This window comes from Nothoprocta perdicaria, unplaced genomic scaffold, assembly GCF_003342845.1.
Source record: "Nothoprocta perdicaria isolate Ctin4 unplaced genomic scaffold, notPer1 scaffold_0, whole genome shotgun sequence".
In the NCBI taxonomy this organism is placed as follows: Eukaryota; Metazoa; Chordata; class Aves; order Tinamiformes; family Tinamidae; genus Nothoprocta; species Nothoprocta perdicaria.
In genome coordinates this window covers 6,175,618-6,245,648 of record NW_020454092.1, presented here as the reverse complement: position 1 = coordinate 6,245,648, position 70,031 = coordinate 6,175,618, and the positions used below count along the sequence as shown (strand labels likewise).

Here is a 70,031-nt window from a genome sequence, read left to right as displayed (position 1 = left end):
ACCCCTTGGTGCCAGCAGCACAGGGCAAGGAGGGGAGCTTGCTGAGCAACTGCACACCAGAACGTGCAGTTCCCAGCCCAGTCCTGCCCTCCTCACTGGTAGAGATGGCCTCAAAAGATCAGACAGCAAAAATAAAAGGTGTTTGCAGAAAGGTTGGTTGGTCCAGGAAAGACTGGAGTGCTTTGTGGGCAACTTATTGCGAAGGTAAAGCAAATGCTTGGAGACTGAAGTGGGAATTTTCTGCTCACGGAGTCGGTGGTGTGCATCACATCCTTACAGATGGACACGTTGACTTGGAGATATTACCCCAAGGCTCTGTGAGCAGAAGGAAGGCAGTGGGACCTGCCCTGGGGCACTGCTTTGCAGATGGAGGGATGCTTCCATGTGCCTGAGCTCACCAGCTCCCGGAGCTGTCTCATTTGTGTCCACCCTCCTCAGGCTTCTAATGAGGAACTTCTTGCCGTGACCTGTTGTGGAAGCCACAAGTACAAGCAAGGCCCAGAAAAGATTAGGCTAGTAGGCCTGCATATGACTATTAAACACAGCCTAGATGCAGCCTTTGGCTTGGGAAGCTCTTGATTGCCAGAGGCGAGGAGGAAAGCTGGGTCTGGATTGATGTTTAATTGGGTTGTTTCTTCTTCTTTGAGCATCTGTAGTTGGCCTCTGACAGGGATGTTACTCTGGGATAAACTTTCTTTTTGCTCTGCTCCTACATGTCTTCTTCCTGTGTCTCAGCCGTCTACGTAGTTCATCACTTGCACTCCCTTTTCTGCTCACTGTGGTGTTTCCCAGTTGCTTTTTTCTTTTCTTTTTTTCTTTTTTTTGTGCAAAGAAAAAAAACAGTAAAGAAAAGAAAAAAATGAAAAAATGAAAAAATGAAAAAAAAAAAAAAGTGAAACTTGAGCAGCTGCTTTGGTTTATTCTGCCTCCGGAGAGACACCTCGCAGCCCAGCTGGATCATGTGCTGGGTCGTGCCGCGTCTCGGTGCCCCCGCGTTTCCCCTCCACAGCCGACGGAGCGTTGAAAGACACCACGCACCAGCCCGGCGCTTTGCAGTTTGGCAGCGGTCGTCGGCAAAACCTTCGGTCCTTTTTGGGCTAGGATGGGCCAGAGGGCCTGGGGGGGACTTTGTACTTGGCAGCTCCCGCTGCGAGGAAATTGGAACGCTAAAACAATCCCTGCTGGCAAAGGCTTTCGGAGGTATCCAAGCTCCAGGTCAACAACACCCACACCAGACTATTGCTGAGGAACCTTTGCCCAGGGCACTCCTAGAAATACTTTGCAGACTGACCAGATGGAGGTCACGAGGTGCAGCAGCCCGTGTCTGCGCTCTCCACCTGTGAGTCTGGGGCCATTGCTGGCGCTTGTGTCAGATTTAAAGGCCCTGGCTGCTCCCAGGTTGTGAGGGACTTGTGCTGGGGACAGCAGCAGGACGGGGAGTCCTGCTCCTTGTAACAGAAAAGTGGCAAGCAAAGCACAGAATGGGCACTCGCATCATCCTAAAATTGGGGAAAATTGCTGCCACGGCAGGCTGGAAGGCCAGATAGTGCTGGAAAAGGGGCCAGACAAGATGTAGTGTTCTGCTTGAGGTGGAAAAAGTGTCTTTGGGTGTCATGTTGCCTGCAGCCCTGGCCACAGCCGTTTCTCTGTGTGCTGTTCTCGCCAGGGCCTGGGGTAGGAGCACGGCTTCCCGACTCCCAGGTTCACGCATCGATTCGCTGCGTGGCTTTGGGCAACGTTGCCGTCTATTTTTTCCTGCCTGTCGCCTTTGCCATCTGCAGCTCAGGAAGAGCACCTCTCTCTCCAGGGCAATTAGAGGGCTGTAAAAGGCTTTGAAGTCTCCAGCAGGACTGTGCTGGCGCGAGGAGGCTGCGATGCTTGCAGGAGCAAAACGTAAGGTGGCCGTGGCGGCCCCCACCAGCCTGTCCTGCTGCAGAACTAGGTGCAACTTTCTGCAGGTCAGGGACCTTAATCGGCACTTAGACACTATGTAAACACCCCAGGCAGATAAGCAAATGAACCTGACACCAGCCAGAGCGCTGTCAAAGGAAAACAAGTGCAAGGAACAAGTGGCRCTGGAGAGAGTGGCCGCAGTGGCTGGCACGGTGCGCGCACCCCTGTGATAGAGGTTGCCCYGTGTGCTAAGTGTGTGCTATGGGCCGGAGCCCACCCGCAGCCCAGATACTCCTGGGACTCTTCACAGGGATAAAGATGTATTTTTAACTTCAGGCAGCTGCCTCTTTTTTTTTGCATGGCGCTTTTTTATTGTTGTTGCTGTGGAAGTGKCAGGTCGTTTTTAGAGCTGTCTGTTTCTCAGCCATCTTGTCAGAGGTGCTTAGAGGTCTCAAATGAAATTCTGCAAAATTTTGATGCTGGAAACTGGTAGCCGCTTTTGAAGATGTTGGCAAGACTGTGCAGCTCACTACAGACATTAGCTGATGGCCATTTCAGTGTGCTTTCACCTCAGCCAAGTCCTAGCCCCGCTGAAGCCAATGGGAATTTTCCTTGAAAAAGGCCATAAAGAAATCATTTTCTTGGCATTGAGAGAGGTGTTTCGTGGCCTCCACATCAGTGTTAGGAGAGATTCAGCTATCTGCTTTGATTTTTGCCGTGACTGTCCCACCCTGCACAAAGCACTCTACCTTTTGATCCAGAATAGCACCGGAGATGTTTTCCACATGCCATAGGAAAATGGAAGAACTATAAAACATAATTGTTTTGGATTTTGGCACCGCTCCACTCACAGATATATTTAGCACGAGTTGAAATTGGTCAGCAAAAGGGCGTTTGCCAGGATGACAAATGGATTAGAGTTGCATATCTAAGGTAATCGCATACCTGCCCATCCCACGCCGGTGGGGTTAGTGAGTGGCATAATTGGTTCATGGATAGTCATAAGCAAGCAAGCACAGCTCGCTTCTCTTGGGCAGCATTTAAGAGTTTTCTGGCCATAAAAGGCATTATCTGRCGCTGAGTGTATCTCCCCACTTCGAGGCTTGCTCTCTCTGCTCTTGCCGTTGCGGCCTGGCCCCTGCTCGCTCKTCGAAATGGCTTCTGTCAAGCCTGATGCTCAACCTCCTCCCTCGCGTGCAGCTYGAGTGTACAGGAATGATGGCCTCTCTGCTTCAGGCTGACTTCTTCTGTTCTCACCTCCTTCCCTGCTTGATGGAGCATCCTGTTTGCTGACTTGAGTGAAGGTGGTGAAGAGGAGAAAGCAAATTGGCAGCCCCTGGCTCCTGCYGAGGCAGTAACTGTGACTATACCAAGTTTCGAGTGCTTTCTCCTAAAGAGTTACACAGGGTTTGGAAGAGGAAAAACCTCTCCTGGAGCTCTGGAGTCAGCCCCAGGTGGAGCAGTCGGGCTTAGTAGGAAGGCAAGGGCTCAGATTGCAAAGGCTAGGCCTGCATCAGGGAGCAGAGCTCGCAGCCGGCAGCAGCAAGATCTTTCTGGCCTCTCTTCCAGGTTTTCTCTTGTGATGGTGCCCAAGGAGCCAAGACCAATCCCTGGGTGTGTTCGTACACATGGGCTTGCACGCTTAGCTCCCATCAGTGGTTTTCTTTGGGCTGATCTTTGTTAGCATTGGAAAGCAAGAAAAATGAGCGAAAATATTATCAGAAGCAGGTTTTGTGAATGAATCAGCCGACGAGGCTTACCAGCTTGCCTTGATTTACTAGAGCAATGCTTATTTGGGCAAATGTCTCCATATTTTAGTTGGAGGCAGGAGGGRACAAGAATTGATCAGGAAATGCCCTGCTTTCAGTATGCTGCTTTTCCATCACTTTGTACCATTGGTTTTCTGAATGAAGCAGGGGACGTCTGTGAGAAACTGGCCCAAGTAATGTTGCTGTAGAGCATTTGAAGTGCTGCCCCAGTGCTGTAGGAGGTGGGCATACAATGCTTGTTTTCTCCTAATATGGAGGAGGGACCACCAGGAGAAGGAGGATAAAAGAYATCAAGAGGCTAAGCCTGCTGAAGTGGCCTGCCAGAAGTTGGAGTTGGGCAGACCCTGCCCATCTTTTTCACAGATTTTTTTTGATCCTGTGTGAAGGGCAGACCTTCTCTCTCCTCACTATGTGTTTCTAATTAACAAGGAGACTGATGAATAAATAGAAGGTTCCTGCTCAGAATATTCCTTGCTCAGCCTTATGGTGATGGCTAGACAGCAGTTGCCAGGCAGTGGCCTAGACTTTGAGCTCGCCCATCCGGCTATCAAGCCTGACTATCCAAATTCCTCTCTGGAACCAATATTTGAGGAAAGTCCTAGACTTGGCCACAATGGTTTTGCCCTGTGTTTGCTTTTCAGTTGCTACCTAAGCAGCTAAGAATCCACAAACCAAACACATTTAGCATTGCTGGGAAGTGAGAAGATTCCAACATTGAATCGTGGGCCAAAAACATGAGGAAATGCAAAAGAAGACTGGTTGAATCCATGGAGGATGAGCCCACTGGTGGCCTTGAAATGCTGATCAGATGAGGTCTCCAGCCGCAAAAGTGCCTTAACAGATGATCTATGGAAGGGATGGGAATGATCCCCCAACACGTGTCCCGAAGCACCTGCTCCTGGTTGCAGCTGTGGACTGGCTGCTGAGCTGGGGCAGTGCTTTGGTCCAGCCCACTTGGACCAATCTGTCATCTGTTTGCAGGCAGCCATGCATTTACTGAGTGATTTTAGACAAGGTTCTTTTTGKGTTTTCCCTGTGAGTGAGCCTGCGGTTGTAACACCTGAAAAGAGCTTGGAAAGCTGTGGGGAAAGCTGTGGCAGAAATAAAATGCTTGCTTTGCAGGTTTTCGTTCTGTGCCATGACGGTACAACTACGTCCTGACATAACATCATGGTGCAGCTTCTAACAGAAAGGAAACGTTAAAACCTTTAAGTGTTCTGCATGCTTAGTCTTCCAAGAAGAAATAAAGCTAAAGCATTGCTTGCAGCCATCATGCACAGTCTGATGGTGTTTCTTTATTTTTATGCAAGTGGCTAAGGTCTGGAGTGCTACACAGCTGAATCAGAGTTGACGGAGTGAATCTTGGTTGTGTTTTTGAGTAGCTGGAATGACACCATTTCTCATTTGTATGTTGAAAAAGACTTTGTTTGTCAGCACTGTAGCACCAGAGTGGCCTGGTCTGTCATTTATGTGATTCCTGTCACCCTGCTGAAGAAGTCCCATATAGAGAGGGGTACTTTGCAGTGCGTGGGTTATGGCAGTGAGAAGCGATGTGTGCATGCAGTTGCAGAATCATAATTTGGGTTGCTAAGGATCTCTGGAGGCATTTCTCAAACCCCTGCTCAAAGCAGGGCCAGCCTCCCTGTTAGCTGCAGAGCCAGTGTTTGATGTGGTTATGCAGCTTTCTGTGCAACTTGGCCAGATCAGAGCAGGAGCTCTGCACTGCCAGGCACCGAGGAGGCTCAGCCTTGTCACCTGCTGGGTCTGGCGCAAGCCTCGAGGATTTGAGGTCTCTCCTTGCTGTCACCACAAAGTCCAAAAACACTAGTGTTTGCAGCAGCGACTACCATGTCCTCATTTGATTTCTTACAGAAACAGCACCCAGTGAACTGGGAAAATGCACTAACAGAAGGTGAAGGAGGTTGGAAAGGCTCAATGTTTATCCTTATGTTTTTGAAACTTTGTTTGAAACAGCAGAATTACCTGGGAGACTTCTGGCTTGCAGCAGTGGCAGATTGACCCCAGGACACGTGGAGTTGTCTTGTGGTCAAAAAAAGCAGGCAAATGCAAAAGCAGGTAGGTTGTGCAGTAGAAGTTRAGAGTAATGCACCATATGACAAGCGATGTGAAAGAAGATATGGCAAGGAAGATCACTGAAATGGCAGGATCTTTGAGGGAAATTAGGGCAGTCATAAAACAAGGGCTGGTATTTCTGAAAGCAGTCCTGAGAATTTATTTTAGCACATTAATATTGAGTAAGTATTCCTGGAGATACTCTGGGGGATGATAGATGGATTCAAGGTATTGGTACTAATCACTGTGGTTTTAAGTTTTGGAGATGAAATACACTTGGCATCACTAATCCAACTGGACCTCTGATGGGAAAATTACATTCTTTGGGAAGTAATTTAGAAGGTCAAATAAAAACCAGAAAGAACTTCTCCAGCAGCGCTTTCCCCTGCTCTCTAAACTGTCTTTTACTGCGGTAATAACTCCAGAATGAAAGGATCTATTCTCACCTTCCAGATGAAAGGGCTAATGCAATTTAAAATTTTTGCATGCAAAGATTTTATGGCTTGGTAAGCAGCCGTGCTTGAAAGTGATCCAGGATGGGATAAACACRTGAGAGAGCATTTGGCTCGGTTTGACCCTTTCCTTCTCTCCCTTCTCTCTTGCAGATGGCGGCGATGACCGTTCAGAAGCGATCCTTGCTGAGAACCACGTGGACGGCACCACGGGGATCCTGAGCGGAGCAGGAGGGAGGAAACCCATGAAAACAGGCATGAAGGAGCTGGCAGTTATGAGGGAGAAAGTGAACGAGCAGCAGCGGCAAATGGGCAAAGTCAGCAAGCCCCATCACAACCACGAAGATTCGAAGAAGTCACGGATGTCGACAGGCAGGGTCAGTGGGCAGAGCGCGCGCGAGAGCTGTGTGAGAGTGCAGGGAGTTAATGGAGGCAGCTGCGGCTCGCCTGGGAAATGCTGAATGCGAAAGCCTTTAGTGACATTTGCAACAAATTGTCTTAGAAAAAAAAGAAAAAAAAGAAAAAAAAGAAAAGAAAACGTTTGTTTTGGCCCAAAGCTGGAGCTGAGCGCACCATCTGATGAACTTGAATCTCCTAGTGAGGAGGCATTATTTTCATTGCAGCTCCACTTAAACAAAAAAGCAGAAGGACAGGGGTCCTGCTGGCTCAACACCTACCTCTGCAGCAGGAGTGAGTGTGTCCCCTGCCAAAAGCCTGGCTTTCTCACACTCTTTTTCCCCATGTGTCAGAGACAACCCAAGGGGACTTCTTAGAGACCTCTGCCCGCTGCAGGACAGCCCCAGGCAGAGCCATCTGGGAAGGTCTGTGGTTTGGCATGAGCAGGTAGAGCATCCAGTGTCCTCTGTGTTCCCCTGCCTACCCCATCACTGTGCCCTCCAGTCTGTGGCCATGGTTTCCCTCTAGTGGGCAGCTCGGTCAAGGCAACTGGATGGCACACGAATGAAAAGCTCCATCACAATTCCATAATGCCCATAACGCGTGTCCTTATCAATGAGAGGTGATCTCTGTGGTGGAGAGGGAGAGCAAGGGGACAGAGGGGAACTTTACAGGAGACACCTCAGCTCCTCCAAGGSAAACAGGCAAATCAGATGTTCACTGCCCCTCTAGATGCACTTGCTGTGTCACCCCAGGGCCCTTCCTGCAGTGCTTGGGTCAGGCCGAAGCTAAGTAGCTGCTTGGTGTGTGGGAACATCCAGCTCTATGGCACGGCTCAGTCACCACAGCTTGGAGAGCCCCTGTGCTCCTGCTCYCATGGAAGCGGATGGACACAGAGGGGCAGGCAGACACCAGGTAACGTTAGACTGAATTCAGTCAGGCTGGAAGCCCTGGCTTGAGGATGTGGTGGGCGTTAGAGGAGCAGGAGCAATGCCTTGCTTCTCTGGGTGCTGCTGGTCCCTGGGCCTACCCTGCCACTCCGTGAGATTTCAAGCGTTTCAAGACACACTTCTGGGCCAAAGTCACATCATGAGTCTGGGACAAGGGCTGTGCCCATTGGGACCCTTCTGGTCAGTCCAAATTAGTGGGGAGTGAACCCTACATTACCACCCTACATTACCCTGTGACTTGGACAGTGAGACCCATGGAAGCATCTGTTGGGCTTCCTCAGTGTCTCCAGGGCCTGCAATCTTTGGTTGTGTTATCTCTTGGAAGTGTGAAGATTTGGGTTCATGGCAGATGGGAGAAGGAAATCCTGCTGTGCATTGGGGGTGCAGGTGGCTGTGACCTGAGGGTGTGGGGACACACAGGAGCCCCGGCTCTTTGGGACAGCTTCTCCAGTGCAGAACATTTGGAGTGGGCAAAACCCCCCTGCAGCTGGCCTGCTGTTCCTTCCCTTTTCACTTTTTTGGGGAAAAGCAAAAGTACAGCAACCTGGTACTTGGAAACGTGGAACAGTGGGTAAATTGTAAGSAAAATTGGGCAAAAAATGAAAGTAACTCATAGGCAGAGGCAATGATGTCCTCTACTCCATGAAGTTTCCTGGCACTGTCCCTTATCACGGTCCCTTCATAACCAAGCTGTGCTTTGTACACACTCTATGTGAGAGATGTGTTTGTGGGTGTGAAGAAGTTGTGCGTGTAACAGATGGGATCTGTGTGGGTACGAGTGTGCAGGTAGGTGCGTGGTGTGAAGGTGCTGCACGTGGTGGTGTTAGCAGTATGTGTGGAGGCAGGGTGCAAGTGTGCTCAGTACCAGTGTGTACGTATCTGTGCGTACATCTGTGTTTCCATCTGCATCTAAGGACTTTGAGTGCAGGGACAGAAYGGCAGTAGGATTCTCCCCTCAGCAGCCCCAGCAGAACTAGTGCTAGCAGTAAGGCCTGTGGCAAACCTGTGTCCTGAGGAGCGGGCTTAGCCTCCCCAAGAGGGAAGCGTGTCGGGTGTCCTGTGGTCATCTCTATTGGCATTCCCATTGTATTGACACTGTCTGTGTTCCCATTGCCTTGATGTTTTGTTATTGTTTTCTGCTTTCTTGGCTCTTTTCAGACTCCTTGTCAGCAGGAGCTGGATCAGGTCCTGGAGCGCATCTCCACTATGCGGCTGCCGGACGAGCGAGGCCCCCTGGAACACCTCTACTCCCTGCACATCCCCAACTGTGACAAGCATGGCTTGTACAATCTCAAACAGGCAAGTGGGGGAGCCCCCGGGCCAGCTGCGCCCTGGGCTCAGCACACGTTCCCGCACGCAGAGCTGCAGACACATGAGCAGTTCAGGGCTGGGATAACGTCGCGCGCACAGTGTGAGGCATGAAGTAAACAGCAAATCCCACAGGTGGCAACTGCCACGATGGTGAAATGCTGGATCTGGAGCCGTGGGCTGGCGAGCGGGGATGTGTGCAGGGCGCCCACCCACATGTGATGGTGCACTGGCCGTGGGCAGGGGCACGCGAGGCTCTGTGCGTGCATGGAGAGCTCCAGGGCAAGCCCACGCGTGCTCGCAGCAGCAGGAGACCCTCCTGGCTGTGCACACAGCTTCAGGCAGTGCATGCAGCCTGCCTGGCGGAGCGGCAGGCTCCCCAGGAGCTGCGTGGGGAGGGCACCAAGCTCAGCAATGTGCAGAAACCCTCCCCTGGACATCCCAGCCGGCCCTGGAGCTGGGCTGGGGGAGCTCTGCAGGGCGCAGCGGTGCCACAGATTCCCCTGGAGATGACCCAGTTTGCAGCTCACTTTTCTGCTAGAGAGATGCTTACATGTCCAGGTCCATTTTCTTGAGCTTTGAGCCAAATTGTGTCCTGGCCGGGTCTCGCCACAGTGGAAAAGCAGGGAGGGGCTGAATGCTGGCCAGTCCTGCAGACGAAGCAGAAAGAGCTTCTCCCGGGGTCAGAACGATTTCTAGCAGACTTGACTCATTTTCCTCCACAAACTGAGGCCAGTCCCAGGGGCCCTGGGGGGTTCCTTGCACATGAGGTGGAGTTGGAATGCAGCACCCCTCAGAAGATGATTATGGGCCCCAAAACCACTCAACTGACTCTCCACATAATGTGTGTCTGAGTTCTGWCTTGGCTTTGTTCATGTGAAAACAGCAGGTGTCAGTGACTGAGGCATGGGGAAAAAATGCCTTGTGTCTGCTTCAATGTTTAGCATTTAGCATCTTTCACAAACCCCTCACGTAGAGCCCGATAAGGGCCAGGGAGGGATTTTGTCTGCCAGGCTATTGCGCAGTCCTCCTCTGCAGGGCCAAGGGGTGTCAGAGCAACCTCAGGCTCTTGCAAAACCAGCGCTTTGCAACTCTTCTGCTCAGACACTGTTGTACCTCTGGCAGCACAGGCTGTGAGGAGTTGGCCACCAGGAGGTGCCACCTGCTTCTTCTGTGGGTTCTGCTTCATCTGCTCACCTTGTGTCAYGGGTAGCTGGAGTGCTGGGCACACAGGTTTGCCCTGGCAGACAAACACACCCGTGGGGTGGTGGCCAGTGCCTGGGTTAGTCCTGGCTGCCTAGGAAGCAGTGAGGCCTGCTGATTTCYCCTCTACGAATGATGCTGTTGGTGGAGGCAGACTGCCAGGAGAATGGTTGAAGGGAGAATGAAGCTGTGTGAGAGATGAGGGAAGATACAGAAGGTGGATAACACCCAATGTTGTCACTCAAAAAATTGCTTTGGCAGGTTCTCCCATCTAGCTCAAGGCCTTTACCTTTACTTCAGTCACTGGGGAGTCCTCCCCAGGTGCAGCTTTTCCCACCCCAGGTTTGACCCAGGCACGGGAGCTGCCCGTCTGCCTGGCCCAGAGCACAGGGCAGTTCCATTTCTTACCTTCGTTACCTTGGCAGAAGCTGGTCCTCCACCTACCCTGGTGCTGGTGCAGCGTAACRCTCATTTGGATGATTTCAGTGCAAATTGAACCATTGCATAATGGTGGTTTCATAATGAGGAGAATTAGGAGTATTACTGCATAATTGTTCACTCATTTCAGTCAACTCTTGTCCTTGGTTTTAAGTGCCTGCTGTTTTGCAGATGAGCTCCTTGGCTTCAGGCCCATCATTCAGGAGCTGATGGGAGACTGTGGTGAGCTCTGCATCGCCACGGTGCTCCAACGAGCCCCTCGCTGCCATGTTGGGCTCTTGCAGGCCAGATGCAAGTTATTTGATCAGCCAGGAGATGTGCAGAGGAGGGCCAGGGAGAACTGGGAGCATGGCACAGGCCTCAGGAGAGACGTGMCGTTAGAGAAGGAAGCGGTGAACCTCCTGCTCTGGTTTAAAATTGGAGCATGCCCAGGTTTTCCTGGCATGGGACTGTAGCTCTCAATCGAGTAGCCCAGGAGAGCGGCTTGCTCCTGTGTCCTGCCGCCCTCCCGCCTTCTCCAGTTCACCCCAGTGTTTGGGCACATCTTTCCTAGGGTGTTTTGCCCAATGAAATTTTGCAGCTAGACAAAACTGACTTCTCTCTCCTTGCCATGGAAAGCTCCTCCATCTGTTGCTTTTCTCTCAGCTCTCTTTTCTAAGCACAACAACAAAAAATGCTCTAGTAATTTCTCTTCCCAGCCTATGGAAACCTGGGAGCCAGGGGAAGCACAAGACAACCTTCCTTCTGTGGCAGCACATCCAAGGTGCTGAGGGAGCCTGTGCCAGAGCCAAACGCTACCCTTGGCCTGCAGGGAGTAGTCATGGGGCTGCAGAAAGCACCAGGTGCCACAAAAGAGCCTGTGTCCAGGAGCCAGCTCACGGGAGGCCAAACACCAGCTTGCCCAGTGTTGCCCTGTAGCCGTGAGTGAATGAATGGTACCTGGGTGCAAGGACCCACTCTGACTATGTGTAACTGATCCTGGGGAGGGATTCAAGCATTTCTGTAGTTTGCAAGGCTGAGCCTTTTGGTTTTTGAGAGCTACTCTCACCCTTTGGTCAGGAGCATTGAAAAAGCACACACATGAAGATATAGAAAAAGCACGTGCTATTCTGAGATAAGCTTCCTTCCTTCCTTCTATGTCCCACGTGGACATGGTCCCACCTTCCTTCCTTCCATGTCCCACCATGCCTCACCCTGCAGTGCTCAAGTGCCCCTTCCAGGCACATTGGCCATAGCTGCAGAGAGGCAGAGGGGACCAGAAATGATTTCTCTGTCCTCTCTGCCCTGTCCTGGCCAAGACCAAAGAGAGAGAGCACAAGGCGATGCAGCCCTGATTGTCCTGTCTGCCTCCTGAGAGCTGCAGCACGGGAGACGCACAGGCCAATGGGTCTCTCTAGTCCAGGTTTATGTGCGTGTTTGCCTGACCACAGGTTGGAGTCTGAACACAGTTTTGTCTTCCACAACCCGCCCCCAGCCTATGCTGAGGAGGCTTTTTCCTTCCCCTCTTTTCCTGCGTTTTATCCCCCTGAACAAGCCTGCATTTTGACCTCGGTCCAGCTGCAGGAAATGGCCTGAATTCAGCTTCAGCGAGCGCACGCAGAGCCCCGTGCGCTGGAGTAACCTCTGCCGAARGCGTTGGGCCCTGCTGTAGCTCCAGGGATGGAGGCGAGACCTCATGGAGCAAAGTGCCTGCAGCTCTACCAGGGGGAAAGGGGAACCACAACCCTTAGGTCAAGAAACTCCTCCCAAACCAGGCCAGGCTTTGGGGCGTTGACATCGCCTCCTCACTTGCGCCCTGTCTCTTGGTGCAGTGCAAGATGTCGGTGAACGGGCAGCGCGGCGAGTGCTGGTGCGTGGACCCCATCCACGGGAAGGTGATCCAAGGCGCGCCCACCATCCGCGGGGACCCCGAGTGCCACCTCTTCTACACGGCGCACGAGCAGGAGGACCGGGGAGCACACGCCCTGCGGAGCCAGTAGCCGCGCGCCATCCTGCTGGTGGGAGGCAGCTCGCCGCGGCCCCAGCGCCAGGTTTCCCATGGCTTTCAGCGGGGCTCTTTCCGCTCCGCGGACACTGGGGTTGGCTCCCACACGCTGCCCTCTGGGGAGGGATGGGGAGACGGGAGGGGAAGGGCAGCGGGGGGATTGCCGGGAGACGGGACTGCTTTCCTATAGTCTTTCACCCAATGTAAACCAGAGCACCAGTCTTATTATTATTTTTTTTTTCCTCTCCTCCACCCCATGCCCTGTCCTCCCTGCCAGGTTGCGGCACATCCCAGGTCCTTCCCCTGCCACCACGGCTGGTTGGGACGAGGCTGCCACTACCCTGAGGCTTCCCAAGGGGTGAAACTGCCCCTAATGAGCGGGAGGGAGGAAAGAGAACAAAAACTGACCCTTTCCCCCTCCCTCCCCRCCTTCCCCAAGACCAAAGACTGTAAATACTGTGTCGCCTGCCCCTCGCATCCCACCAGCCCTGCCGCCTTGCCAGGGGCCTTCATCCTGGCGCTGGATGCGCTGTGGGAGGGAGGGAAGGAGGAAAAAGCCTCCCAGGTTTCCCAGCCAGCRCGGTGGCGCCCGCGTCCTCAGAGGCAGCAAGGGCAGGGACGGGACGAGCGGGTCCCCTCCTCCCTGGAAGGCCACAGACGTGGGCCCTGCTGGAGCCGTGAGGACGGCGCCGCGCGGATGGGCCAGGCACAACGGTGCACGTAAAGGCTGGGTTTCGAGAGGGGCTGGAGGGCTAGAGCCCAGTATTGCTTAGGATCAGCTTTTGCTGAGGGAGCTGCGGTGAGCTTGCGGGGCCGGGTGCAAGATGCTTGTGTAGATGTAGGGTAACAAGCCAGGGAGTCTCTCTCTCTCTCTCTCTCTCTTTCTCTCTCTCTCTCTCTCTCTCTCTCTCTCTCTCTCTCTCTCATTCTTTCTTTGTTTCTAAATAGGATAAAACCCATCTAAAACCTGCACTCCCAAGCAGCTGCCCGTGTCCCTCCATTCTCGCTTGGGACTAGAGTGAGCATCTGCTATTCAGCACACACTTTTTTTTTTTTTTTTTTGTAAGTACAGTACAGTATATATCGTGCTTTGTAAAGGCCTGGACACACACGCACCCCCTCTGCCCACACACACATTTGTATAGGTTTAATCTGAGCAATTCCAGGCGCACCAAGAGGTTTTGCACTGGACGTGCTGCTCCAAGGACAGATGTGTCTCTGCCATTATTTCACCTGTTGATTTCTTTCTGTACAGAACACACCAACGCTGAGAATAAATAACTTCCCCATCACCTAAGCAAGGAGATTTTATTATTTTCTTCCTTTCTTTCTTTTTTTAATACGAATAGCATTTACACAGCAATTGCAAAAGTCCTTACAGTAAGGCCTTGCTGAAAAATCAGATGGATTTTTTCCCTAGATGAAACAAAGGGTGAAAATGTAGCATCTCTCACCTCTTATCAAAAGAGTAATGACTGCGACCTCCAAGCTTGGCTGCTCCGGGTGAATTCCCATGCAGAAGGAGCCAGGGGAAGCAGGGGACTCCTACCTGTGCCATGCTCATGGGGCTGCGCATGGGTCTGCAACCCGCAGCTGCTGGGGCTGCTTTGGGAAACCGTTCCACAGAGTCACCTGGAGCAGGGCCAAGGCAGGAGGCAGCAGGGAGGGCGCCGGGACTTGCACGGAGCAAGGGAAGAGCCCCGGAGTGTCTGCGGGCCYGCGCTCGCCCGCGGTAACATCGGGGCGGGGAGGAGCAGCTGCTCCCGACGTGCTGCTGCATGAGCTGCCGTGCGGGTCACGGGAGCGCGGGCGCTTCTGCTCGCGAGCGGGGAGCGCTCGCCAGCCTGGAACCGTGCGGCTGCAAACCCGCAGCCCAGGTACGCCGGGAACCGCCGCCGGTAGCTGCAGCCACACGCAAAGTCACATCGGACCGTGCGGGAGGAGAGGCACAGCAGGATCCCGAGGGATCATTTGGGACCTTGGATTAGACAAAGGAAAAATAAAAAAAAAACACAGTCCAAAAGGTTCTGGAGGGAGGGGAGTGCTTTTATTATTTTATTTTATTTTATTTTATTTTATTTTATTTTATTTTATTTTATTTTATTTTATTTTATTTTATTTTATTTTATTTTATTTTATTTTATTTTATTTTATTTTATTTTATTTTTCCATTCCCCTTCTTGGCTCCATGTTTCAGATCCAAATGCCGCAGATGCTCTCTGCAGAGGAAGCCCTTTCTCACCTCTGTGCAGGAGTCTGGAAGTGGCAGTGGAGAAAGAAGGGATGGGGTAGGGAAGCATGGGGTGTTCACGTGTGTGTATAAGAGTGGGAAAGCGTGACAAGAAGGAAGATGCACATGCATGTCAACCCAAGTAACTGTAAAGTATGATGCTACCTGTTTTCTGTTAACATCCAAGGTTGTTCTGCCTTTTTTTTTTTTTGTTTTCATGTAAACCTTGCACATGCTGGCTTTCATCTGCAGTTTGTACTTTTTGTTTGGTTTAGGAATCAGGAAGTTTTCTTTTGTGTTTTTCTTTTCTCTTTTGGAAAAGCTGAGCTGCATCAAGTTGGAATAAATTAAATGGGATGCCAGAAAGCTGTCATCTTCCCCCCTTCCCACTCCTCTCTATTAATAGAACATGTTTTCTTGCCTGATGCATCCCACACGTTTGGCCTCATCAGCTTTTGTCCTAGGGGTATTGTAACCACTGGRCCCAAGAAGCAGCAATGAGAGTTAGTCCTTTTATCAGTGTCGGTCCCTGTTGTACAAACAGGGAAGAAACATCATCACTCACCCCACTGGTCCACTATATTTTGGTATATTTGCTATATTGTGATTTGGTAAAATGCGATTGGTGTCTTCGAAAACTCAGTGTCTGGATGGCACGTGTGCTGAGACCATCTCCCTGCCTGTCTGCAAACATTTCATGGAAAAGGATGGTTCCTTTGGGCTTCGCCTGATGGGGAAGAGGGCAGTGGGAAAAGGCAATGGGAGCACCCTGTTGCAGTGCGGTGCTCCTGGAGGTGGGAGCTGCAGAAGCTACCGAAGGACCCTGCTGAGCAGTTTGCTGCCCCTCATTTTTTAGGGGAGTGGGAGAGCAGCTTTGCTAGGCTGAAAAAAAAGGTCTGCAGATGCTTGCGCAGAAGACAAGAGAGCTCAGCCTCTCTCAGCTTCCACAGCTTGGTATTTTGAGGGCTTTGTGACTCTCGGTTGTGTCCGATCATACCCCAGAGTAGCCAGCAGATGGGCCTCTTCTCCGTGATTTCATCTAGGCTTTTCTAGGAGTCTCGCTGCACTTTTGCTCCCTGGTGCACCCTCTGCAAAGAGCCTTGGCTGAACAGTGTGCTGCAGGGAGAGACCCAGCTGGCCCTCCCTGGTGCTTGCGGAGAGCAAACAAAGTTTGAGCTGGCTGAAAATCCCGCTTTAGTGTTTCTGGGCCAGGTCTTCACCTGGCCCAGAAGCAGCAGCGCGAGGCCTGGCCCGCAGGGCCTGTGGAACCAGCGGCCGAGCTGCTCAGTTCGCTGGGGCTTGAGAACAAGTCCTTGAAAGTCCCACACCTTTCCCCAGGATAAGGGGCAGTGCCAAAGGGAGCCTGGCACAATTCAGAGCTCAGGACACAATGGGGAGGCAGAGAGGGAGAGAAAAAGAAAAGTGTGCTGCATTCAATTAAAATTGCAGCACTGAGGGAGAGAGGCCTCCTGTGGCTTGGGGTTAACCAGCACCCTCGTGAGGAACGTGCCGTGGAGGTTGTGGTAGGAGTGGGAGAGGCTGGTTTGGGGGAGGCTGGTGTGTGGTGGCTCTGTGGTGGGAGGGAGATGGAACCCAGTGTTGGTGGGAAGGCCTGAGGGCCGCGACGAGCCCCTTGCTGAGAATGGCCCTGCTGGGTTGGGCTGCGGGCAGCACAAGGCCGGGCTGCTCCTGCACAGCCAGSCAGGCGGGCAGGTCTTCCTGCCGCMCCGAGATTTCTGAGGCTCAGACATCCAGTCTGAGCCCGAGTCATGGGCTCAATTTGTGGTTGCAGCTGGGGGTCAGCCTCTGCAGCAGCTACTTGTCCTCCCCCTTGCTCCACCATAAGCTGGCCAAAGGCAGGGGCTGGCAGGTCCTGCCCCAATGGGGGTGTCTCTGTGGGGAGGCCAGGCCTACACAAGGGTGCCAGACACTCTGCATGTCACCTGCCTTCACGGACCAGCACGACGCAAGCCGCCGGCTGAGCCAAGCCAGCACCACGTCCTTGAGAAGGGCTAATGAAGATGGGGCTGCTCTCCACTTCCAGCAGGCCACGTGCTCCAGCCTGCACTTCTCTCACTGCACGACTGTGATCTTGGCGGACGGCAGTGGCGTAGCAAGCTCTGCTGAGCCACTGCCACTACGTCACACCCCGGCCTGCGTCCCCCTCCATCGCTCCTGCCAGGTGCCCGTGGCCGGCTGGGGACCCACGGCCTCGTGGCTGGAAGCCACGAGGGCTCCCTGGCCAGCTGGGACACGTTYGTTACCTGATGCCGCTCGCTGCTGCCTCCCAGCACGCAGACGCGCCACGAGGGTCAAGCACAAGCTAACTGAATGCATAACTTTATTAAATAAATGCTTTGTCATGAGAAAAGACAAAGATCAAAGAGTAACATAAATTATAAGTTGAATAAATAGTATACAGCAATCTTCACTTTTTAATAAAATGTGAGATTTTTTTTTAAGTACAAAATGCTAAACAGAGCATTAAGCTCTTCTTCCATTGTCAGTTTTTCACAAACTGCTTTTTTTTTTTCCCACCAGTAAGATTATGAGTATTTCTTGTTTACTGGAAAAAAAAAACAACAAAAACAAAACGAAATGAAACAACAGAGCTACCGTATGTATGTAAAGCTATAAAAAGCTACCGTAAAATGTGTAGTGAGTATTGCTTAAAGATAAAAACCAGGCAGGAAACTCGGAATCTGGTGTGTTAACAACTGTGTTATAACGGTGGGTAACTTGTGTGGTGATGTCTGTCCCGGTGGCAGTGACGGGGCTGCTGGCTGGGGTAGGGAAGGGAGCACAGTACATAGGTTCCTAGCCAGGGCCAGGACAGCGGTCGGGAAGCAAGGTGAACTGTCAGTTTTTAAATATACAATGCTCCGTTCGGGAAAAAAATCAACAACAAAAAAAAAACCAACAACAAAAAAAGAGTTTTCAAAGGGGAAAGAAAAAGATGTGGGTGGGGGAGCGGAGAAATAGTGCAAAATGCTCTTGTACTAGTGGTTTTCAAAGTCCACTGCAGTACAGACGAGGAATAACCCAGCTGCTTAACGCCGCTCCCCTGGGAGGCCTGGCCCTCCTCACGCCTCTTCCTCTCCTGGCCAGCCCAGGTCTCCAGCACCGACTCGGTGCAAWCCCTGTGGCGAGGCAGCCGAGGCAGAAGAGCCCCTCAAGCCCTGCCCTTCCACGTGGCCGCTGACTCGGGAGTCACTGGCACCTCCCCGTGCTCCTTGGGACCCTCACAGACCTCCTAGGCTCCCCAATCTTCTCCCCCGCTTTTTTTTTCCTCACTGCAAATGTAGAACAGGCCGGTGCACCCACCACAAAGTGCTGAGCACGGTGCACCTCATTGCTGCTGCCCCAGGGAACCACTTCTGAAGTCGGTCTTTCTCTCAGCCCAACCCCTGTCCCAAACATTAGTGCAGCCTTCAAACAGCCTCGTCCTGGAAGAGCGGGTCGCCGGGAAGCTCCTGCTGTGGCCACCCAGTGCCGCTGCCCTGGAACAGAGGTGAAGGCAGCACTACCCTCTCCTGCCTCCTCTTCCTCCTCCTCTGGAGGCCACGTTGGTGGGGACGGGACAGGCAGTGCCGTCCCAGCCCAGGATTTGCAGGATGGAGGCTGCTTGTGGGGAGATGTCAGTGCTCTGGGCTTGCAGGGCCAGAGGCTGCGAGCTGCTTTATAGGCAGAGCCTGGGGGAGCAGTGAGAATGTCACTGGAGGCAGTGTCACTGGAGGCAGTGTCACTGGAGGCAGGCGTCAGCGTGGGGGTGACAGGCAGGGCCCCTAGTCTCCCCATAGCCAGGGTAGCCCTGTTACAGGCAGGGTGTCACCCTGTGTCCCCCTCCTCCCATGTCGTCGCAGGTGTCACAATGGTCCATGCCAGGAGGCCACCGCCAGGCCCATGGCTGGGCTGTGTGGCCACCTGCACGGGCCTGCAAGCCACCATGGGCTGAAACACTCCCCTCCGAGCTCTGGCCCCAAAACACGGTCAGAGGGGAGCTGCTGCCTCCCAGCCCTCCGCTCCCATCCCACGAGCCCATGGCCCGTGGGCAGTACAGCTCCTTTCTCTGCAGCCAAAGGCTTTCAAGTTTTGGGAAATCAAACAACAAAATAAACAACAACAATTAAAAAAAAAAAAGGTAAGAGAGAGAAGGAGGAGAAAGAAAGAAAGAAGGGAAGAGTATTGGAGGAAGGTGGTACTGGCCAATTACAGTCAGGAGGTTTTGCATGGGATCAGCAAGCGCAGGAGACGGGAAGTGTTTGCGATGGTAGCTCTGTGGCCCACAGCTCCCTTGGGGTTTTCAGGGGCTCCTCCTCCATCTGCCTTCTTCACTGCCGTTCTACATCCCACCATCACCAATTCATTAAAGGCCCCCAACCCAGCCTGGTGGCACAGACCTAGCTCCGTCAGCCCAACGAAGCCTGGCAGGGTTCTTCTCCCCTGCCAGAACACACTGGTGATGCTCCCCTTTAGCAAGGTGTGCGGGGGCTGCCCTGCTCCTGCATTTTGAGGGCAGGCAAATCTGCATTTGGTTTCGCTCCTCTTCTTTTTGGCAAGGAAGGAGGTCTTCAAGACAGCTCCCAATGCTCTCTGTTCCATTGCAGACAGGGACTCCTTTAAGTCTCTAAGGTAAACTCGAACTCAACATGACTCTACAAAAAGCAACCAAGGYCCCACAGTGGTGGACATACACGGCCAGCTGCAGCCACCCACAGTCCTGTTGCTCCACACCAAGGAGGTGAAGACGTGTGTGGGAAATGAGAAGCTCTCCTTAACTTCTGGTCCTGCCATTCCTTGGGCAGAACTGACCTGGAGAAAGCATCTTGCTTGGGCCATGCTCCCATAGGGAGGTGCTGGTGGTCCATGGCCCACCTGATCCGGGGCCTGACGAGCAGGAGGGATGCTCAGTGTGCCCCACTCGAGGGAGCCAAAGCTGTCCCATGGGAGGCTGCTGAGGGCACATGGCCAAGCAATGGACATGACCCTTCGCCAGAGCTYCTTGGTGCACAAGTCCCCTTATCCTGGCCATGCTGGCAAGGGACTCAGTTAACCAGGGCCTTTTTATCCAGATCCAGGAGGCTAAAAGGGCTTTGGAAGAAGCAGAGACCCTTCCTCTGCTCCAGAACAAAGGCAGACAGTGCCATGCTCTGTGGAGTGCCCTGTTGCTTCCCCAACGTGTTGAGTGATGCTGGTTCTGGCCCTGTGGCAACCACCCCTTGCYTTCCTTGCCCGTCCCGGTGTGCAGCAACAGCGCGTCCTTCTGCRGCAGCCGTGCGAGGTGGACGGGTGAAAACCACCTTGCACTTTGCATCCTTCCGGGACATGGTCTTCAGGACATGTCCTGCCCACGTCTTCCGGCGTTGCTCTYAAGCCTTGTCGCATCACAACAGTTCCCAGTGAGTGCAAGTTTGTGTCCCAAAATGGCAACCCACACGTCCAACACATCTCCAAAGCAGGGCATTGCTCTTTCTTTTTTTTTCCTTTCCTTTTTTTTTTTTTCTTTTTTTCTTTTTTTTTTTTTTTTTTTGTTTCTTTTCTGCTGCAGGATCTCCTCCAAACACAAACTTAGCAGAGACCCTTGTCATGGGGAAATGAGAGGAAGCAGTCCCAAAACTGAACATAAAAAATAAAAACAACAAAAAGCAGGACGGCAATTAATGGCTGTCTAAGCAGGCCTGAGTCAGTGGGTCTCTGTGCTGCGGTTGCTGCTGTCACTAAACAAGTATCTGGATCCTGGATTAAGCTTGAGGGTCCGGTTGCAAGGGCATGATTACAGGATGGGAGATGGGGCCAAGGGGAATCGTCTGTGGCAAACGTGTAAGCAGGATCACAATATAAAAGGATGGAGACGACATTTTCCAACCCATGGGAAAGGCTGGAAATCAACCTTTAAAAAAAATCTAAGACAAAACAAAGTTTTTTTTTTTTTTTCCCTTGGAGCAAATCATTTTTTTCTTGTCTGTGAAAAGAATAATAATAATAAAAAAGCTCCATAGCTGGTCTTCCTTGTAGTGGCAAAGGGTGGTGAAGATTTTTGGCCCCGATCCCCTTGTCCCCACAAATACATGCTGCAGTTGAGATCTTGATGCCTATTTGTGGAATGGGCTCGATGCTTCGCCGTTCGCAGGGCCCTGATCCCGCAGACACTGATGCACCTCCTAAGCTTGCTCCTGTGCTTAGTCCAGCGGATTTCTTTTGGGGGGCATCTCTCCCCTTCCGTACAGTTAAGCCCTGAAGATTGCAGGTTTTGAGGCCAGCTTTGCAAGGAGGCAAAGCCACATCTGTGCACACACACACTGGTGCACACACACACAAACACATGCACTCAACCAATGCTTCCACACCTGGATGGATAACTTTCAGAGTCCAGCTTGTCCACAAATAAGTTCTCTGACCTCCCGTTCAAGAGGGACTGGATTGAGAAGTATATGTTTCCTTTTTGAATTGCTTCTTTTTCAAGTCCACAAATATTTTGTGTCAGGTACTTGTGCTGTTGCAGGAGCTGTTTTTCCCTCCCCGGCTCATCTCCAGACTCAAAGCAAACCATTCGACTCCTCCTCCCATTACACTGCTGCCTGGTCTGTGGCGCTGCTGGAATCTGTCTGGATCTGGGGCAATCGTTTGAGATGGAAATCACATGGACTTGAGGGAGTCCCAGTGATGTGGGCAGGAAACTCCAGCAGACTGGCGTCAGGAGAGGAAGGAAATGCTGTTCGCCACAAGGTTTCCTCTCAACACCAGTTAGAAAATGACTAGCTAATCAAAAAAAAAAAAAAACCAAAAAAGCACCCCACAACCCATACTAGCAAATCACCAACCCAGAGAGCTTCCTACATCAGCATGGCCTCTGCTCTGCAGCAGAAAGGTGCAGGTGGCATTGGGGAGAGGCACAGGCAGCCACGGGATGGCAGTGGCCGAAGGTGTTTTGTCTCTGGCTCTGTCCTTTCCTTGCTAAGTCCTTGTTGTCAAGACGCTGCTGTAGATTCTGAGTCCTCAGTTTCTTCAGGGTTTATTTTTCTCTTCTCTTTCCTCCTTTTCTCTTTTCTTTTCTTTTCTTTTCTTTTCTTTTCTTTTCTTTTCTTTTCTTTTCTTTTCTTTTCTTTTCTTTTCTTTTCTTTTCTTTTCTTTTCTTTTCTTTTCTTTTCTTTTTTCTTTTTCTTTCTTACATGAGATGAAAGGAATCGGAGTCCTGGGGCGCAGGGAGGTGCGGAGGGGAGGGTGGAAGGGAGCCTGGGATAGTGACGGGGCAGAGGGACAGGGTGCACGTTCACTCCACGTTGCTGCTGTCGAACGCATGGCACTGCAGGTCTCCGCTCAGGTAATCAGTCCCCGGCAGCTTCATGCCGTATTTGTCCACGCACCAACACAAGCCACGCTTCCGGCCTCGGGATGGCTTGCACTGAGGAGACATCCAAGGGGAGAGATCAAGAACTTGACACAACCTCTGTGTAACTCTCTTGCTGGGGATAAGGGGCAGCCCTGTGGTTTGCCTTTTTCACCCATGAAGCCCTGAGGAAGGACCTAGATCTTCTCTCTGCTTTGACCACATCTCTATCCTCGCTGCTTCCCAAGCCTGAAGCTCTCCAAGTTTTCCTTCCCCCAACCCTCCAAGCCTTCAACATGTTCTTTTCAGGCAAGACTTGGTTTCRAGATGTTAGCAGGACCACCTGCAACCAACTCTCCCATGTCAGGCTTCCAGCAACCCTCCCATGAACCTAGCAGAGGAAAAACTCCATCTTTTCCATTTTCAGCAGTTGCAGTTGCATGGCGGGTCTCTGCCCCATGCCCCTCTCTGTCCTGCTYTTGAGGAGGGCATGGCAGAGTTCTTACCTGCTTCCGCTTGTAGAAGCCCTTTCTGTCGCAGTTTGGGAGGTGAACAGCCCGAGGGACCATCCGTTGGCTGCTTTTGAGCTCCTGCAGGGAGGCCTCCATGTGCCTGCGGCAAGGGCCCTGCCGAGTGAGGACATGGAAGTGCAGTGAGCCCGGAGGTGCCCAGACAGCCCAGAACAAGCACCACGCTGCTAATGCCCCTGGCTCCCCTCCCAGCTGCCAGTCTTGAAGAGGCCCAAGCCCTCTTGCAGCCCCCCCACCACAACAGATGCTCACCAGCTCAAACTCTTGCCGGAGCTCGGGGATGACAACACGGGGGTGCGCTGTGTTCTCTGCCATGCCCACAAACTTGGCCAGGGTCAGCTTCTTCCGACGGTCCTTCTTCAGGGCCTCAGCTTTGAGCTCGGAGAGGCGCCCAGGCTTGGGCCGGTAGGCCTTGGGTGGGTAGGTCTCTTCTGTCATCTCTGACGTGGTCGGCTCCTCGTGCTCTCGGGATTCCCTTTCTGGTGGGGGGGAAGAGATGCCAAATGATTAGTTCTCCCAAAGCTTACCATGCTTTCTTTTGCATAGAGACCATCTTGTCCCATCTGAGCAAACATCTTTGCACTAGCCAGGGAGGAAATGAATGATCAAGATCCACAAAAATTTAATTCAGCACATTGTCCAACATCTCCCTTCTCACAAAGCTGACGATGTCACTCCTGATACAACCCAGCAAGGCTCCAGCAGGAAGAAAACGATCCAGCTGAGCTACAGCCCACCCATCAGCTGGCAGAGAGAGACTGTGGTAGCCAGCGGGTGCACCACACACAGCCCTCATGTCCAAAGATACCCTCCTTGAAAGCACTTTTCCCAGCTGCTAAGACCCTGGCTTTTATCCCACTGTGTGGGATGTGGTGTGGCTTTCATGTGACCCCAAACATAGAAGAGGAAGGCCTCCGGGAGCACAGAGGAGTCAGGAGTCTTGGATGGGCTCCTATTTACAAGCCACTATCATTTACAATGTGTCAACAGAGAAGGACCATTAGGAGGATTATCCTACACCCAGGAAGGACCACAGGACATACAAAACGTAGTGAAAAAGCCCCTCTTCAGCAACAGCAGGAGAGTTAAGTGGCAAATTCATATCCTACACCCACTTGCAGGTGCTGAAGTAAAAGCTAGGGACACTTAAAGATGAATGATTCCATATTCAAGGTCAATCATCAACACAGCAAAGCCACCACATGCTCAGACAAACGCTCTGCCAGCGATGCCAAAGGCACAACTGAGAAACGTTGCAATCTCCAGGGCCCTCCGTGTGCAGCCCCTGTGCTAGGGTGCCCCATGCCCRTGGGACTAAACCAGCCCTGTTCACTGGCACATGCTGACCGAGCAGTCGGCCAAGCGCAGGCCAACCTTGCAGAGCACTCCTGTGATTGCAACCGTCAGGGCCAAAGGGAAGGCAGGAGTGTATTTAAACTGCACCCACTTGCCTTTTTATATGGCTCTCCGATCAGCCCAGCGTAACCTGTACCGACAGGATGCGATCAGGAGTTCTGCACGGTTATATATAGGACAGAGCTGGTGACAGTCTAAACTTAGCTGACTTGTGACCTTTAATACAGCCACTGAAGTGAAAGAGGGTTATTTCTGGACTAAATTTGAATACAGTTTTAAGCTCTCAAGGCTCCAGGTCTTCCAGTAATTGGTCCTCAGCTGGCCTGCGATAATGTCAGGTTGGTCCTGGGGCCAGCAGGCAGGAACAGCGGCAATGCCTCGATAGTACAAGGAAAAGCACCAGAGAAAGGCTGGAAGCTGTGGGTTGAGTCTGTGGGCAGGAATGTCTCCCTGCATGTCCATAGTGTCTCTTGGAATCAGTGAATCCARCCCAGTTCCAGCTGGAGTAAAACCCCAGCAATTTTACCCCTTCTTGCAAACAAAACTGCATGTTTGCAAGAAAAAGCTCCAGGGCTGAAAATGAGAGCTCATTAATCCCCGCAAAGGCCTTCAAGTATTTTCCCTATGGACTGATTTCTCCCTAGAGCGCCGATGCAGCCTGCGGGGTCTCTGCAGCCTGAGGGGCAGTGAAGGGCTCGGGCCCTGCACGCAGCCCAGGGATGCCTGAAGGAGCTGCCGGGGATGCCAGGAGGGTCCTGCCCAGCTCGGGGACACGCTGCTCGGCGGCAGATGGCAGCACAGGCCTGTCGCACAGGCTCAGTGTGATGGCCTTGAAGGTGGCCAAGGGGAGAGGCTGGGCTTGGGGTCCCCCAAGCCACCCCATCCATCAGTCTTCCCTCCTTCTCTGCCAATGCAAACCTGCCTTCTTCTAGCTCCCAAATTAGCAGCACATAAGAAATGAGGCTGGGCTTGTAGTGGAGATAACAGCACGGAGCAGGGGACGCTCATGGAGCGCAGCTTGCCCATGCAGGCAAGCAAATGAGCTGCGGGAAGGGGCAGCAGGGGAGAAAGGAAACCCTTGGAAGGGGGCTCTCCTATAAAGGGATGAGGGACAAAGCATAGGGAAGGAAATTGGGAAGCTCTTCTAGCTGACTGCGAGGCTYGATTTTTTCATTGCAGCTTACACTGGGTTCTGACAGAGAGGCAGGAAAAGTATCTATTGACTGCTGCTGCTAATCATCCATGCTCCTTACACCCACAGGCTGCTAGAGGACTTGCTGCTCTGCTCAAAAACTCGAAAAAAAAAGCCTTGTTCAGCTAAGAACAAGCAAAGCCAACACACATGACATTGATATACAGTCTTTTTGATTATTGCCATTACTATTATTTATAGTGTGAGTACTGACATAGCACAGCTTTGAGCAGAAAGATACTGAGGATGCAATGGGGATCTCAGGAAAACTTMTAGCACAGAGATAGTAACTGTTACCAGCAGAGACCTTGAGAAGTTGCCCAGTCCCTCCTCTGCCCTAAAACTGGGCCATCTCCCTTCTGAGGTGTTCATTGCAAGATGGAAATCAAGGCTTACGTTACCTAGGGCTGAAACATAGCCACTTCTAGAGCAAAAAGCGTCACCCTTAAACAGTGCAATGTAGCTGCGTGCAGTGTCTCTGCCCTCCAGTGGAGGAGGATTTACCTTTTGGAAAAAGTGTCACCTCACAGTGTTCCCATAAAGGGAGTATTCTCAAGTGCAGGACTTGGCAAGTGACCCCATTCTTCTTTTCCAAAAGGCTCTTTGTKATTGGAGGCTCTGGCAGTAGCTACCTTTGGAAGATCTTAGTTTCTGTCCCATCTCYGTGTTTTCCAAACCTTGCCGGGTGATCTTTGACACCTAGGCTTTCTTTTTGCGGGGAAGGACAACATTTCAGGGTCAGAGACATATGCAGCCAATGTTGGCGCCAGGGAAGGGACAGGATTTATGGGAAAGGCTGACGGAAAGGCAGGAATTATTCCACATGGACTCAAAGAAAGACTTCCCATTGAAATTGGGACCCCAAAGCACTAATTAAAACCAGATCCGCACGCTCTCTCCTAGTTTCACTATAACAAGAACTCCCCGCCACCAGCAGCTGCAGAATCCTCCCTATGGCAGCTCCGTTATCTGCCCAGCCTCAAGTTGGCTTCATGCATTTTCCTGATGAGTTGAACACACACATGCAGGCAGCATGAATAATCACTGAAAAGCAATGCTGTTTTCCCGCCCTGTACCTGTCTGAGGGACAGATTCCTCACATTYTGCCTTTCTCACTCATCCTTAAAGTACTGATTCTTGCTGGGCACCAGAAAGCAAATTCCCCAAACTCCATATGATAGGGAGAGAAGAAATGTTGGTGCTGTCCCTGAAAACAGTCTTCCCCTTGCAAATCTTCTTAGAAATGTACCTGTTTTTCCTAAGACTGGGTCTTCTCCAGGAAGTCTGTTCTCAGGTCACTGGCTAGAAAGAACCCGCTCTGAACATCCCCCTAGTCCCTGACTGATGCTGAAACTTCCTGGGATGGGCAGGCAAGTTTCTCCCCAGCCTGGACTCGAACCTCTGACCATAAGGGCAAAATAAAAATCTCCCCCATCCCCAATCCCCAATCCCCTCCAGCCTTGTCAGCGCACAGGGAGAGAGGCCGTGTTTGCATTCCTGAAATGTAGGCAGGGAASAGAGAATGCAGGCAGGGGAGGGCTGCAGAGAGAGGAGGGTCATCTCAACTCGCGCCCTTTGGCAGCTGGAGCTCACAACTGAGCAAAAACATTCCTGGGCTCCCCAGGGGACACGAGGATCAGCCCRGGCAGAAGGGAGCTTTTCATAATGTCCTAATGAAGAAAAATTCGTTTCCATTTCCACAGCAGGCAGGCATAAGCCGGCGAATGCCCCCTCGGCGTCCTGCTTGTGGCGATGGAGCAAGGAGGGTGCTGGGGGTGGGTGCCGAGGGGGCTCAGGGTGACGCCCGGGGCAGGGGGCACCGCTCCTCAGCACCACCGCCCCGCTGATATCAGGCAGTGATGTCAGGCGGCCGCGGCCACTGTCCAGCTCGAGGCTGTTTGGCAAACACGGAAGGAGAAGCGGCCAGGGCCTGGGATTCGGGATGCGGCCGCTTCCCTGCTCAGCCAGGGCGGGGGCTCCAGGAGAGCGACGGGCCTTGGACTTTCGACGAACTTTTGTGCTCTGGTGGGGATCCAGCGGCAGGCCAGAGCGGCCGGGCTGGCGGGGACTGGCAGCAGAGCAGCCTGGTGATGCTCACAGGCGATGAGAGACTGGGAGGAGACACCGCACACGGAGAGGACAGAAAAACAGCAGCCCTGCTTGGAAGGGACGACYGCTGCTGACTGCAACCCCACCGCCCCTAAGTCCCAGTAATACGCAACAGGCATTTATGGCAGATCAACGTCAAATAACACCCATCTGCTAAAATAAAGGCTTTTGCTCTTTACAAGATGGTTGAACTGCATTTCTGTTTGGAGAGATAATTGTGCCCTCCAAATTGTGATGTACTCCATCATTTGGCTTAGGCACTGATCTTGCAGTGGAAGGTCCCATATCATTGGAGGTCCCAGTTTCTCCTCCAGTGACTCTAACAGTTTCAGAAGGGCTGACATTAAGCAAGACAACCCTCACCATCTCTTTTCTGCACTGGTCTCCTCACGGCCTGTGATAAAGCTCTTGAGAAGCAGTGTAAAACCAAACAGTTTTACAGGTGCTAAGAAAACCACTGGGATGTATTTCCTCCACTGGGAATTAGGTACCTCATTTGCTGCCAAAGGCTGAAATGTTTATAATCTGTGGGTGGCTCCAAGGAAGGCTTTAGCTGACACAGGATTGTGAAGTGCTCAAAGGATGCCTGCTCTGTCTCAATATGCACAGTCCCCCACCAAGGCTGTAGCAGCAGAATTCAAATAGTCCATAGCCCATAGCCCAAAACTCACTCGGGCTCTATGAGTTCCCAAAAAGGAGCTTGGGGATACAACAGTTCCAATACAACAGACTCCTGCAACAGCAGGGTGAGAGTTACTAAGAGTTCACTCTCTAGTCCCATGGGGGTGTGCTTTTACGGAAAGCTTTGGATCAGTGGGGCCAGGTCCAGAGAAGAGATGGTACAACAGCCAGAGGACTGGCAGGACTGAACCCTCGGTCAGGACTTACCTCTGTTCTATAAAGTGAAGACCAAGCAGGACACTCGGGAAGAGCTGAGAAGGGCCTCACCAGGCTTGGAAAGTGGGGATGGATGGCAGGGGCTGTGCAATGCTGTGGCCTTTGTCTCTTAAGTTATTGGCTGMGCTTTGCTGAACGAACCCAGCGCACCAACTCCTTCTCAGTACATTAATGTCTCCTCAGCAGAAACCTATAAATGCAGATTCTAACAGAGCAGCCASGGCTCACTTGTAGAACATGAACATGAGGCATTTGGGCTGCCCCCAGGTTCGCACAGGATTCATGGGAAAGGCAGACGATTGTCCTGATGACCTTCATGCCGTCACACAGAGACAGATGGGRGAGAAATGAAGTCCAACATATGGGAAAGGAGCTCTCAGGGGAAGAAGCTCATTTAGCACCTTTCAGTCTGCTCTGGAGGCACAGGACCTATCTATAGGAACAGATCTCTGGGTCAGTGCCACTTCTTCACGCTGCCAGCAAATGCCACAGAGGTGAGAGAGGTAWGACTATGAGAACTGGAAGCGTAAGAAAGGACTTGCACTGCTGCACATCAAATGATACTTTCCTGAGCTGTCTTTCCTTTCTGCAGCCTTAAAATAAGCCCCTGGAAGTGACTCTCCAGTGCAAAGAGAATAGCAGCTTTAGATATGGGGAGCTCATTGACACAGGCTCTTTTCCCACATATTGCTAGTTGTTTGCTCTGCAGGCACCAAGCACCCACACTGGGCTTGGAAGAGCCAGGCATGAGTATCAGCTGGTAGGCAGGGCTGCTCCTGATGATCTAGGGCGTACGATCTGGGGCTTTCTCTCCACTGAACTCGCAGGTCAGTTCTTAACACAGACCAGGGGGKTTGCGATGCATTTGCAGGCACACAAAAGTCCTAGGAGAGGGGCTGCAGCCGTGGTCACCCTGCAGTATAGACAGAGACTTGGGGTACCCACATACAACCATTTCTGAGCACAACAGAACCCCAAATGTCCAACCAGCAAGACATTTAGGACCCTTTCTGGAGTCTCTCCCTCCTGTAAGTAATTTCCATTTCAGAGAACTGATGCTGATGTGCAACATCTTGCAATACTGCAGGCACTTTGTCTCTGGATAGTTGCTTGTATCAGTCTAACATTTCCTGAACAAAATTATCTTCCAGGGAACTGAACTGGCAAGTGGAAGGGAAGGAAGAATTTTGAGATCAGATTTACACCAASAAGCTCCTGTTGCTGATTCACTGATGATAAGAAGATAAAACGTATTTCCTTCCCATCATCTGCAGATTACAGATGTTCCCCATTCCATATGCTGAAAATGCAGAAGAAGCTGAGAGCTGAATTGAAAAATGACCTGGAGAAATCTAAATAAGTCATCCTGCAATACCATAGTGACCAAAACACATTTTTCCTTCCTGGAAAGAAGGAAATAATTCAGACTTCCTTAGCCTTACACCTTTTCTAACAAATCCATATCAGTTTTAACACAAAAGGCAAAAAAAAAAAAAAAAAAAAAAAAAAAAAAAGCCACATTGCCACAGAATCGAGACTCACAGAAAAAGACTGTACATCTGTCTTTGCCTAATTGAAAGCCAAGGTGAGTAAACCCAGGAGTAGCTCCTTGCAAACACGACAGAATTGTGTACCAGCAGTGTCTTGGCAGGGCTCATCTGTGGCAAAAAGAGAAAAAAACTCTTAATGGAAAAGAAACACACCTTCAGGTCTTCTGAATGAAACAAAAGGGTCTGAAGTGCCCAGCAGCTGAGCATCAGGTGGGAAGAGATCACCTGAAAAAAGTCATGCTGCATCTTTAAGAAGAAAGTGTGAGAAAGGGGTGGAAGAGAACCTCAAAATATCTAACAAGTATCATTATTACATGGAAAAGAAGGAGACAAGGAYAACCCTTCAGCATGCAGGTAGTTCAACAGCAGTCACTGAGGAAATGTGACCAGGAAAGATGAGTAGATAGTTTTGCATTGTCTATGTGGAGCATTTCTCTAAAACTCAACTGAAGGTGAGTTTCATTATACATTTTAAGAAACCTGRGCTTGAAAGTGGATGCTGCCAGAAAACTGACAGTATTTTAACCACAGAAACCCAAACATGTCAAGTTGTAACAGAGCCAGGTGCTAAGGCCTTAATGCAGCCATATCCAGGAGGAGTGTTCCCAAAGGCCATTAAAGGCTGGGATATCGCTGTGGATGCACTATAGCATTTTACCCTGAGAACAGCATGTAATTAAAAGGGGAAGGTGTCCTACCAAAGACACAGCTACTGATGTTTATACTAAGCTTTCTGGACTGCTTATGGCCTAGGGTGGCTTCACCTTTTGGTAAGGGTTAGAGTGCAAAGGGCAGAAGCTCTTTGCAACAGGCTTACCAGAACTGAGTCTGGGAGAGATCGCTCCCACTGAGAGCTGGAGATTTCCATCACAAGATCCATCCCTGCTTACATTAATGGGGATGTCTGTCATCATCCTTAACAGAGAGGCCAGTAATTGAGAGAGCTAAGAAAGCTGAGCCACTTGTGCCCCTGCAAGAGATGAAGGCAAACCTGGTACAGTCTGGAGATGCACCTCTGACACGTGTTGGAGAAGAACTGGTCAAATGCTGAAGATATTTCAAGTATGCAACTGTGATTGCAACTCCTAGCCTGGATTAATTTCCCAGACTATCCTGGATTCATTTCTATGCCTTCACCCTGGCTTTCAAAGCTCTGCCTTAAACCAGATGGAAAAGACCTGTTAGCTCACCCATTGCTCATCGCTTTGTCAGCAGCAGATGACGCATTGTCACATGTGCACCCAACCTGACTTTTAAGAGCTCCAAGCAATGAAATTTTCACCTCTGCCCTCAGGACTCCCTTCAACTTTCTCAGAAAGTCCTCCTGTCAGGAAGTAAGTAGAAGTCATGTAGACAGTACCACAAACAAGCACAAGCCTGATATTCACACTCTAAAAATATCGTTAGGCAGTAATTTGCCCAAGCTGGAACTTTAGAGGATGAATCCCACCTGAACCTGAAAACAGAAAGTACTTCTACTGGTTTTATAAAGAAAGAACTACTACTTTGCCCTCAAAGTTACCTTTAAGGTGCTTTCACTTTCATGTTTAGCTGGGGGAAWCATTTCCTTAAATACCTGTCAGGATTATCTTCTTGCCTTTAAAAAGCAACCAGACCAGTTATCTCTATCAACATAACAGTGGACCAAGAGTGGACTAGTTGTGCCYATCCAACAAGAAAATAAACCAGATGCTGCAATAACAGTCCTACAGGCAGGCAGGTGCTAACAGCTTTCGAATCCTACTGCAGTCAACAGTATCTTTGGGTTTTTGACCTTGCAGTCTTKAGATGACTGAAGCAACTGGCTTACACTGAGGGAATTAGTTGTCCAAAGGCCTATGATGCTMTGGACCTCAGGGCCTACAGAAACTTGCACAGCATCTTATTAGCCCTTCTAGACTAAGAAGAATTAGGAAACAACCCGTGAGTTCACAGAGGTGGTGTTGAAAAGGCATTTTTATACTTTGCGTAAAAGAAGCAGTTTCACAGGGACTGTGGGCATGAGGAAAAGTGCTGTGAAGAGGACAGGGGTTTGGACAACAAAGAGAACAAGGCTCTATGCAAAGACTGTCAAGACTTGCCCACTGACTCCACAAGCATAAATTTAAGATGCCTCTTCAAGTTTAACCTGCTGACTGGAGTCTCTCTGCACCGATGGAAAGCTTAGACCTTTCTGCAGGTTTAACTTTAGGCAGATGTGGCCTAAAAGGCCTTACCATAGGGTAGGGAYGGATGGATAGTTAGCATTTGTTGTGGAAACATTCCAAACAGCCAGGAGAAACACCAAAACATGCTGAGAAATGGCTTCATTGGGAGTAAATGTGTCCACATCAAATGATCAASAGTCCTAAATTTCTGCAGACCCATTATGCCTGCTCCTACTGGGATTAACTGCGAGCCAGTGGATTGACATAAACACTAAGGGGTCCCCTTAGATCACTAGCATCAAAGAACYACTTCAAACACAACATCTTGCTGAGAGTTGCCTTGGCTACACAGCTGAAGGAATAAAGAGAGTTTCTTGTGGGGGGAAGTGGGGAGAGGTGCAGTGAAACGCTCCCTGGCTGGGCCGATGGAGCAGACGTGACCCCTGCCCGGTGACAGCGGCAGGCCCGGCGCTCAGGACAAGTCAGCCTGGTCTGCTCTCCGCTGGATCTCTGTGCTCCATCCCGCTGCAGACCCCGGCATCAAGGCTCTCACTAAATGGGTCTGTTGGGTCCCAACCTCAGGAGACCCCAGGGCTGGGGGGCAGTTTATCCCTTTTCCCCCCTCACTGGCAGAGCTGCTTCAWGCATTTTGCCAGGCTTGTCCTGAGGATGAAGAGTTAATATGGGTTTTTCTACCTGCAAAACAATCTTACATGATCTACATATCTAAAAATCTTACAAAATCTGCAAAAAATCTTACATAATGACCTATGTGGTCATTACTTAGACTGCCAGCAATTCATCCAGGCCAAACTCTTTGGATCATCTTTGACCTCTAAATGCACCACATATGCAGGTCCTGATGATTCTTCTCCCTCAATGCCAGAGGTTGCTTTTCTTGTCTTTGACCTGCCACATTTCAAGTTGCCATCTTTCCCCATCTCTGTGCGTGTCCCTAGTTTTTCCAAACACTGTCTGTGCCAGGCTGAGCGAAGAGAAGGTGCCAAGCTCCTCACTCACCTTTGTACCCTGCATCTTGTCCTCCACCAATGTGGCCAGGCACCATGGCCTCCATGGGCATCCTCCAGCCCTGCGTGTGACATATTGCCTTGCCTGAGGTAGATTGTCTGCTCTCAGCAAGCTGAAACCTGCCTAAACCTTCACCGGGATATCTCCAGCTACTGAGGCCACCAGGGTATTTAACTGCTACTGGCTTAGACTATCCAGAAAAAAAMCAACTAATCTCCAAACACTGTGTGAGTTCAGATCCATGCATCTGCCTGGGATGTCAAGAGTATCTTGCCTCTATCTCCCTTCTTGCCTCCTGTTGACATGCTCAGCTGCTGTATCTTATTTCTCCACCCTCAGCAGGACATGATAGGTAGGTTGGTCGTTAAAGCATTATCTGATCTTTATGTCGATACCTATGCACCAGTTGTAAGCAGAACTACTGAGTGGAAAGAGAGATTTGCATGTGCTGCCTGGATCCTCTTCTGCCCCCAGACACAAAAATGCTCCACGTGTGTGTCTGCACACATGAAATGTCTGTGTGGGTGTGCGGGGGTGTGTGAACATGGGTACATGTGTGCATACGTTCACATGCATATCTTTCCTCTGCATGATAATCTTGCTGCTCTGCAGCCCACGCTAAGGGACAGGTGTGTTCCAGACAAATTCCAGTTGTATTTATGTCTGACCTTGAATTTGCACTACTAAGTGCTTGGTAGAAGACAGATCAGATCTGCTCTGTGACASAGCACAGGTGAAATGAGCTGCAAATATCAGCAGCTCATCCCAGTAAGCAGAGGAGGAACAAGCCCAGTGGAGGTCGAGTCTTCCTCCTCCCCTTCCCAGGCTGCTCCCAGCTCTTACAGTTTGGATGGGAGCACTGGAACCACAGCCACCGTAGCAATTCCTGCAGCTGCTCCTATGGATGCAGTTGGGCATGCTCACAACTGAAAAGCATGAGAAGCCTTTTGATTGAGCGAGAGTAACACTTCCAGTGGACGTTAGGAGGAAGCAGAGCACTGTGCTATGTGCACAGGCTGCCAGGAACAGGGATGCAGCCTGTTCGTCACCTCTCCTCTCTTCCCTCCCTGGCTGTACTGACTTACACATGCCAAACTTGGCAACAGAAGCGAGTTGGGGGTATCCTGAAGCCAGCTTGCACTGAAACTACCCAAGCTCTCGTACCCTTTTCTTCTGATTCTGATGGGATGGGACAACTCACACCTCAGACATGCAAATGCTTCCAGTCACACGCAACTGTATTCCTGTGATTGAAAGGCCAAAGCCACAACAGTCATCCGAGCACAGGATGCTTGCGCTTAAATACCGACAGGAGCAGGCGCACGGGCTTCCTGCAGCATCCACCCCTCAGACTTGCTGAGGCTCCCATTTAAGGTCAGCCTCTGTTCTCAGTTACAGTCTACAAACTCTGGAAGGSCTCCCTTGGTTTACCTGGAGTGAGTCCAGCTTTACAGCGGTGCTCATGTGGTCAGGATCTGGTCTGTCACGCATGCACACACGCACAGAGCCACGTCTTTTCTCCAGTGAACTCTGCTAGCACCAGGCAAGAATTTCATTTGGATCAACTGCTTAATATTCTTGCTTCTTCCTTAGAAACCAGGCTGCTGAAAAATCTTTCCAGCCAAGGCCCCTCCTTTCCTGTTTGAACCACTCCATCCCTCCCTCCCCCGTAGACAAACATCACAGAAAGCCAACTTTCTTGCACCTGATAGATTTCACCATCTTTTTTTATTATTTTTTTTCTTGTTCTTGAAACTTCAGATCAAAAGAAAAAATGGAGTTTTTCCTGTTTTGGATGCGCGGCTTTGCAGGCCAGTCACTCCCAGCTTTCACCTGGACAGCTCGGCAGCTCTCCGTAGCTCTGCTACGTGCCACACAAAGACTCGCTGCCCGTCACCGGCTGGATCTTTCCCCGAGCACCACGTGCCTGCGGGCCGATGCGTGCATCGTGTCCTGCTCCCACGGCCCCTGCCCTGGCCTTGGCGCGGGGCTGCCCACCTGCCCCTCCATGTCCCAGACACCATCCCCCAGCTGCTCCGTGCCTGTAAAACCCGGCCCGCGCCGCACGCGCCCAGACAGCCAGGGAGCGGGAGTGATGAGAGAGAGAAAGAGAGCGGCGAGAACATGCCAGGCAACGATAAAGAACTGCACTGAACATGAGAAGCAGGAAACTTGGGCTCCCTCAGCACTTCTCCTCCGCCTACTTCCAGCTGACGCAGCAGAGACGATTTTCTTAGCGCTAATTCTGTGCCCCCCTCCTTCCCTTCTGGTTATCRTTGGCTCATGGTTTCACGAGGAAACTTGCCAAGTCTTGCTTGCTTTCTAGAAAGAGAGCAGGAATGAGAGGAAAGAAGGAAATATTTGACAACCTTTGTTTTTCCATGCGCCTTTGTAGGGCAGCAGGCTCGAGCTTGTGCCCTCCTCTCCTCGCAGAGCTCAGCCTGACCTTGCTGTCTCAGCAGGAGGAAGTCTGGCGGGGCACGGGCAAGAAAGATGGAAAGACGTGGTCTATTTCAAACAAAACTTAAACAAAACAAAAAATCCCCAAAACACACAGAATCCTGAAGACTGTGCCATAAATGTAGCTCATTCATGGTTTTTACCAGGAATGTCAACTGCAGCAGTGAAGTTTGGCTTTTGGTAAAAGACAGTATGTCTATTGTGTCCTTTAAGAACACAGGAACCACCCTGTGGATACCTACACATCAGTCCACCTAAAGTGAGCAAGGCCAAAGCCTTTTAAACCCTGAATTTGTTTTCATTTCTGACCTCTTCACAAGCCAGGAGCACATCTTGCACAGCAGCTCCAGCATTTCTCAATAGGTGCATGCYCAATTTGCAGATGGGGAAACTGAGGCACGGTGCCTGGAGGCACCACATAAAACAGCTGGCCTGCAAGGAAGCCAAGTCTGGCCTCCCAGCCCTGGGCTCTCTTGCATTGCTGCTTATTGCATCCTCATCACGGCTCTGAGGAGGAAAGCATCTGTGCTTCAAACCGAGCCAGTGCAGGAGCAGAAACAGAGAGAAATGCAGTTTGATCTCGGGCCTTGCCACTGTCACACAGTTTATTTTGCAGAGTGCTGATTCTTTCTCAGCGGTTCCCAGCTTCGGGCCAATTTTGGTCATTGATAGATTGTACGGCCAGGCCAGCTTCCTCAGCACACAGTCCCTGCGTTGCTGGCCAAGCTGGCAGAGGCCAGAAAGTTCAAGTCAAACTTCATTTCTTTCCTTGCCCCGTTGCCTAGTAACATGCCTATGAAAATATACTTTGTTCTTAAACGCTACCAGCCAAATGCCAAGAGAGTTTTTCCTTCTCCCATCCTCAGGAATTCCTGATTTGTTTTTTATTTCTTTTTGCAATCTAACAAATCACCAGAGAAGCCCACTGGTCTCTCAGGGCTTCCTGCAAAAGCCTTCCCAGCTGCAGACAAACCCGTTGAAAAGAGCCCCCTGCGGCGCTTGGGGAGTCCAAGCTGGAAAGGCAGGTGCTCTTGGGAGTTCGGGTGCGCAGAAACCCTGCAACCTCTTTCCTATTCCTCTCCTTAGCCACCCAAAGAATGCTCACTATCCCAAGATAACCAAAAGCCAACTGGTTTTGAGGGGACCAGCCAAAAGATTCACCCAAGGCACCTGCCAAAGAACCAGATTCCTGAGGAAGAGCGGGGCAGGTGGAACCAAAGGAGATTCCCACTGGGAGCCAAGGCCGGGGCTCTGTCTGCATGGGGCTCCCTCGTGGCCGAGCTCTCCCAGCAGCCGCTGCATTTTAGCAGCACAAGCAACTTTCCCCCACGCTGCCAGGCTCCTGAGTGCTCACACACACACGCAGGGTCACTAAACGCCGCGGGGATGCGCCCGGGGATACTTGGCATAGTTCTGCTGCGRGTTATTGCAGAGCGTGCTGGGCTCCAACGCAGGAAGGCAGCTCCTGTCTCACCGTCTACACCCCGTGGTAGCCTGCACAGGTTTCCCTCCAAACTTTTAGCCCTTCCAGCTCCCTTTCAGCAGACTAAGCTCAGCTTTGTTGTTTCTGGATAGATTTAAAAGAGGTTGGACCCACTTTGTCATTTGGAGGAGGAGAAGTGATACACACACACACACACACACACACATACATATATATATGCAGACACAGAATTTGGTTTTGCTCTACAGGATAAAACATAACAACATGACCACTGCCTGCAAGCAGCAAAGAGGAAAAATAGTAAAAGCAGCAAGATTTATTAGGTGTTGGAAAGGAGAAACGGATTCCCACTGCGCCAGKATAAGCAGGAGCTTGCTAACAAGCAAAAATGACTTTTTCCTTGAAAAAGGAAGAAAAAGTGGGGTGCTTTTTCAAATCAGTTCCCCTGCTTCCCCGACACAGAGACATCTTCCCAGCCTCCCCTTTTTATGGGGACAGAAATCCAGAAGTATTTGAAGAAGCAGAGTGACTGCATCCTTCCAAACCTCACAGGATGCAGAAACGGGAGCTAAGCAAACGCCCAAGTGAAGGAGCGCTTTCTTTCACGCTTTTGTCACGTGAAAGGTGCAAAGATTTCCCAATCTTCACTTCGCTGCAGTGCTACCAGGCCAGCCTTCCTGCTGGCTTTTGGGATATTCTTGTGGATTGTCATCATCTTCATTATCTCTGCACTCATGGCTTCCCTGTCCCCAGTGCACCTGCTCTCTTCCCCTCCCAGGGTTAAAATCCATTGCCCAACAAAGACCTCCAGCAGCAACCAGCCGGGAAAAGCAGCGGGCTGTGACAGCCACAAGGAGAAAGCGGGAGGCTGGATTTGCCAGCAACAAATCCCGGGGCTGGCTGAGGTCTTGGGGACAGGGCAGAGGGCTGCAAAGGGGGGGCCCTGCAGGGAAAGCTCCCTTTTATCTCACGCTGCAAAGTCCAGCTTGGTCCCCAGAGCGAGGCGGAGGGTATGGGCAGAGAAAGGAGTCAGGGATCAGGGACTGGGTGGGGACGTAGGGATACAGGAGAGACAAAAAGGAGGCAATTTGGGAGGGGGGGATGCAGCAGGGATTAAAAGGATGCAAYGTGGGGGGATGGGGCTGGGATGCAGCTGGGACTAAAAGGTTCATCCGGGGAGTGCGGGGTGAGGGGGTGAAGCTTTCCGTGTGGGATGCGGCAAGGCAGGCATGGGAAGGGAGGTGATGGGAAAGGGCTGCTGACTGATGCAACAGGAGGAACGGCCAGGGCAGGGATGCAGGGATGGGCTGGGGAAACTGCCAGGGGCATGGAAGAGCATCGGGAAAGATGGAAACTGAGATGGGGCGATGAGGGGTGGAAATGCATCGGGAAAGACGGAAAATCAGCTGGGGGAGGGGAGAGGGATGSGGAAGAGCACCCGGAAAGCAGCCAGCGGGCATGGAACAGTGGCGGGAGCTGTGGGGGGTGGAAACGCAGCCGGAAAGACGGGAAGGGATCCGGAAAGATGACACAAGCCACGGCAGGCATGGCAGAGCAGCCGGGCGAGGGGCGGCAGGGCGGAGAGCGGCGGGGAAGAGGCAAAAGCAGCGGCGCGCGCGAGAGACGGGAAAGCAGGCGCCGAGCTGGGAGCGCGCCGGGAAGGCGGGAAGGGCGGCGGGAAGCAAGGAAAGAAGGAAGGAAGGTGCCCGCTGCGGGGCCGCCACTCACCCGTCTTGGCCTGCTCGCGGTAGCTCTTCTCGCTGAGGCAGACGGCGGTGCCGTGCAGCAGCGCGTGCAGCGGCTTCTCCTCGCCCTGGCGCGGCAGGCAGCGCAGCCCGCGCGCGCAGCGCTCCGTGTAGACGCCGCAGGGCTGCCCGGCGGGCAGCGCGCACGTGAGGCAGCAGCCGCAGCCCGGCTCCTTGACGAGCTCGCAGCCCAGCGGCGGCGGCGGGCACAGCGAGAGCGCCTTGCCGTCGCACGGCTCGCACTGCACGAAGGAGCCGAGGCAGCGCGAGAGCCCCGGGCAGGCGCCCAGCAGCACCACGAGCCGCAGCAGCATCGCGGCGGGGATGCTGCGCCGCGCGGCGCGGGGGCGGCCGCTCGCTCTGCGCTGCTCCTTCTCCCTTCTTTCTTTTCTTTTTTTTTTTTTTTCTGGAGGTCTCTCCTTCAGAAAATTTCAAAAAAAGCGAAAACTGGACAAAAAAGCAAGCAGGAAGGGAGGCGGAGGGGCGGAAAGCAGAGCCCCCGCCGGCGAGCGCCCCGCGCTCAGGTTTATTCTCGGTGAGCGAGACCCTCCTGCTCTCGGCGGCTTTGGGCGGGGGGGGTGTCTAGGTTTGCTTTTGTCTTTTTTTTTTTTTTTTCCTTCTTTCAGGTCTTTTTTTTTTTTCTTTTAATGCCTCAAAAGGGGGCAAATCCCACCGCGATGGGCGGGAGGGCAGAAAGCGAGGGGGAGGGAAGGAGCGGGGGGGAGAGGGAGAAGGGGCAGCAACAGGTTGCAGGGGGAGGCGTGAGGTTTAGGGGGGGGAGGGATGGCAGTTTCACCCACTCGCACTCACACTCACACTCCCCAAAGGGCAGGGAGGAGGCAGGCTGAGGAGGGAGCAAAGTTCCTTGAAAACCAGTGTCCTGCTATGTTAATGCATGGAAGCAGCCAGGAGCGGGGAAGCGGGCGGGAGGCAGGAGAGGGGATCGGGGATGCGAAGCTCCCCTGCCCGCCCCCTTCTTCTGCAGGAGGAGGAAAAGCCGCTCCCGACGCAGCCCCAGCTGGAGCTGGGGACGAAGCAAAGTTGTGTTTCGGTCGGCTCTGTTCAACCCTCCCGCCTTCCTCTTCCAAGGTTTGCGAAGGAAAAAAAAAAAAAAAAAAAAGGCCAAAAATGGCCCAAAAAAAAAAGGAAAAAAGTTTTCTGCAAAGTTGGAGTATTTTGTTGCAAAGTCTGCAGAGGAGCGGTTAAAAAAAAAAAAGAGAAAAAAAAAGGAAAAGAGAGGAAAAAAAAATCCACTTTGTAGATCTCCCAACACTTTTCCCCTGGAGAAGTTTCTAAAGAGACTGAATACTGCAGAACAGGCTGTCTTTTAAATAGACTGCCCCTGGCTGCCTGCCAGCCCCTCGCTGCAATTTGAGATCCCAATGACACCTCAGCTTGACTAGGTGCCAGCAAGTAGGGCCCTATCAGTGCGCGCCCGAGCCCGTGGGGGTGGGGAGCGCAGCTCCTGACTTCTGGGCTTCAAACCCCGGGCAGCGATCAAGGATAATATTATGAGGAGAGACAAGGAGGGGGGAGGAGGAGAGGGGAAGCCGAGGATGGGGAGCGAAGAGAGAAAAAAAAAATAATAAAAAAGTTGAGATCTTCACGGTTTGGGAAGGGAAGGTTGCGATGGGGCTGCAGGGAGAGGTCGGGGCTCCGCGGTGGGGCTGCGCTGGCGGGGCCTGACCGCGGGGCCGCGGCCGGAGGTGCGAGGAGCCGGCGGCGGCTGCAAGGGGCCCGGGGCCTTGCTGCCCGGCCCGGGGCCTCGCTGCCCGGCCCGGGGCTGCCCCGGCGGGCTCTGCCCCGCGCCCCTCGGCAGCCGCCGCGCGGCACTGGGTGCCCCCCGCGGCCCCCACAGCGGGGCTAGCGCAGCCCCCCAGAGCCGGCGCTGCGCGGCTGGCGAGCACCGCGCTCCGTTCCTGCTGGGGAAAGTCCGCTGCTGCTCAGGGCATGCCAGAAAACAAGGGGAATTTTGCCACGCAAAGTCCGGTTTGCATGTTTTAGCTCTTTCTTTCTCTGCCTCTTGCCCTGCACGGAGTGGGGGAGAAGGAAGGAAAAACCCATAGACTTTGCAGCGCTCATCCTCTGTCCTGGACAGTTCGGGGTTTGTCGCCTTTTGTTTCGCAGCTGCATTCCTAAGGGCTGCAGACGGGATGTGGTCCTTCGCACTTGCCTCCCTCAGTGCTCATTCAYTGCTAGGAACCGGGAAGCTGGAAGCGAGGAGCAGGGAATCTCCCCAACCTCCTGGTGCAGCCCTGCGGCCGCCGCGGGCGGCTCTGCACCTGGAGCAGCCGGCACGAGCAGCCGCGCGGGGCGGAGCGGCAGCGCCGCGGGCTCGGAGCCCGCTCCGCGGCCGCGCAGCCCGCGCTGCCCGGGCACTGGGAAGCTCAAAGGGATCCGACGGTTCTGGGGGAGGTTTACAYGCAGTTCAAGTCAGCCTCCCCCCCGCTTCCACACAGGCACACACTCCTCCAAAGCCGCCTATTCCTCAGGTTTCTTTTTTAGATCACTCATCTATGCAGCTGCATTGCATGGATTTTGCCACTAGAATGCACCCTTATCTATGGTAAGAGGACGGGTGGTTGCTTAAAAGCATTAACTCCTTCTTTGCCAACATTTTCTCTCGTAAGGCTTTTTTTTTGTGCATTTCAAATGTTCCTTGTTTTACTCCCTACCCACCCCACGTGGATTCTGGGGCACAGCTGAACTCCCTCTTTTTTTTTTTTTCTTTTTTTTTTCTTTTTTTCCTTTTTTTCTCTTTTCCTTTTTATTGAAAACCACATTTTTTTTTAAGTTTCTTCTTTTCTCTCGGGGTCTTTATTTGATACTGCTTACCTCTCTGCTTAGCTCATAGCTAAGTGCCCCAAAATAAGCCCCCTAAGAGAAAGCAACCCCCTAGAATATTATCTGGAAATATTCTAAAACGGTTTCTCTAGCTGATGTCTCCAACTCTACCAACACACAGCCTGCATCCTGCCTTGCTTTTTGTAAGAACCTGCCACTGGTCTGAAGCGTGCTTTGCTTTTCTCCTTTGGAGATATGGAAGTACTTCCTGAGAAGGAAAGTTAATAAGTTAAGAAATCGCGTGCCCTGTAACTGGTACAAAGACAGCAAGAGTATCCAGAGGGCTGAAGGGGAGGTTTTACTCCCACTCCAAGCTGTCCGTGAGGCACAAATGGAGAGGCATGTAGAGAACTGCCTCCACGGGGCCCAGCTGCAAGCTCTGGCACGGGAGGCTTGGGCAAGGCTGGAGTGCCCAAGGGCAGTGATCCCATGAGGGATCCCTGTGGAAGCTGCTCTAACTCAGGGCTTCTCCAGGAACTTTTTTTAGGACTTTAAGAGTAGGCCAGAATCAAGACGGTGCCTGTGCGTGTTGCAGCCGTCGTTTCCCTGTTGCACCGTGAGGCTGTGCTGGGCTTGTCACACAGGAAACTGTGCCTGGAAACTGGTCTTCAGCCATGAGATGCGCAAGTTTTACCCACGAGATGCGTCTGTGCAGCTCCTCCATTTCCTCCCCCATTTTTTTTTCTCCAAAACTATAAAAGTAGCCTCTGTCACAAGGCTCCTGGGGCTACTGCAAGTCCCAAACAGCTTCCCTGGCAGTTGGGATGGAGCTGCACATGACTGCTTGGCATATGCCATCCGTGCCCCTCATGGGGGCTGCCTCGCTGGCATCTTTTGCCAGCACTCCAAAAAACATCACCCTGGTAAAGAAACAGCAACAGGACAGCGTGTAACATATGACTGCTCATGAGCTACAGGAGAAACTACACCTAACCAGGATCATWTTTCTCTTGGCTTGTGCTCTTCCAGGGGAGATCACAATAATGTTTTATGTTTATAAGACACGCTTTCTTACTTGGGGGGAGTGAACAGAGAGCATTCAGATGAAACCAAGGTTTCTATTAGTGTCTTCTAACGTAACTCATTTCTACAGACTCCATGTGTAACATATGGTTCTTTGTTGCAGAAAGAGAAGTAATTATTTGGAAAGCAGTTACCGTTCTTTGCATCTCAGATACATCGCACCTCATTATGATACTAGTCTCTAATGCGCAAAAGCACCGACTTTCCTGGGCTTGATAAAGAGGATGGAACATATGCTTTAATCAGTTGGGGCTAATCTGTGTGTTTTGGAGTCACTTGGAACATCAAACAAATTCAGGCAATCTGAAAAGATTAAGAGCTGAAGTACAGATATACCCGTGATTTTTTTTTTTTCATTGCTCCAGAACAATTGTCCAGTTTGTGTAGATCTGAAACTTGTTAGGAAAATAGTATTTTTACAAGAAAATGCGCACACACACAAGTATATTTGCATGCAAGTATTAAAAAACACCAACAGGTGGTGAAATCAGGTGCCTGGGACTGAAACATCATTATGAAAAACACCAGTATTTCATCCATCATCCCAGAGGGAAAAATGACACRGAGCAAAATTGGAACTGACTGGGCAAATCTGAGAGGCCACCTGGACGGGAGCGCCGCAAAGGAAGACAGAACAGCAGCTATTGACACTTAGCGTTGGGGTGAAATGTGGCTTCTTCCCAAGCCATTGGCTGCTTCCCTGGACAGTGTCCCGAGGGCCGGGCTCTCCACGGTGGTGGAAGCGGCTCTCCAGCAGCCACGTGCAGCTAACGGAGCGGCAGCGCTGCAGTGGGGAGTGCAGTAGAGCTAGTAAGGGCTAGGTGGCATACTGGATACGCTGCAGAGTCACCTCCAAGGACTTCCTTCCCCATCCAGCAAAGGCTGAATGAAATTATCTCTTTGCAGGCAGCTTTCTGTGTCATTAAAAAAACAAAGCAACTGATGCTTCCAGTGAAGACAGCATCAATGTTTTGCTTTCTAACATGCCTCCTGGGGGTATCAATTTTAAACCGCATGTAGAAATGGAGTCTCCCCTCACCAGATCAGTGTCTGGGTGTTCTGCATGGCTGGGTTGGCTCTGTTTCACGTTACCAAGGAGGCTCGGTGGCCAAGATTTCCAGCAACAACTGATGACTAGAGTGCTTCCATGCTTGTGTGGCCCACCTGAGTCACCTTCAGAGGTCAGGGCACTCAGTAAGTGAGAAACATCAGCTCCTGAGCACTATGAGGCACTTTGGGTCTTTCAGAAGTACCAAAGTATAAAGTCTACACTGGAGTCTAATGTGGACGTTTAAATGATAGTGGCAGAAATTGCTCTTGGGACAAATTCCTCTTGCCTGTACACAGAAGAAATAATTTTCTTCTGCTAACAGGGAAAGACAGATGTTTCGTCATGAAAGGCCAGCAAAGGTTCCCCTTTGCTCCTCCATGGCCGGGGCTGCGAGCAGAGATCCTCGTGCTGCCTGCGCTTCTCCAAGTGCCTGCACGCAGTCCCTGAACGCGGGCCGAGCTGCTTGGCAGCCCTCCCAGCACACGTGCGCGGCCCGGCGCTGCACGGCACGCAGCGACCTGCTCCTTGTCCAAGCAGACAGTGGGCATGAGCCCGAGCATGGSGACGTGCTTCCCTGGGACACGAGGGAAGTGCGTCCTGGCTCCGGGGAGGAGGCTGGCCCGCTTTCAGGRACTCCGGGCGACCGGGGAGAACTTGCGGAAGCCGCTTCGGTTTCCCTATCTGTGCAGTAAATGGGGCTTCTGTATCTCCAAGGAGACTAGGTAGGTTTAAATGGCTGTCTCAGAAAGCAGTTAGAGATCTTCATGTCACTGCTCTGCAAGCTTGAAATATCCTTGTGATTCTCTCACTTTCCACCTCCACCTTCCCCCGCTCCTTGCTACCCACATTCTTTTTTTGTTATTAATTGTTTTAGATTCAGACAATGCCTCTCCTTTGGCCTCAGGCAGACACTGGCTGAATCACTAAAACACTTTAACACACATCTGCTGAAGCAGCAAAACTCAGTATCTCTMTTTTTTTTTTTYCCCTCTCTCCCTCTCCCTCTGCCTCTCCAGTATCACAGTCAAAAGGTGACCGAGGCACTAAGTAAAACTGGAACTGGCTGAAAAGGGAAAGTGCTCCCAGCTGAAGTGCAGAAAACACCTGCATCTAATAAAAACAAATGAGAAACATCATCAATAACCAGAAGAAAAAAAATGGTATAAATAAGAGTATAAATTCAGATGTTCTCTGGGAAACTTGAACAGATGCCCTAGTCTGCTGTCTTCTAGAGGTATTGTGTAATTATTTACCATGTAGTGCATTAAAATACAGGGGATTGTTGCATCTCTCTGGTATATAGAAAGGAGCTATATAGAAAGGAGCTATAGAAAATGTGCTGTGCAGCTGGATACCTTGGTAATGGGTGACCTGGAAATACATTAGATAGTTACTGTGGTGGGAGAGAGGGCACTGCCTGGAAGAAGCAGGTGTCATCAGAAAGCTATTCCTTTCTGTCCCTTTAAGCTTTGCAGGGTTTGCATCTGACAAGAGCTTTTAGGTGAGAAAATACCCTTGGATTTCTCTGTGAAGGCAGAGGTCCTTTACAGCGCGTGCTGGCTGGGATACAGGGGATGCACTTTGTGGCTGCCTCTGTGATCACGTGCGTGTGCTGCCTGGCCCTGTGACCTGGCAGGGAGCAGCGGTTTGCCTGGAGGAGATGCTCACGCTGTGATCACCAGCTCCCTCCAAGAGCGCGCTGTCAAGTCAAGCCTGCTGCACACGTTTAACCTCTGCACAGCACCCGAGGAGTTGGCGTGAATACAACCTCTTGGGCCCTGCTCGTTTTTTTTTTTTTTTTTTTTTTTTTTTTTTTTTTTTCTTTTCTTTTTTTTTTTTTTTTTTTTTTTTTTTTTTTTTTGTCTTCATATCACTTGGACTCTCTCCTGAATCAATAGCTGTGTATAAACTGAGATGGATTTGTGGTTTTCATTTCCTTTTGCATTGCCACTGGCCTGGAAAAACTCATGTTGAATCTGTATCACCATTGAGATCGCATCAAAACTCCTCTTCCAAGACAGGTGTGGGGGTGCAGCCCAACAAGAGCCCTGCAGCCCTGGCCCATTGACATGAAAGTGTGTGAGTAGTCTGGAAGCTTCCTAGAAATAAGGATGTTACCTCTACAGCCTAACACTGAAGACAGTTCACAAACCAGGCTGCCTTTTCTGCAGAGCTACTGCAGATGTTCTCGGGAAGACCCAAATTACTCTGAGATTTGGGGATGGGAATTTGGGGCTATTCCTTTGCTAGCCCTTTTGGCTAGGGAAAACTCCCTTCTTTTCTTCTCCCTTTGGCTATTAGATTTCTGCATCCTGCAGAACTTCCTGTTGTGAGGTGGATGTCTGTGTATGCCCTCCTTTACTAAGTACCCACAATGAGTACAGCAGTTGTTCAGTGCAAAGGAAGGTGAAGAACTTCACCAGACAAATTCAGATTGCAACTTAGACTTCTGCCTTCCCTGCTGCAAAATAAATAATAAAAAAAAAAAATCTGTCTCCATCCCAGACACACACAAGGAACTTCATCCATGAAGGTCTGTGGAGTCCTCTAGGACTACACGTAGTATTTTGAGGCTCCTGTTGAGACAGTGGAGACAAGAGCTCCTGTGATAGGGACAAGCTCATCCAAGACTGGATGGAGACAGACACAAATCACAGAGGCCCACGAACAGCGCTTGGATCCCTCCTTTTCTTAGCTGCCAATAAATGGCCTGGATGTGGGCTTATGATTATATCCCTTAAGTAATTCCATGGACTTCCCCTTACCCTCACTGTGTGATTATTCATAGTTATTTTCTAATGGCTGTCCTGCCACTTGTTTTCTTTCTGGCTTTCTTCTTCTTCCGAGTAATGAAAACACATCAATGGCCCTTTTCCAAGAACAGTTATTAAAGCAGTTACCCCCGCCTATCCCCCCTCCCCTCATTTAAAACCTATCAAGCTCCATTGGATTTGTGGCCAGAATTTGCGTTGAATTACTATTTTGGGGTTGCCAAAAAAAGCAAAACCAGAAAGTTTGGGGGGAAAAAAAGAAGAAGAGAGAAAGTTATAATCTTCCCAGATCACTATTAATTATATTTACAATAATTACAGTGTTCCAGACAGCTACACTGCTGACAAGCAGGAAGATCAACTCTTGCAGGAGAACCTGTGCATGTGTTTTGGCCTTTGCCTTGCCTTGAGAACAAGCCCTTCGTGCTGCACAGCTGATGCTGGGAGACCTGTGTCCCCAGTGAACTGCAGAGAACATGTGCAAGCAGCAAGGGCTGACGGTTTCACGTGCCAAGGCAGAGCTTACTCCCCTGAACGTGTCCTAGCTCAATTCACCAAATTCCCTCCTCCTCTGGGGCCAAATTTCACCACCATGTTTTGTTAACCCATTCCTGTGACAACAGGCAACAAGTCCAGAGCATGGCAGAGGCTGAAGGCAGGATGAAGAACTGGGAGGGACTGTCTATGACAGTTAGGAAAGGCAAAGAGGAATTAATAGACACCTTCTCCCTCTTATGGTCTGAACTGTGTCTAATTCAGATTTTCAGGCAATGAGTCCTTGCATCGATAGGTCTAACAGATGAACACAGCAACTTTGAGCAGCCCCTTCAAGCTGAAGCATTACTGATTTGTCCAGAGGGGTGTAGCAATTGGCAAAGAGAGCGGAAACATCAGGAGGCAAATGACTCTCTCCTGACCAGACCTCCTTCAGAGGCCCCCATTCTCCCTGCAGCCTCTCCTGTGGTCTGCCAAYGTGCTCTGTTCCCTGGCAAGGCTCAAGGCTCCCTTGTACCACAGCTCAAGTTATTATCTCCTATCATTGCTTGTGCTTAACACACCCTACTTGAAAACTATCCCWACTCAGAGGTGTGGGGAGCTAAATACTCACTAGACGCAAAACCTCAAAGGCATTAAAATAGCACGTTTTCGTCAGTGACCCAGTTATCTGTATTTTCAGAGCTGTTCCACCTCAGACCATCAAAAGTCTTGGATCCCACATATTCACACCTGGGGATGTGATAAGAGTTCATCCCTTACACTAAATGGCTTCCCAGAAACTACATGTCATGGAGACCACTAAGTGAAGAGSTGAAACACCCACTTACCAGTGGGGGAGCATTTTTATGCAACATCCRCTCCAGCTCTAGCCTGTGAATTCTGATCCTCAAGAGTAAGCTAAAACAATACTGACTCTTGAACTAAAATTCATAACTCTCCTGGCTGTGACAAATCATAGCCTCAACAAGAGATATTCATTTTATGGCATATTACAGCTTCCCGTAAAATTTACCCATCCCCTAGGATCCTAAAGGCAATAATTATCTGTACGTCTGTCCATCCAGGACCAACAGCTGTCCCACCTCCCCTTTTTCAGCTTCCTCTTCTGCTCTACTGTTAGCAGACAACCATAAAAATCAAAACAGAGGGCTGTGTGTGGTGTCTGTAAGCCAAATGCGGAGCKTTCTTGCACTCCTGACAAACCGTGTGCCAGGGAGGCCCCTCTTGTGGCCCTGATCAGCCAGGAGTAGCCATATTGCACATAGGCCAAGGGATGCAGGGCCCTGCTAGCAGCACCCAACCTAACTCAGGTGGGAGCTGGAGTGTGGCCAAGGCAGGGTTTGGAGACCTGTCACTGCAGCCACACTTGTGGCTTGCTCTTGTCCCATGTGACCTTCAAATCACACCATGTGTTTGTAGGGCATGTATTCAGCGAGCAGCTAGATCCCTGCAATGACAGCTTGTAGAAGGCTTTTCACCTTTTTTTTTTTTTAAATTTTTTTTTCTTTCATCTTTTTTTCCTTTTTTTTTCCTTTTTTCTTTACTTTTATTATTTTTCCTATTATTTCTTTTCCTCTTATTTTCTTGTCTTTTCCTTGTTTTCTTTTTTTTTCTTTTGCTTTCTTTTCTATTTCCTTTTTCTTTGTTTTTCTTTTGCTTTTCTCCTGTTTTACTTTTTCTTTCCTTTTTCCTTTTTCTTTTTCCTTTTTTCTTTTACTTCTTTTTCTTTTTTCTTTTGTTTTCTTTACTTTTTTTCCTTTTTGCTTTTCTTTTTTTTCCCTTTTCCCCCTTTTTTGGGGGGGTTATTTTTACTTTTTTTCTTTTTTCTTTTCTCTTTCCTTTTTTTCTTCCTTTTTCTTTTCATTTTCTCCTATTTTATTTTTTTGTCTCTTTTTTTTCTTTTTTTTTTTGCATTTACTTTTTTCTTTTTTCTTCATTTTCTTTTCTATTTTCTCTTTACTTTTTCCTTTTTCTTTTTCCTTTTCCACCTTTTTTTTCGGGGGGGTTTTATTTTTACTTTTTTTTTCTTTGTCTTTTTTTTCTCTTTCCTTTTTCTTTTCTTCCTTTTTCTTTTCATTTCCTATTTTTTATTTTCTTTTCCCTTTTTGGTTTTTTCCTTTCCTTTTCCTGTCCTTTTTTGCTTTTTTTTTTTTTTTTTTTTTTCTTCCTTTTTTTTTTTTTTTTTTTTTCCTCCTCTAAAGATGCAAGGAGACCTGCGAAATCTGATGGAGAGAATCATTGCTCCCAGAGTGAATGGGCCTTTTCTGGGCTTTTGTGGAAATGAAGGTGTATACACCACGAGGTCTCAGCTTCAGAAGGCTTGACTCGCATGTAGCAGAAAGCCTAAATAAGTGGGGACAGCTGGAAAAGTGAGAAAAGCTCTTAGGAAAGTTGAATGCCTAGGGAAATCTCATGTAGGCGAGTCTAACAGAGGTGAGAGAAAATATATCCTACTTGGACCTTCCAGATCAAAGGACTTCGGTGTCGTAGTGGGAATTCTGTGTCAGAGTTGGCCTGATCAAATCTCTCCCATTCTCTAAGTGCCTAAGGTTGAGGTTGGTGAGGGGAGACCTGTTCAGCCTGCGTGCAAATTTTCTTTCTCTTGCACTTTGTTTTCCCTAGGAAACATTCTGACTTGTCTTTGTCCTGCTGGCCTTCCCAGTGTTCTCAAAGGTATCGCTAATGGTTGCCCAGCAAGAGCCCTTACTACCTTTCCAGTCTCTTGACACTTTCTGACAAATGGCCCCAAAATTGGAACTGGCCCATAACAGTGTTGTTTCACTGAGTATTAAAAGAAATAATAAAGGGGATACATATACATACACACACACACACACACACACACAAGGAAGGTAAAATATATACATAAAGAAGGTAAATGAAAAAAGATCAGATGCAATGCAGGAGGCAGTGAGAGAAAACGGAGTGTGTGCCCAGTAGAGAAACAGTGGGGCATTAAACACACAACTGTGTCTTGGGTTTCCCAGACTCAGAGCACATCAATGGTCTGAACTTAGTCCAAGCCTTTTTTTTTTTTTTTATTTTATTCTCCACAGACCCACATGAAGTCAGTTCCACAACCTGGGGGGGCAGGCGCGGAGCTTTCTCTGCACTATTCTTATTTTCCTTTTACAGCTGTGCTCTGATAGACTCAAAACGAGAGAGAGAGGGAGAAAGGGTGGCATGTTTGTGCCTACTGTTGGTGCTGACTCCTTGGAAAAGCTTGTGGGAGGGCGAGTGGAAAACACAAGTGTCACAGCAGGAGCCAGCACCCTCATGAGTTTGTGCTGGGAAACAGTTATAGTTCTTGCACTTTTGCAGCCTCGGGAAACGTAGTGACTCAACACACTCATGCTAGTGGGTGACGTCTTCATGTTATGATGCATCTGAGTACATCAGGAATTAATTCAGTATTTCCCCCCCGGCCCCCAACACCACCACATGTCAGGCTGACAGGCACTCGGTGAGACCGGAGGCTTGCTCCTGTACATGTGACCGCGTCTTTTGAAGGCAACGTTCTCCATGGTCTGCTGCTTCTGCTGCGTCTCAAGAAAACACCAGCTGCTTGCTTGCTGCTTGGCTAGAGAAAGGCAACGGGCACAGGGCTGGGAAAGTCAGTCCTCATAGGAAATGGAATTCCAAAGAGCTTTTATATAGCAATGGGTCTCATCCTTCTGGGACCCATGGACACTGGGCTGCCATCCCTCTGGAGCAAAGTCTGGTATAAACAGTACCCGAAGACACCTGCCTTCTTCTAGGGCAGCTCATTTTTGAACTTCAGGTGGGAGCCTGGGAACAAACTAGTATGAGCCTGGTGGACAACAGAGGGTTCAAGGCTTGAGCGAAGGATGGATCAACTTGACCTGATAGACTTAGAAACATGGTGTCAYGAAGAGCAAGCAGTTTCCAGCTGAGGTAGGAGGATGATCAGGCATCATTTCCCCGCAGAATGAAATATTTGGAGAGCTTTTTCTTGGTGTTGAAATGCCGCATTAGGGAACTGCACAGTAAACAAGCATCCTGGCAATTGTACTAACTCTGCTGACATTCATATACCAGCGAATGATGGATTCTTCCTCATGAGAACAACAACTTCATATCTGAGCAAAAGCCTGTGCACGAATTTAGGCCAAATGAATAAATTCATGCCTCCTACTTTCCTTCATTTTTTATGGCCCATTTGCACTCTTTTTCCTGAGTTTTCAGCAGCCTCTTCAATCTTCCTGCAGAAATCTCTCAGAATAGCCTGATCCAATGTAAACTCTGCTGTAGCTGCTTTCCCAAGGTGCCTGACTCCTGCAGCTATTCTCTGTGCTTTGCTTCAAGCCACTACTTGCTGTCATAGGTTTTTTTTTTTTTTTTTTCCGATCCCCAAATCTGTGAACATTGTCTAATTTCCTCCTCTCTTCCTTCCAGACCTCTTTGGCTGTTTCCTGGTATCTCATTTGCTTCATATAGTGGGCAAGATTTTCACGTCTTATAGTTTATTWTCTTGCTGTTCAATGAAACCTTCTTAAACCTGAGCATGTGTGAACTGGCGTGGTAAAAGGATGTTGCAGAGATCACAGTAAAGACTGTATAGGCCCTTTATCCCCACCCTTCCACCATCTCATCCTTCCAAATTAATGTAGCGGCCTGTAAACCTTAGTTATCTATGCATGGAGACTCCATCCTATCTCTCTTTATACCTACAAGCTGCTTGCCTAATTTAAGGTAGCTGCTGAGCTTTTCCATGGTTAAAATTAGTAGGGACGGATCTGAGATGTCCCCAGGCCTGAGAATTTCAGAGGATGTTCTGAAATTGCATTCTTGCGTTTTCAAGGGACGAAGCGGAGGTGGCTCCAGTCCTCACAAGGCACGTGCTTTCAGTCCTTCCTCTGAAGGAGCTTAGCTTTTGAGCCTGGGACTCCAGCTGGTTTTCCAGCAAGCTCTGGAGCCCTTTGACTGGCAAACGCACAGCCCCAGGGTTGGGAAGGGCCGGATGGCTGCACACACACCCTGGTATGGCTGTAGCCTGCATGGGATGGCTTAGGCTCACTCATGTCTGAGTCCATTCCAGCTAGTGCAAACAGCCAGAAAGGCTGCTCTTCTAGCTGAGAGGGCAGCTGGAGAACAACCTTATACAAAGCTTGGACTCAGGATTTCTGTTCCTGGAGCTGCCTGGATAGGCTTGTAACTGAGCTTGATATATGTGGCTGCACAGTTACCATGCCTAATCTTTTTCCCCTCTACCATAAGCAGTTTCCATAAGCATCATGAAGGAACAGATTAGTTAAGCAACTRCATTTCCTGTACATCAAATGGCTGAAGACACACAGGTTTCCTGGTTTCCAAGGCACCGTAAAATGAAATACAATAGGAAAGGGAGAGGAGATTAATGGGGAAAACGTCATGAGCTGCTCTCAGACACAGCAACTGCACCAAAAGTGATGGGACYGCGCCAGTAGAGCTATGTGCAGGATTTGGCCTTGGATCTGTTAAATGAGGACATTACCAGAGTACCAGATTACATGGCCGAGGTCTCTGAAAACAAATCCTGCTAAAGTAGAAAGGATTTGTTAGAAGGCTGCAAGGTCAGGAAAGCAAGATTATTGGTTTAGCAGCCTTCTGCTGCACTGGGGACCCCAGGCAAAGGCAAGCACAGCACTGCCTGTAGATTCTCATCTTTTGCTTTGTCATTTAAAAGCTTGTAAAAGCAGAACGAAGCGTTCTCATTTCTTTCTCTTCAATATTTGCACAGTTGGGAGTCATTCCTGCTCTGTGCTTTTCTTCCCCCCCTCTCAGAAAGCAAGTGCTTCAATGCCTTTATTTTCTAAATAAACTGAATATGCCCACACAAGAGTGCCCACGAATATTAGCAGCCCAGAGCGCATGACCACAACAACGAACCATTTTGCAGGGCTGTGTTCATGAATATTCCGTTCATAGCAGCCAAGCCCCCTCTTCATAAACAGCTCTATAGTTTCTGTTAACAAGCAGCCCTCCCATAATAATCTATTCTGTTCAGGCCGGTACCCTTGAGCAACCTCCTAATAAAAGAGCCCACTATCTCTGTGCAGCTCGGCCACAATTAATCCATGTGGCTCAGGGCTCATAAACTGCTTCTCCCCTTGCCAGCTGTTACTTTTGAGTGACCCCACAGCAACAAACTAAGATCCACTGCTGGCAAAATAGCTATATATATTTCTTTTCTTTTTTTTTAATATCTCAGTGTTATAAATAATCTTTATCCCCCCCCACAATCATTTTTTTTGTGGCTACAATTTGCCACCAGCACTTTGACTAGCCCAGCACACGGCCACCCGACCGCAGCGCCCCAGAGCACGACGCGCCTTGTCAGCAAATGGGCAGGACCCCAGACACCGCAGCGCGCCCCCTGTGAGGGCTGGGGCTTCCGACCAATCCCACGTCACCACCTGTCTCCGCTGACCAATCCCATGTGGTCACCTGTCTCTGCTGGCCAATCCTGTGTTGCCACCTTCTCTGCCAGGCAACAGGGGGTGACCTCTATGTGACCCAGACACAGCCCCGGCCCAAACCAAGATGTAATAGTGACAAAATCAACATGTGATCAATAAATAAATCAATACATATTATCAATAAATAAATCAATACACCTTATCAATAAATAAATCAATATATACTCCTTTTTTTTGAGTATCTCAAAAGAGTGTTATAAATAATTCCCCCCCCCCGACATTTCCGTGGTTATAATTTGTGGCCAGCACTTAGATTTTCCCCTCGCCATGCAGAAGAAGCTGCCACTGCTGCATGACAAGTGGGGCACCCACAAGCAAATAGCACAGTCACCTGCTAGTGCTTCAGCCCACATCCTATTTGTTTGACATGTGTGAGTGCAGCCACAATGCCTGGCTTGCTGCACCCCTGTTTTGTATGGATTTGCTGGTGTCTCAGTGACTCAGCTCACACTTTCCTATAGTAGATGCTTAAATTCAGTCTCTCTCCTCTATCTGGCCACCATTTTTTTGTGAAAACTGTAGGAATCTTACATCTTCAAGGACTCTGCAATGCTGATGGATTTGGCTGAGAAGGACCAATGGGCTGAAAAATTGGTGCAAAATAATGGGCTGACAGACAAGCAAATTCCTCTATGCATAAATATCAGCTAGACACCGTTCCGTCCCTGATGTCTGGTGTCAGAGCATCCCGGTGGCATTATTATGATTGTGACCTTCATAAGTCTCCAGCAAGATTTGCAGCCTGAAATTGGCTCAGTTTCACCTTGTTTTAGCACCTGGGGTTGAAATGGATTTTCAAACCAGAGGGAAGCACAAAGAGCTGTCACACAGTGGGGTCTGGGCTCTGATCTCTCCAGAGCCACTGACTCATTCTGTGATCTTCAGCAGTGCTGTTGACCTGCCTGTGCTTTGTGCTACACAGCTGGAAAATGGAGTTAAAAAAAAAAATACAATGGGAACTTTGCTGAAAAGAGCAGATGCTTAGATCTCCTAGATAAACAAATCACCCAAGCCCCGCCATTCTTACCCCCTCCCCATCCTTCTCTCTTTTTTGCACCTTATAGTTCTAGTAAGAAACAGTTTAAATCGGAAAGTCTGGGGCTGTGTTTTCTTACATGTCCTGGATCCTCCTTCAACTGTGAAAATRTTCAAAGTGAAAACTTGACCTGGCAGCAGTTTCTAAATGACCTCGCTTTGGCTGTGAAATCCACTTGAGCATTGCAGGAGCAGATTTTTATAGTCTTCTCTGGTAGAGGAACAAAAAGAWTTTTTATTATTATTATTATTTTTCTTCAAGAAGAAACTTTATACCRACTGTGTGTTATGTTTTCTCCCAGTGCTCAAGGTCAAATCAGCAGTTCTTTTCTGACTGTTCCCCACTCACTTTATATCACCCAAAAAACCAAATCCTATTCCCTCTCCCTCGCTGCAGATACTCCTTAGCAGCACAGAAAAATGATAGAGGTGCGAGCAGTCAGTGTTAGAAATCTGCCATTGCAGCCGTACACAGCAAAGCTGCATGTCTAGGCAGGGCAGTGGCTGTAAATAGAAGCACTGTATTTACGAGAGGGGCTCGACTGGCTGCTGAGTTCAAGTTTATGTTTGGCTCATTTTCTGGAGGACAGTACAGTTGCTAATGCTGCTGTGATGGTTAGTCTTTCCCAGGGTGGACGATTGGTGCATGCACTGACAGTATTACTTCTCTGGCACAGGAAGCCTCTTCTTACCTATGAGAGCTACAGGCCTTGCATGAGGTGTCACCCCACAGCTGATGTAATCTTGTAGTTTAAAGTTGCTAGTTATAATTACTTAAAGGAGGTGTTATAAACATATCCTAACTCAAACAGTTTCTGGCCGCTGCCTGCTCTCCAGGACTACCACCAGATCCAGACTCCCTATAATGCAAGCCATGGTATTGGAGATAAACACCTCTAGTGTCTTAGCTTCCAGCTATAGTAAGAATGTGGCCAAAGATACTGCTGAAGTGAAGACTTGGTATTAATGCTCTCCAGTTCAGTAGTTCATGCAGAATCAGAAGCTGTGACTGAACATCTGGGGCTCAGCTGCAGCTAACTTGATCCTCCTAAAGCACCCTATGCCAAAAGACCTCTGCTGAACACTGCAGTAACTTGTTGCAGGCTGCTTTTGCTAGGGGTCTGTATGCAGCACCGATGACATGGTAGAGTAGAAGGGCATTGATGTCTGCTGAAAAGATTTCACTGAGCATGGCAGTGGTTGTTTGCRTATACAGCCAGCATTTGTCACAACTTGGCAGATAACCCATGAGGGCATGCTGCTCTGGAAGCTAGGATTAGGGTGCCTAGACCCTGTTATGAAATTGAGCCTTAGGTGATAACTAATACTGAATGATATGTTAAAAAGCAACAGGCATGCAGAATGAGCTAATAATAACCTGAAAAATACATATCTTTCCCTCTTTGACCCTTGGAAGGGACAGCCATATTTCTGACACGGACTCTCCTCTCTGTGGTCATGGGCAAGTCATTTTAACTTCTTAGCCTCAGAAAATGGGGTAATAAATATTTCCTTTTAGTTTGCCAGCTAGCACCTGTGTTTCATAGGTTTRGTCTGGGGAACAGCATGTGCCAGAGAGCGTTCCCAAGGGCATTCCCAATAAGCGTTAGGGAGGTGGTTACCACAGTTCAGAGGAGTTGAGAGATTTTAGTTATGAGTAGCTGCTCTGGGTCGCACTGGTTGGACCCCRGATAATGGTCCCTGATTTCTTAGTTACAAAGATATATATGGCCTGTATTTCCGGTGTTGTGAATGAGACATCACATCATCAAGGTCAAGAGAGTTACACACTGAGGAGAGGGAAACAGGCCAAGGATATATTACAATATTATCTTTTATTTTCATACACTCTCTTTCAATCAGTCTGTGTTCCCCAGCTAGTGTTTTACATGTGATTATGAGCTCCTTGAGGGCAGAAACCATCTTTCAGCTGTGTTTGTGCAGCCCCTGAAACAATGAGGTCACGTTCTTGTGGAGGGCTTCCTCACACTGGTGATGCTAATGATGCTTGGCTCTGGAGGAAGGGTAAAGGAGTGCTCCAGTGCTGAAGTATTGCTGGTCAGCAGAGTCAAAGGGCTGTTTGCTTTCCTTATTCATTCCAGATTGGTGTGGGTTTATTCGTGGCTACCTATCTAAGGAATACCTACATGATATTTTGCAATTAAACAGTTCATTTGTCAAAGAAGTTCCTGTATTAGGAAATACTCACCAATAGCCTCACCTGCACAAGAATTGCCCCTGCCACCAGAAAGTTTTGTTTCTATGTATAACTGAAATGTGAGGTCTTAGGGAAGATTGTCAGAAGCCTCTTTAAGGGAAATTTTTATTAGGTGTTGGATATCCTAGCTGAGGGTTGCTTTCCCTCTTAAGGGCTGACATGGAAAGGAATCACAATCAGATCAGTCTTCCCATGAACCTGCCAGCAGACTACATCCATGCAGGAGGATGGAATTGGTGTGATGAGCCATGCTGGAATAAAGAGCATGGCCAGGAGGAGTTTGAGAAGCCTGTTCCTTGCTGAGAGCYCAGCATGAGTGAGGTGACAGTTATAACTGATGGTCTTGCCGAACCAAAGCTCCAGGCCACTCTGAAATCATCCTCTCTTTCCCTGCTCCCTGGTGTGGGGTGCACTGCTCTATCATTGGGTTTGTGACATTGCTGCCTTTCTAGGGACTCTTCCTCCAGTCTTCATTTTCCCTACATGTCCAAACAAGCTTTTCTATATAGTCTTGAGGGTCCACACTTGCCTTTTGGGCTCTCTGGCAAGTGTGTTAAAATGGCTTTGGAAGGGAGGGGAAAAAAACATGGAAAAGGGAGTTGTAGCAGCCTGCAAAGGCCTTTTGAAGACACCCGTAACAATTCTCTTCTTGAATGGCCTATGCTTTACAGCCATGTATAGGCAACATTCACTTACTTCCTATCATCCCAGTGCTGAGGGACTTGACAGAGCGGGCAATATGGTGCAAGGAACATAACCTCTCTTTGTTTAAATCTATATTCCTCATTCTCTTGGGGATAGGAGACTCAGTGGGTCACCTTTTTGTACATCCTGCGTATCTCTGCTGCCCAGTACAAATCAGATAATATCCTTGAAAAGCTACAGGCGTGTTTGACTGCACAGCTCCAGAGTGCTTTGCAGATCAGGTAATTCAATGCATTCGTAAGGGGCTCCTTGAGGAGTCATTTAGTTTTGCCACCTAATTTCATACAAAAATTCTGAAATCCTAGAGGAAGAAGTCAGGCAGCTCTTGTCCAAGACAAGCTCCAGTGTGACCAGATAAAAAGGAACAACCATCAATTGGTCCAAATAGATTGGGGATTATATATAAGCACTCTTATGTATGAGTGGATTATATATAAGCACAAATTGCTCTGCACATGGTACAGAACCATCTGTGCTTATATATAATCCACTGGATGTGGACCATTTGAGGAGAAGAGAGGTTGGTGACAACTTGTTTTGAACTTATCTGCCACAGTGGCAGAACAGTAGGAAAAATGAGTAAGCCATATGCAGCAAAACAGGGGTAGCCAGTTCCATGTGCTCTCTGCTCCAGCATTTCCTACTGGCTAGATAAAACATGTCTGTCATTTCGAACTGATCTGGTAGCAGGCAGGATAAGGCAAAGCAGGAAGAGTGGTAGGAAATGAAGTGATAGAAATGAAGTGATGAGTATTTTTAGGAAGTATTTTGATTTGGTCATGATTGTGGCCAGTACATTTGTTCAGTTGAGAAGTGGAAATGATGTCATATTTGTTGGAAAGCAGGTGAACCTGACAGGAGAGCAGGGAAGTTCACTGAAACTATAGAGGACAGTGAGTGTTGGAGTAACATGATGGAAGGTCCAAGCGGGGGGAATCTCCAATGTGAACATTATTCCTGCAATTTTGTGTTCTTCTTTTCCTACTCTTTGGATTCATCTTGGGAAAACTTGGTCACAGGAGATTTAGCTTCTGTTTTGGATAAGGGTGGGTATTACACCTGCTTTATCTAAACTGGTTCATATTTTTCAGGGTCACTTCTTGTAGTAGTGTTTCCACATTGATAACATGATTTTCTGTTGTTGTTGCTGCATGGATCTGAACTTATTTTTGCTGTTCGACTATTATATTAACAAAGAGGTGGGGTTTCCAGTACATCTCCAGACGTGGCTGGTAGAGAGCTGTTTCATGTATTATGTTTCTGTCTTGCTTTATCTGTCAGATTTTGGCCCTAGTGCCACAGAGCAAAGCTCCTCAGCAAGCTGCACTCTTACAGGGAGAGAGGAAAAGTGGTGACCTTGGGAAATAGGTTTCCTGCAGCAAATGCTGGCTAATTGCATGACATGGCCCACATGATCTCAGGCATTTTATTTACAGTAGTGCTTGGAGTTTAGGAGTTACAGGAGTGCAAGAGTTTAGGYCCATTCCAGCTGTCTTTGCACATACTGACCTCATGGTGCTAGCTCTGAAATCTTTCTTCTAGCAATCGTATCTCTTCCTACCAGAAGTCACACTCAAGCCTGGGTTATAATACCATGCTCTATGTTTTTCAGAGGCTAGATCTAACTGGAGGTGGCTGAATCCTGGGTACCRATGTCCAGTTGTGCACAGCAGCACTGGTGTGCTGATTTGGTAATCCCATTTCATGCAGCTGAGCTGCTGGCAGGCAGTTCGTGTTTGCATGTGGTGCAATGGGGGGCTTTATGGGATGGCAGCAGAGTGTGTGAAGCTGGGGGAGGTTTGATGCTGAGTTCATTGCCTGGGATTGCGGCCTGTAAAATGACTAAAGGATGTCACCTCTCTTTAGCATGAGATACTCAGATAGCCGGGAAAAGGTAGAAACTGCCAACTTTGCCATTTTACTAGACTGCTTGCAATCTCTCAGGTGACTTTTAGCTCTTACAAACTCATTTTTCTCCCTTAACATGTCTATATTAATTTTCACAGGAGAGCCAACATCAGCTGCTTTATTGTAAACCAAACTTGCTGTAAGTCATTTTGTCTTGCTGTAATCAATAATAGTAAACTTCCATCCATCAGAAGGCCTTGATGCAAGAGGCTGGTACTCCTCAGTGCAGCTATGGTAGCCTAATGATGGAGGACTTAGTGCCTCAAGATGTATCAAATCATAAGACTTGAAGGATTGCTGGATTTTGATAGTGCCAGAGTCCAGGGTACCAGAAGCACTATGTGAATGTAGGAAGCGTGGAGCTGATGACTTTGTACAACATTCTTGAAAGCAAATGGGCCAGGGCATCTGCCTGAGACAATTTCAARTGGAGATTTCTGGCTATAGGGGCCAAATCCTCCCATATTTTCATTCCACTTTTGATACCAAAGTCCATTTTCTGTTGAGTTTCTCTACTTGGCTTAGGTTTGATAGATTCTCCCAAATATGCAGAGCTTAGTGATTCAGCAGCATGTGCATATGGTTCATAGTTTTAAAGTGATGAGATTTGTAAGCTATTATAAATAGAATGACCTAGCCAAATCTGACTGCCTGAATGAGCTATCAGCATCTCTCGATGTTCAGGAGAGGCCATCCTTCCCACATGCTTATATATAACACAAGGGAAAAAAAGGGAAGCACAATAAAGCTCAGTACCACATAAGTTACCAGAGAGTGACAGCTGATTTGCATTTTAGCTCACACCCGTCCAAGAGCAAAATGCAATTGCTTTCACACACACTCTGGGATTCCTGCTACATGATCTTGGACACATGGATTTGATGGACAATGAGTTTTGCTGAAGCTCATTACAAACAAGAAAGAAATGTGATGAGCCTTAAAGGGGGTGTTGAGTGCTTGTGACAGGAGGTCTACAAAAGACCTGTGCCAAAAGGAATCCTGATCCTGGCTCAGGTGTCTGTGTCCCTCCTGGGAGGTGGCTAGTTGAACAGGATCCTGAGAGATGGACAGGAGGGCGCTGGCTGAGGAGATGCATAAGAAGCTACTGMTTCTGAAAAGAAGGATCAGGGAGTCAGAATGAAGTCTGTGCTCATTTTACTTTGGTGGCATCACTCAGAAATACTCCTGTCATTTGTCATTTTCATTCTTGCTACTCAAAAGTAAGGTTTCTTTAATTCATCTTTTCATCAGGATGAAGGAAGCTGGCAAAGCTCAGTCCGCTGCTTTTGTGAGGACCAAAAATCCATCCCAACCCTGAGACATTTTTCTGGAACCTCACCAGCCAAATGTAGTGGTAGAAATCTCTATGATTTGTTACCTACTTCCCCCTCCCTACAAAGAACAGTCTGATCTGAGTATGTGACATCCAGACCAAAGGATCCAGTGTCTCTGATTACTGGTAGTCAGTGTGACACCCAGAAGTTACACTGTCCCCGTGGGTCTAACCAGTCCTGCTCATGACAAATTCATGGGCTGAAGCTTGGGCTCAGTATCCTTTTCCTGGATTAGAGCCCTGAACCTCTCTATGAAGAGCATCACTTAATTCTTCTCACCACTAATTCATTCCAAAAAATCCTTGCGTCTCCTTCCTCTGAGCTCTCAAGAGTGCTGTGATGTGCAGCTCACCAGCTGTCTGTGTCACCTCTCTAAAATGGCTGTGGCAGGGATGCACCCTGCCTTCACTTTCCAAGTCGAAATGTCAAATCTGCTGGAGAAGGGAAGCAGAGTCGATAGAAAATGGGACCAGCATCTCACCGCTGTCATGCAACCAAGCATTTCAGATGAGCTGGAAAATGTGCTGCAGGCCAACCTGAAGGCTGAAAATTCGGACTCAGGCTGCTCTTTCATGTGTCCCTCCCCATCCTTTTTTTTTTTTTTGGACAGTTAATATGGAGCAAAATCAGGGCTCGCAAGGAAATAGGATTGCCCTTCAGCTGCCATTCCCAGAGTTGGTTTGTGTTAAGTGTATCTATCTTTGCCAGAGACTGAGGCACACCCTTGTGAAGAAACGATACAACCAACGGACTGCACTTGGGACTGTAACTAGTCACAGTTGGATGGGTTTCTGCTTTCAGACCAGCCTGCTCCAGCCAGCTACACACATCCTCCAGGCAATTTTAATGTTCCTGGAAAGTCCTCCCAAAAACAATCACATCATCCAGATCAGCTGAACATGTGGCCCACTGAAYGGCTGCCAAAATCAAATCCATGTGCCTTTGAGAGGTGCTAGGGGAATTGCAGAGACCAAAAGGCGTCACGTTAAACTCGGAGAGTGAGACATGCTGTCTTTGGACAAACTTCTAGATGAGTCTGCCCTTGGCAGAAGCTGCTGAGCCAGTTCAGAGAGGAACATGGTTCTGCAGCGCCCAGGGCTTAGTGGTGCAGGCTAGTGCCTGGGGTAGCTGATTTGCTAGTTGGATTTTCTTCTCTCCTTAGCTTTTAGGAGTCAGCTGATCAGAAAAATGCTGGACACTTAAGTCTTGTCCCCTAGAAGAGCACGAGCACCCCTGAGGCCACCCAGTGGAGGGGCTGGATGTGAGGGAGCCCCTCTCACACTGAGTGTGGCGACTAGCACTTGTCTGTATTCTGTTAAGGCAGTGCTGAGAACATTCARACCTTAATCCCTCCTTTAAGTCCTAAAATAATGAATAACAGCAATAAGCATGATCTGTTGATGCAATCAGTCCATATCTGGGGGAAACCACCCCTTTTCCTTCCAGGAAACAAGCCTGTGGAGTGGCGTAATCCTCAATGGCAACGTGAATGTGAAACCTGTGTGACAATAATCTGTTGAAGCCCTTCATCCCATCTCTGCTTTCCTTTTGCAGAACACTCACAGTAATGCCATTAATGCAGGAGAGTTTTTTTTAATAACCAAGGATACCAACAGCCCTCAAGGATATTTTGGAATATGTGTTTTTTCCATCTTCTTACAAACAGCGAAACTACACAGAGAATTTTCCTAGTTGTTTTACTGAATGGAYGCTTCCTTGCTAACTCCTGGGAAAGGTACTTGAATGTTGTCATTGGAGTCTTAAAGGCAACGAATTAAAAACATGTGACCTGTGTCCTTGTAAAGAACTTACCTGATAAAGATCTTCTTCTATCTTTGGTCTGTCAGACTTACAACCCAGAGGAATGTCAGCAAGGAAGACAAGGGATGAGATGTCAAACCTATATTCTCCCCCCAACATCCCTTTCTGCCTAACATGGGCTAACACAAGGCTAGGTACAGAAAAATAGAGGTTACGCCTGCCACGTGGCTGGTGGATAATGGCACCATTGTAAAAATTGGCCAGAGCAGTTCTGAGAGCAGCCCTGACACAGACGACAGCAGGGGACAGGGGCTCGGGGGGCTTTCACTTATCTCCAGCCATAAAGTGAGATATTCCTCCCCAAACTCCAAAGGCCTCATCCTGCTGGGTGCAAAGCTCTCTGCAAGTCTCCCGATTTAAGTGGGAATGGAGGGTTGGTTGGCATCTCTGAGGAGCAAGCATTAATCCTTTTGGATTATGTTGTGTCATGAAGGAGATGGTTCTGATTTTGCCCGGGAAAGTTATTACAGAGAGAGGAGCTGAGATACCTTCTGTAAGACCTCTTCCAGAGCTATCAACTCTGACACATTCTTAGCTTTTTCTTCTTCCATCTCKTCTGCTGGTCTGTACTTTTTTGGATTGTTGTCAAAGAAGGAGATTTTCATATTGGTTTGAATGTATACCTCAGTGACTCAGCACTGGGATTAACCAGAAAGGTAGTTGCCCTAAGGAGACATGGAAAGAAAAGATTCTGTGCGTGTGTGTTGGCAMGGGGCAGCTTCTTCCCCAGCCTCAGCTATTCACACACTTTCATTTAGAAAAGCCTGAAGAAAACTTTCTCCCTTCCTCCCAACTTGTGTAGAGAACCATGGCCCAGGTGTCATGCTGATACCTGAAGAAACATGTTGAGCTGTTTCTTTCTCTAATACTCTGCACGTTTTCTCCTGGTGCGTGTGAGGAAGTCTCAGAAAATATCACTCCCAGCCTGTTTGTAACTCTGAAATGCGTCAGCTGATCACTATCTTGTCTCGCATACCTGTCTAGTACAGAACATGTGTGGAGTATTAACTCTGCAAAAAGGGAGTAGAGCCGTGGAATATGCTGGCTAAAGAGCAGAGCTTTAACTCTTTCACTGCAGCTGCCCCTGCTTATTTCTTAAATCTCCATGTAAGCATTACAGGTTCACTGGTGCTGAAATTCTATGGCAGCATGGGAATACAGAGCAAACCAAGGGGTTGTGCTGGGACTGAAGATGCACTCTTCTTCAGCAAGAAGAGGTGGGCATCAAATGGAGACAGTGAAAGGCTAGGTCAGAACCAGTGTGAACCACCAGAACTCTTGCATGGGGGGCAGGATCTGATGAGCATATCACCAGAGGATGTCATGGGTGCAGAATAACTTATGCGGTTTTAAGGAGAGCCTAGACATGTTCATGGAAGAGAAATTCACTAGGGAATAATCAGCATGCAGAGACTAAATATGTTTTGACAGTCCCRGGGGAAACTTATATACTGTTCTTAACAGATATTCCCCATATAGACTGTTCCTRTTTTCCCTAGGCTACTGGGCTAGAAGGACATGTGCTCTTATGTCTTTAAGCAATCTTCAGGCTCCTTAATATGGACATTGCCTAGGATGGGTCACAGACCCTAAATATGCACTTTGTGCAAATGCCATGAATTCTCACTGAAATACTTCCCTCTTGGTTGTTGTTACCAAATGACAAGGTGAGAYGTTATTTGAGTAGCAGTCAAGATGTAATATTGCTGGTCCACAGATGAGCATCGCACAGTGGTAAACTGTCACGTTAACCATGACAACTAGATGCCCTTCTTTGATTTAGCCCTGTGCAAATATTGTGTTATGTAGTAAAGGCTGCTTTGGGGGATGAAGGCTGAATGAAGAATGGTGACCATATTTGCTCTCTTACTACACACCCTTTCTGAATTTTCCTCCCACCAAACAATAGATGTGTTCAGGCTCCAGCCACCTGCATCTAATCCAGAGCTTCCTGCTCCATGGCAAGTGTGGAGGAGGACACAAGTTAATAAGCTTACCAGGGCTTATTAATAGGACTTGGTAACACTGTGCAGAGGCACTATGGGGACTGTCAGTTGCAATGGGGAAAACAACCGCAGGACACTGCAGGGGTTTTAAGTGTCAGTGGGAAGTGTGACCTGCCTAAAGCAAAGTTAGGAACTATTCAGATATATGATTATTGCTGAGTAATGGCCTTGATACCTTCAGGTGGTACCATCATATATACCCTGTTAGCTGGACAGATGGAGTAGTTTGAACAAAAGATCTCTTTGTTGTACTTGCACTGTTTTCAGGCATTTTTGAGTATCTTCGTCCTCTTCTTTAAGACGTGGTAAAGCTTAACTGTGAAATCACTGAGAAGTAAATAAGCTGAAGCACCTGTATAGTCCAGTCAGAGAGATCAGGCTGGTATTTCCGCTCCCACAGAGAATCTTTTATATCTCCTTGCTCTAGTAAGCAGCAAAGCTCACCCACAAGGCTGAATCTTATGCAGCACATTTGGCAAATGAGATTGTGGTGGGATTGTGGCTTTGCAAACACATGAAGTGACACACATTGGGAAAGTACACAGAACTTCCACCAAGAGCAAAAGGGACAGATGCAGGAAGATGCCTGCCGTTATGGTAGCATTCAATAAGAAGAGTCACCATCCCTATAACAGGCTGCAAGGAGGGAAACATCACATCACGGAAAAGGGAAATTCCATGGCTGTCCTGCTATGGGACAGGGAAATTCCTCTGCAGGGATCTGACACAGCTTTACCAAGATAATGATCTAGCAGSCTCGAGAAGCAAGATAAGATGCCAAGAAGAATGGAGCTGCTGATGGGCTCTTGTGGTTGTCACCTGGGACAGCCAAGGTGGTTTCCTTGGGATTCAGCCTTTTTTTTGTCTCTCTCTATTTTTTTTTTATTTATTTTTTAATTTTTTTGAGATCTTCAGGTTTCATGACCAAAGACAGAAGCAGGGCAATATCATTAGACAAGGAAAAACGATTATTTAGGCTTATCAAAATGGGAAATAGAAGAAGGAGAATGTAGGAAATAAAGGCTGTCACACCTCATGGCAACATGGTGTACTTGTCCAGAAAAGCAGCAATGCAGAGTGGTGCAGAAGTGTTGTGTTCTCATGGCACACAATCTCAGATAAAACAGGATTAAAGGAGACCACCGTAGGCTCTTGCCAAGAGACATGAGGCCGAAGTAGACTCTTGCTTTGTCATGCATGCATACATCTCTGTCACGCATGCATACATCTCTGCCCCCACTCACMTACATATACTGTTCTTGCCCCTAGAAACACGGGAGTAGATTGTAAGTACAGAGTTGTTTAAAATGCATGAATTTATCCAGGGAGTCCTGTGGCTGATGTTATATGAGAAGTCAGTCTCAAGATGGGTCTGAATTCACTTCATTTTAAGCTAATCTTGAGGCATTTACCACAGCAAACTGTATGGATCCTAGTTTAGGCAAAGGAGAAAGATGTGTATCTCTAGGGGAGATTTATTCCAACATGCCCCAAGTRTGGAAGGTATTGCTGCTTAGAAGTGCCTACTTTTCATCATTAACTGAACAGACCATGCAGTTGCTTAGTTTAGGCACCTAACTTTTAAATGACTAAAGTYAGGGGGAGGAACCTCAGTCTAGATGAGAAAAATAAGTCCTTCCTGCCATCACCATCTGTCTTATTGAATAAACATCCTCCTGCACTRTATTTAGGAAGATGCAAAAGTTGTTTTCCCCATGCAAATAGCAATAAGGAGAAATACTTGATATGACTGCAGAAGACCACAAGACCTTTGTAGACAAAAGACATATAAATGCAGACTATTTTCTTTTTTCCTTTACAACTGACAGAAGAAGAAACAGATTTCCATTATAGTTTTTAATGTAAGTGTGTCAGTATTTTTGTTTGGAGAAGGCATAGCCTTTTATGAAGCTGAGGTTTTAAAGGTAGCTTGCCTATATAAAGGTCTCATCACAAACATTTTTTGTATAATTTCTGCAGTGTAGATTAGGCTCTTCTGGATACAAATCCCCATTGTAGCTCAAGAAATGCTCCTTATCTCATGGTTATTATAGGGAGCACTGTAGTGTCTGGAGCAATTGATGACTTGGCTTAATTTAACCCAGGTAGAGCTTTATTTATGGGTCCAGAATGCTCTTTCTAGGGCAGAGACAGTCATTCACAAGTTACACAGGTGTGAGCCAATTTTGCAGAGAATGAACTAATCTGAAGTGAGAAGAGACTCTGGTGTGAGGAGACTAAGACTCCAAGAATGAGGGTAGGATGAGTCAGGCACCAGTCTGGGACTGTGATTCACGACTGCTGCTTTGTTGTCCAGGGAGGCCTGCTGCAGTTAGCGGGCAGTCCTGTCAGCTGGCTATCATTCAAATTAGGGTTTTGACTCAGCAATGTCCTAGAGCAAGTGCCAAAATTTAAACCTTATGAGTAGTTCAGGGAGTTCCCATGAAGATATTACTAGAACAACTCAAATTATTTCAAACTGGGAGTGTGCTTCAGAGTAGACAACTGGATGGACAATGGAAAGAGGTGGAAGTATCTCATCCTGGGAGTATGATGAAGTGATCAGGAATTGTCATGTTCCAAGCATAGCTTTATATTCCTCTCTTGTATTTTATTTATTAATAAGATAAATCAGAGGGCTTCCTTTTAAGTCTTTTCTATATGAGAATCTTTGCTTTTTTTTTTTTTTTTTTTAATACTGTTTGTTTTCTGAGGGTTGATGATTCAAACCACAGTTGAGATCTAAGGATGACACTGTGTACACAATGGCATTTTAGCCCTTTCACTTTTGTTTTCTAGCCCCTTCCAAACACAGTAACATAGTCTCTGCTGGCCATCAAGATCTTGAGGCCAGAAAGTAATTTGGCGCAAGATGCAGGGAACAACTCTGAATTTCCCTTTAGAGGTGTTCTTTTCTCAACACACCTCATTTCTCTCTTACTGAGAAACCAGTTTGCTTTCACTGAGCTCTGCAAAACWTTTAGCATTTTCATTGGGGAATTACATATATAATATAGGAAAATATGTAGCTGGGACTCAAGGTGGCACACAACGGCACTACATATGTATTTCTGGGTCAGAAAGAAGGATTCTCTGTCAATCTCAAGCCACAAAAGAAATTCAGAAAGAAGAATGCAATTTCTCTGCAGTAACTCAGCCAGAAAACCAAAGCTAATGAGTTTATTTCCTACTAAATGTAGTCTAGAATGATAAAATACTATGGATTGACATGACCTTTGCTTAGTTCTTCTGTCGTTAGTTGGGCAGGCAGAGGCAGGGTGTTCACTTCTCAGCACTTAATGAAGAATAGAGAAGAAAAAAAAGGTATTTATCATGTTCACTGCTCCTTACAGCACCTGATCTTTGTCAGTGATTGAACCTCTCCAGTTCTGGTTAGCCYAGGTTTTACAGAAACATGAACAAGTCTTTCAGGAACACTGTGCTGACTGAGGCAGATTAACTGATGGTGTCTGAGGAAAAGAATTTCACTTCTTCTATTAATTTGAAAACAGGAATATCCTGAACATATGGCAATTTCTTGCATTGCTGGAAAGCTCTCGGCCTTCCAGTAGAAAAGCAGTTAAACCATTAATGGGGGACTGGGTGTATCGAGTGTTTATAAGCCTCCCATCTGTAGGCCAAACAGGAATATCTCATAGTGACAGTTTTGCAGCATTATCAACTTATCTGCAGAACTGATTGACCCTAGGTATGTGATGGACTTGCCAAAAAGCAAGAAAGGAATAGTAGAGGGAGGAAAAAAAAAAAAAAAAAGGAAAATGGGTGGAAAAGAATAGAAGGTGAAGAATTTACCTTCCTCTAAGTATTTGTCTATAAGTCTGTTCTTGTAAGCCTGCTCAAATACCATAGAACTGATATGATTAAATCTCTTTACCAAAGTCCTTCACCCTCAAACTGTTAAACAAATTAGAAAAGATGTGKCTTGCTACTCCTTCAGTCAGACTTTTGAATTAAAATCAGTTCTTCTACTGGTCTGGCCAAAGGCTGAAGAAGACTTCAATCACATGTTTTCTAGGAAAAGCATTAATGCACGATATGGTCAACAATATTACTAGATTTCAATTGGTAAAGTAGAGAGACATGAAATGATCAGCAAAGTCGGTTTGCTTTAGTTTTATTTATTTTTCTATTTGGCTTTGAGCAGTGCTGAACTTCCCACCCTCTGGAATGCTGCCAGTCTGAACCATATATGAACCATTCAAGCAAATTACAGCCCAGTGAGATTATATCTTGTAGTTTGGTCTGCCTGTCTCGCAGGCTTTCTCTTGCTTTTTCTTTCTTTCTCTTACTCTTGCTTTCTTACTTTTCCTTCTTTGCTGTCTCTAGCACCTGTCTTTGTAATAAAGTAGTGGTCCAGCTGCCTTCAATTCATCCCAGAGGGAAAGAATTGGATAGTTACAGTGTGATGACACCCCCACTGCCAACAGCTACACTCATAAAGTGTACTTTCATTAAAGTGTCTTGGTTTTTATGATGGAAACCAATCCATCACATCCAGCCATGGAGTCTTAAATTCTTTTTCATTTCTACTAAAAAAGAACTGACTGTGACATTATACGGTCCTTATATTCTCAATATGCTTCACGATCTTTAAGTGGCAGGGATGTTTATAATAGCTTATGAAATCACTGACAGAAGTAAATACCTCACCTCAATCCTCTTTAAGTAACCAGAATGTTTTCAGGTTACTTTAGCAATGATTCTGAATCTGAGAGATATTTAGATTCAATGGATTTTAATTAGTCTGGACAGAACTGGACTGAAATTACATAGTAGAAGAAAATTTMAAAATCCCCTTCAGATTTCATCTTCTTAGATACTTTTATCTGTGTGACACAGTTCTACTAAAAAGAGCAGTGAGGTAGGTAGTCAAAGGCTCCCTTTAATTGCCATGTAGCTTCAGTGCCAATTGCTTCAGTGTCTGCCTTTAAAAGACATTTCCAGGAAAAGAGAATCACTTATAATCATTCCCCAGCCTCGTCTCCCTTGTCTTGTTCTTTGAAGTAAATTTTCCAGATCTCAACTTTTCCGCAGAATGGAAGATTTTCTGGTTTTGAATTAGAGAAAGAATAAATACAGCATGTTTAAAAGAAATGTTGCAAATGACCCTTATTTATACTCATTAGCATTCATGAAGGTTCATTTGTAAGTCAACACTAGACTGTTCTGTAGTATTAATTTTTCTGTTCTCTGTAGGACAGGGAACAGAAAAATGGATACAAGATACTGACCAACTGGAACAATGAAAATGTTGATGAGGCATCTCAGGAGATAAGAGACATAAGAATTACTGTGACTCCAAAAAGAAAAAAAAAGATTTCAATGTAGGTAACATGGTAACTTTCTAGACATTYACAGGGAGCTCCTTTTTGTCTAAAAGTGTAAGAAACTGGCTGTGGAATCATCCAAATAACAATTTTCTGCTTTCCAAATATATGTCCAGAATCATCTGCTTCATCTCAGATGCTCACAAGCATATCAACTATGGTAGTGATGCTGTGCTGAAGACATTGGCCTATTCAGATTTTTTTTGAGATTATAACTTTTTAACACAGGCCAGGGACACATTTGCCAGAGAACTTTCCATTATTATTGACCACGTTGGCCTTGAACAGCTGACCTAGATTTTAAAAAATCACTGCATCATTAAAAAAAAAAAAAAAAAAAGTAATGTTCTGTTCACCTCCTTTTTCTTTTCTGGAGTTATTTTCTTGAATTGGACATAGTTGCTTTGTGGGGTCCGTTCAAAATGCAGAGATATTTCTTGGCAGAGAAAATTCCAAACTGAAAAGTTTTAAATAGAAGCCAATTCTGTATTGTATTGCATATTTTATT

At 48.6% G+C, this 70,031-nt stretch overlaps 2 protein-coding genes across 2 annotated transcripts; one reads left to right on the top strand and one right to left on the bottom strand.

The window, feature by feature from the left end:
- Positions 1-6,351: 6,351 nt before the first annotated feature.
- On the top strand, positions 6,352-12,604 carry IGFBP2 (insulin like growth factor binding protein 2). The gene is made up of 3 exons (XM_026034931.1): positions 6,352-6,564; positions 8,692-8,832; positions 12,294-12,604. Exons 1-3 carry the CDS (start codon positions 6,433-6,435, stop codon positions 12,459-12,461), a joined length of 441 nt encoding a protein of 146 aa, XP_025890716.1. The 5' UTR covers positions 6,352-6,432; the 3' UTR covers positions 12,462-12,604.
- Positions 12,605-21,795: 9,191 nt separating this feature from the next.
- Positions 21,796-38,810, bottom strand: IGFBP5 (insulin like growth factor binding protein 5). Its single transcript, XM_026035134.1, has 4 exons — positions 38,466-38,810; positions 22,806-23,032; positions 22,530-22,649; positions 21,796-22,098 (listed from the first exon to the last, which is right to left on the bottom strand). The coding sequence occupies exons 1-4, from the start codon at positions 38,794-38,796 to the stop codon at positions 21,967-21,969; spliced, it is 810 nt and encodes a 269-aa protein (XP_025890919.1). The 5' UTR covers positions 38,797-38,810; the 3' UTR covers positions 21,796-21,966.
- Positions 38,811-70,031: the final 31,221 nt, after the last annotated feature.

What these genes read in the sequence shown, in the direction of transcription:
- IGFBP5 (XM_026035134.1), bottom strand. Translation starts at nt 38,796, where the DNA reads ATGCTGCTGCGGCTCGTGGTGCTGCTGGGCGCCTGCCCGGGGCTCTCG. An exon ending in TCCGGCAAGAGTTTGAGCTG is followed by an intron (nt 22,650 to 22,805) that starts GTGAGCATCTGT and finishes CTCACTCGGCAG; the next exon opens with GGCCCTTGCCGCAGGCACAT. An exon ending in GCTTCTACAAGCGGAAGCAG is followed by an intron (nt 22,099 to 22,529) that starts GTAAGAACTCTG and finishes ATGTCTCCTCAG; the next exon opens with TGCAAGCCATCCCGAGGCCG.
- IGFBP2 (XM_026034931.1), top strand. Translation starts at nt 6,433, where the DNA reads ATGAAAACAGGCATGAAGGAGCTGGCAGTTATGAGGGAGAAAGTGAAC. An exon ending in CACGGATGTCGACAGGCAGG is followed by an intron (nt 6,565 to 8,691) that starts GTCAGTGGGCAG and finishes GGCTCTTTTCAG; the next exon opens with ACTCCTTGTCAGCAGGAGCT. An exon ending in GCTTGTACAATCTCAAACAG is followed by an intron (nt 8,833 to 12,293) that starts GCAAGTGGGGGA and finishes CTCTTGGTGCAG; the next exon opens with TGCAAGATGTCGGTGAACGG.